At 44.2% G+C, this 72,089-nt stretch overlaps 2 protein-coding genes across 2 annotated transcripts; both read right to left on the bottom strand.

Moving 5' to 3' along the window:
* Positions 1-44,902: 44,902 nt before the first annotated feature.
* Positions 44,903-46,792, bottom strand: LOC109754928 (uncharacterized). The gene is made up of 2 exons (XM_020313818.4): positions 46,421-46,792; positions 44,903-45,563 (listed from the first exon to the last, which is right to left on the bottom strand). The coding sequence occupies exons 1-2, from the start codon at positions 46,673-46,675 to the stop codon at positions 45,141-45,143; spliced, it is 678 nt and encodes a 225-aa protein (XP_020169407.1). The 5' UTR covers positions 46,676-46,792; the 3' UTR covers positions 44,903-45,140.
* Positions 46,793-47,576: 784 nt separating this feature from the next.
* LOC109754924 (probable chlorophyll(ide) b reductase NYC1, chloroplastic) lies at positions 47,577-52,900 on the bottom strand. Its single transcript, XM_020313815.4, has 10 exons — positions 52,465-52,900; positions 50,497-50,575; positions 50,241-50,376; positions 49,756-49,830; positions 49,479-49,674; positions 49,240-49,308; positions 48,963-49,102; positions 48,673-48,795; positions 48,329-48,521; positions 47,577-48,238 (listed from the first exon to the last, which is right to left on the bottom strand). Exons 1-10 carry the CDS (start codon positions 52,765-52,767, stop codon positions 48,053-48,055), a joined length of 1,500 nt encoding a protein of 499 aa, XP_020169404.1. The 5' UTR covers positions 52,768-52,900; the 3' UTR covers positions 47,577-48,052.
* Between the last annotated feature and the right edge of the window lie 19,189 nt (positions 52,901-72,089).

Here is a 72,089-nt window from a genome sequence, read left to right as displayed (position 1 = left end):
CTGGCCCGTGTAGCCTATCGGCCCGATGTCCAAAGGTCTAAACTGGGGTAGGTTTGTAACTTCACCAAGACGCCAATCTCAACCGCCTCCGAGAAGCATTCATACGCCGTGGGCGCCTAAACACCCATGCGCTTGGCCGAAATCTATCCCGCCCACATTTGGGACACCTGAGATTACTGTCCTACCCCCAACCCGCAATATGTCCGAAATTTTAGATGGGAGCAAAGTTTGTAACTTTCCCCAAATTTCAAACAGGCGCGTCCCAAACTGAAACATTGTCCCCCCTTAGTTCCCTACCTCCCTCCATTTCCCCATTCATACTCCGTGGGCGCCAAAACGCCCTCTCAACCAGCCGCGAAACCCTAGCCTCCTCCGTCCTCCACCCCATAGCGCCCAATCCACCGCCGCCCTCCTCCATCACGCTGGAGCTGGTACCCCGACGTCGTTGTCCAACGCAACCGCAATCGCAACGCCCTCAAGGACTTAGCAGCTGAAGCCGAGGTAGAGCTACCTCCACGACGCCGACGCCGACGTGCACCGTACCAGAACCACTCCGACCATGTCGTCCTGCGCCTCACTGCTGCCGCTCCACTGTCGCAACCGTCCATCGCACAGGAGTTGTTCCTGCTACACCGTCGTTCGCGGCCTCGGATCTGCTTCCCCGCCGCCGACAGACGGTCACCGCAGCACACTCAACAACTTGGCCATGGGTTCGTCCAAGGCTGCACCGTCCTCCACAACTTCTCGTTTCTGGCAAACCACAAGAAGATCCTTGGAAAAACAGAAGGAGGACACAGCACTGCCAACAGAAAGAGGTAATCCTCTTCCCTTATTCGTGCAAACCTTACGTCTCTGCTCACACCGTATTCATCCCACGAAAGAAACTAGTTGAGCGCTTCTTACTGCATCTTCTTCGTGATACTAAATGCACAAGGTTTCCTCCCTTTACTATTTCACCTTTGCTAGAGGTCAGTAGCCTGCCTGGATTTCAATTCAGGGTCAGTCGAACCGCAATTAAAAGAAGCAGCACCCGCTTAGGCGCGCGGAGCACCTAGTCCGCCTGTTCACCGGGGAAGCGGCGCATCGGTCTCTATCATAGGGGTGTGGGGCGCAGGAGCTGCTTGCGCCCGATCTGGAGGTCGGTGGGGCTTGAATGGATTGCCGGGGGGCGGTGCCAAGCACGGCAGTGCGGTGAGGTCGAGGGGAGGGCGCAGGCAGGGGACTAGGCCGATGGTCGCTGCCGTTTCGAGGAAGATCTTCAACACTGACTGGCTGGAGGTAGATGAAGGCGATCTGCCCGTTCTTTGTACATCGGACGGTGCAGAAAAAATGGACTGACCTATTTGTTTTCAGTCGAATGTTATTTTCATAGAATCCTGTAGTAATTTAGTGTGCCATGCATGTTGCAGAGCTATCATATGTCTCCCGTCATTTATTTCTCACCGACCTGCTATCTGCTACCTTTACACTGTACTAATTGTGCACACACTTCACCCATACACACACTATTGTTTTTTTATGCATGGGTATTTCAGACTCTGACGCAGTGTTGATGAATGCTGAAAAGAAAAGACAGAAGTCGCTCCAGTGTAATTCGAAGATAAGCACTAAGCGTTTCAGCGCTCTAAAGGATGCAGTGTCAGCAGTTGGAGACAGTAAACGTAGCTCTGCAGTTGATGATCTCAATTGCCACACACAACCATCCCAGGTGCTTGCTTTAACTTCGCGCTGTCAAATGTGGTTGCATGTTGCATATGGTGTCTAGCTTGTATTGCTTCCAATTTGGTTAAATTGCATCTGCTTACTTTACACATTATACCTTTGATAATGACATGCCTTCCTGTTTTTGATACATACTCCCTCCGTTCGGAATTACTCGTCTAAGAAATGAATGTATCTAGATGTATTTTAGTTGTAGATACATCCGTTTTTGTGACAAGTAATTCCGAACGGAGGGAGTACTACATATGCCTATTAACCATGTTCGTACATCAAACTAATGCTCTTTTGTATCCCTCGTCAATCACTTATGATGAGACAGACACCAGGGTGGGTTACTGTGAGATGCCATACTCGTTTAAAGAGTGCAGTGTCATCCTCCCCACATGATTCTCAAGAAACAGCAAGGCTAAATGAAGATAGTCAACGTAGCTCTCTAGTTGATGACCGCAATTCCCCCACACCACCATCACAGGTGCTTGCTCTAACTTCGCAGTGTGATATGTGGTTGCATGTTGCATACGGTGTCTAGCTTGTAATGCTTCTAATTAGGGTAAATTGCATCTGCTTAGTTTACACATTATACCTGTAAATATGACATGCCTTCCTATTTTTGGTACACACTACATCTATGTGTTAACCTTGTTCTTACATGAAACTACCTCTCTTCTATATCCTGCATCAATCACTTACGATGAGTCACCTCTATCCGTTGCATATTGCATATTATTTCTAGCCTGTTGCCATGTATTGCTTCTAATTTGGTCAAATACATTTGTTAGGGCACCCTTTTAATTTGGCAGAGTGATATTGGTTTCATCTTTCATATGGTTTCTAGCTTGCATTGCTTCTAACAAGTTCAAGCACCTTGTGCTTAGTTTACACTTTATACATCATACATGTCAATATGTCACGCCGTCCTGTTTTTCATACATATTCCATCCTCCTATCATGCGGCTGCCTTACATGAAAGTAGTGTTCGTCAGTATCATGCATCAATGAGTTCTGAAGAGCAAACTTTATTGCTTTTTCTTGTGGGTTTGACTTGACAAGGCAAAATCAAGAAAGAGGAAGGAAAAGAGTAAGGAAGGCGATGATGGTGGTCCTCTGCAGCAACGTAAACGAAGCATCTGTACCGATTCTCCTTGTACTGATAGTGCATTACAAGGTCCAAGTCTCCGCTCCCCTACTGCACCATCCAAGGTGCTTGCTCTAACTTGGTAGTGTGATATCTGGTTGCATGTTGCATATGGTGTCTAGCTTGTATTGCTCCTAATTAGTGTAAACTGCATCTGCTTAGCTTACACATGGTACGTGTGAATATGACAGGCTTTCCTGTTTTTGGTACATACTATATCTGTCTATCACACCATGTTCTTACATGAAACTACTCTTCTTGTGTATCCTGCATCAGTCACTTATGATGGAACACCTTTAAGTTGGCAGTCTGATATTGGTTTGCATCTTGAATATGATTTCTAGCATGTATTGCTTCTAGTTTGATGAACGCCACCTATGACGAGACAGTTTTAACTTGGCAGAGTGATATTGATTGCACCTTTCATATGGTGTCTAGTTTGCAGTGCTTGTAATTTGTTGAAGTGCCTTCTGCTTAGTTACCACATCATAGGTGTGAATATGTCAAGCCGTCCATTTTTTTGTACATATTCCATCCTCGTATCATGACTTTGCCTTTCATCAGAGTAGTGTTCGTCAGTATCATGCATCAATGATTTCTGAAGAGCAAATTTTATTCCTTTTTCTTATGGGTTTGACTTGACAAGGCAAAATCAAGAAAGAGGGAGGAAAAGAGTAAGGAAGGCGATGATGGTGGTCCTCTGTAGCAACATAAACGGAGCATCTGTACCGATTCTCCTTGTACTGATAGTGCATTACAAGGTCCAAGTCTCCGCTCCCATACTCCACCATCCAAGGTGCTTGCTCTAACTTGGCAGTGTGATATCTGGTTGCATGTTGCATATGGTGTCTAGCTTGTATTGCTCCTAATTAGTGTAAATTGCATCTGCTTAGCTTACACATGATACTTGTGAATATGACACGCTTTCATTTTTTTAGTACAAACTATATCTGTCTATCACACCATGTTCTTACATGAAACTACTCTTCTTGTGTATCATGCATCAGTCACTTATGATGGAACACCTTTAAGTTGGCAGTGTGATATTGGTTTGCATCTTGAATATGATTTCTAGCATGTATTGCTTCTAGTTTGATGAACGCCACCTATGACGAGATAGTTTTAACTTGGCAGAGTGATATTGATTGCACCTTTCATATGGTGTCTAGTTTGCAGTGCTTGTAATTTGTTGAAGTGCCTTCTGCTTAGTTACCACATCATAGGTGTGAATATGTCAAGCCATCCATTTTTTCGTACATATTCCATCCTCGTATCATGACTTTTCCTTTCATCAGAGTAGTGTTCGTCAGTATCATGCATGAATGAGTTCTGAAGAGCGAATTATATTCCTTTTTCTTGTCGGTTTGACCTCACAATGCAAAATCAATAAAGCTGAAGGAAATTGGCAAGGCATTGGATGATGGTCGTCCTTCCGAGCAACTGAAACGGAGGTTCTCTACAGATTCTACTCCGCCATCCTCCCAACAAGATTCGCAAGACAACGCAAGGCTAGACAGTCAACGTAGCTGTGTAGATGATGAGCACATCTCCCCTACTCCACCATCACAGGTGCTTGCTCTAACTTTGTTGAATTGCATCTGCTTACTTTACACATAATGCATGTGAATATGACACGTGTTCCTGTTTCTAGAACATACGTGTACATGATGAGCACATCTCCCCTACTCCACCATCACAAGTGCTTGCTCTAACTTGGAACTGTTATATGTGGTTGCGTTTTTCGTATGATGTCTAGTTTGTATTGCTTCTGATTAAGTTGAATTGCATCTGCGTAGCTTACAACTTATACCTGCAATGATCACTTACCCATAAGACACATTTAACTTGGGACTGTGATGTAGGTTGCATCTTGCATTGTCTTCTAGCTTGTATTGCTTCTAATTTCTTGAAATGGCACTTACGACGAGACACTTTTTACCTGATAGAGTGATATTGGTTGCATGTTCATATGGTGCCTAGCTTTCATTTCTTCTAATTTTGTTGAAATGCCTTCCGCTTACTGTTTTTTCATACATATTCCATCCTCCTATCCTACGTGTGAATATGAAACGCTGTCTTTTTTTGTATATATTCCATCCTCCTATCCTGCGCTTGCCTTACATCAAAGTAGTGTTCGTCTGTATCATGCATCAACCAGTTGTGCAGAGCTAATTTTATTCATCTTCCTGTGGTTTTGACTTCATAAGGCAATATCAGAAAATAGGAAGGAAAAGAGTAGGTTAGGGGATGTTGGTGGTCCTCCGCACCGACGCAAACAGAGACTCTCTAGATTTTCCACTGCTACTGCTAATGAAGTTGAAGTCCCAAGTCTACATGATGAGTTCATCTCCCTACTCCATCGCAGGTGCTTGCTCTAAGTTGACAGTGTGATAATTGATATGTTGTCTAGCCTGTATTTCTTCTATTTTGATTAAATTGCACCTGCTGAGTTCATACGTTATACAGGTGCATATGACATGGCGTTCTGTGTCTAGAATACACTTCATCTATCTATCATACCATGTTCTTACATCAAAGTACTGCTGTTGTGTATCCTGCATCAGTCACTCATGATTGGACACTTTTAACATGGCAGTTTGATAGTGGTTGCATCTTGCATTGATTTCTATGTTGTACTGCTTCTAATTTTTTGAATTGCCACTTATGACAAGACACTTTTAACTTGGCAGAGTAATATTGGTTGCATCTTTCATATGGTGTCTAGCTTGCAACACTTCTATTTTCTTGAAAATCCTTCTGCTTAGTTTACACATCGTAGCTGTGAATATGTCATGTCGTCATGTTTTCTTTACATATTCCATCCTCGTACGTTTGTCTTACATCAAAGTATTGCTTGTCTGTATCATGCATCAATGAGTTCTGAAGAGTGATTTTATTCTTTTGTGTTGTGGGTACGGCTTGACATGGCAAAGTCAAAAAAGAGCAAGGAAAATAATATAGTAGGGAGTGGTGTTACTCGTCGGGTGAAACGAAAAAGGATCGGCCGTCCAGATTCTGCTGGTACTTATAGTGCAGTAGAAGGTCCAAGTCCACCAGCTAAATCTACAACCACAGTATCACCTGCTCCACCAGCTGCAGCATCCGCTTCATCTGTACCAGCATCTCAACGAGTTACTCGTTCGTTTGCTCCAGAACTGGCCAGTTCCTAAGCTGCCTTCACACCTAACACTACTTCTGAAGCACTTCTGACACAACAGGACTTGGCAAGATCAGATGAACCTCATGAGCATCAACACCAAGACGGTACCTGACCGAGTCAAGTTGCAGTTGCATGCTCCTTTATAGGTACTCTCACAGTTTGATGTACACTAACACTTTCCATATTCGTTGTTGAACTAGCACCACGACGCAAGCGGAAACAGACATCAGGGATAATGCTTGACATATTAACAAAATCTAAAGGAGGAAGAATGGAGATCCATTTTGAGGCAGGTTTAAAAAGGCCACGTGATGCTACAGAGTCAGCCAAGTTAGTATCAGAGGCAGCCATTGCCGTTAGGTGTCATGCACGTATCCTCCCAACGTGGATCCAGTACAGGAATGAGAAAGACAATACCCAGTTTAACACCTTCCTTGACCATTTATCCGTAAGTAATGTTATTCATTGCAATTAGTAATATTGTTTTGCTCTGTCCCATACGTTCTAGCTTCCTCCTAATAAGACTCACATTCTTTTTTCAACAGATGAGGTTCAAGTTGGATCCGAAAGATGATGCAACTAAACAAGCATGCACTCATGTTTTTCAGTCTGCTCTACGACAGTATCGGTACCACCTTAGAAAATCTCACTTTGAAGGCAAGGCTAACAATGAAATCGCCCAAACATCTCCAGTGGAATATATTACAGATGAAGACTGGATAGCCCTCGTTAAACACTGGTTTGATCCAAAGTATCAGGTAGGCTATATGTATTTGATCAGACCACATATTGAACTTGTATTTATGTATGTGCCTTACAAGTGTATCTTCTTCTAGGCTAACTGTTTGAAGAACAAGACCAACCGTTCTAAAGTGAAATTCCAATAGACAACAAGATCTCGTAGCTATATTGCACACTGCGAGGCTCTTGTAAATAGCTGCTACTTCCTTCTTTTTTATGTGCCATATTATCGTATCTATATTGACTTGTTCCAAATACAGAGGAAAGCCTGTGCGGACCAAAAAGAACCTGAACTGAATGCAGTGCAAATCTTCAAGGATTGCCACACCAGCAAGATGAAGGGCATGAGCACACCATTTCAAGCCGTTGTTGTAAGTCCTTACTCCTCCTGCCTTTGAACTGATTGGTACTGTGATGTGTTTATTTAACTACTTGGTTTGCAGCCAATGTCAGTTACTCTGTTCACTTTTATACACAGTTGTCTTAACGTATCATTTCACCTTACATGGTTTAAAAGAGATGAAGGATATTCTTTTGGTCTTGATCTGTATTCTAGTTGTTATATTCACGTGCGCACACAATGATAAAATAGCATGTTTGTTTTATATCTGTTTGCCCATGATATGAATGATGTCATACTATGTTCATCCTACTTTAAACCATGTCGCTTTATCCTTAGATGTCAACGAATGTGAGGAAATAGACAATACAGTAGGCAAGCTACATGGACATATGTTCCGAAAGTGATTTTATTATGTAGTTGGCACTACAATACATGCTAATGTATTACAGTAGTTCACCAAAATAAGTTATGTATAAACGTGTAACCTACTTTGTTTGTTTTTTCTCATTAGTAACTTATCTGGTACACTAATCTACAAGTTCAAACTTTCAGGAAGCTATGGAAAAAATGATTGAACAGCCACAACCACCTGAAGGTGACGAGGCTACCACAGGCACAATGTCACCTCTTGCTCCAGTGCGTCAGTATCTCTCCACTAACAGTGCAAAAAGCACCTTCCTGCGTAATTCTGGGTTGGTTGTCAAGGTAACCTCGTCCAAATCGCCTACTGAACAAAATCTTCCTGCTAGACAGAGTGATATATCTGTGCTCCAGACACAAGTCCAATCCCTAATGGACATCGTTTTGGAAACAAGAATAGTGGTTGACAAATGTCGTCAAGATATGAATGGTTTTGAAACCAGACTATCGGACATTCGCTTCGTTGTTCAAGAGCAATGGTGGAAAAAAGGTGAAGATCGTGCTGCTCCATCAGATTCTACAGCTTGAAACATTAGCACTCAGGTCAAATGATCTGTGCTTCTATACATCTAATGGTGCTTTTATCTGCAAGGACTGTAAACTTTATGCCAACAGGCCTTTTGTTGTGATACAGCATTTATGCTGCTGCCAAAGGCTGCAATAATTACGACGCTATTTTTGTATAGTGTAGGTTTATCTTAGTAATGTATTCGGCCGAAAGCTTCGTAGGAGCCCAACATGCCAACATTCGTCGGGCCCATTCCAATTGGGCTAAAAATGATTATGGGCCGAAATTTGCATGTAGCCCACTAAAAATATCTGGGCCTAAATCAGCATAAGATTTCATATTTTTCTGGTAGGCCTGTGCCCATAGTGGGCCTTTAACAAGCCTAAACATAATTTGGGCCCTCAGTAACAATAGGCCGTTTACAGGTGTAAATATATCGAGCCCATAAAAAACATGGGCCTTTAAAAGACCGAAAGTGAGATTGGGCCCATTTACGATGCGGGTCTTTCACGGCCGAAACTCGGACGGGTCGTAAATGTGCCGACCTAATACACGGGCCTTTAACAGGCCGGAAGTTCGGTCGGGCTAGATTATCGTCATTTTTATATGGGACGTTAATGGGCCCGATGTGACGTTGGGCCACATATGGCCCATGGATTTCGTCCAACGTTAACAGGCCGAAAATCACAACAGGCCGAAAGTGGCCCAAATCTATGGCGGGCCGCTAACTGGCCGAATGTCAGACATGGCCGAATATGACGAAAATCCTTCACGGTCGTTTATGGGCCGAAAGTTTTAATGGCCTGTAAATGGGCCCAAATGAAGCAGGACCTTTAACAGGCCGGAAATACACCGGGCCGTAATTCGGCCCATATACTTCGCGGACTGTTAACGGGCCAGAAGTGATCATGGGCCACGATGATGACAAGTTTAGGACAGGCCGTTGACGGGCCGATTTGACACTAGCCGTACGGGCCTTAACTGAGAATGTTGGGCCTTTATCTGGGCCGGCCCATTATGGTCCACAAAATCTCGCGGGCCTTTAGCTGGGCCGGCCCATTATGGCCCGCAAAATCTCGTGGGCCTTTAGCTGGGCCGGCCCATTATGATACGAAAAATCCCGTGGGCCTTTTGCTGGGCTGGTCCATTATGGACCGCAATATCTTGTGGGCCTTTAGTTGGGCCGGCCCATTTAAACTTTATGGGCCACTTTTGGGCTGGTCCACGTGTCAGCATATCATAGGCGCATCTCGCCCATTGGATGAGTGACACCTGTGCCAACGTGGAGCTGACACGTGTTTCCGTCAGCCAATCAGAATTTTACACGTGGAAAATCCCCATTGGTCCTGGCTGTTAACGGGTTATCGGATCCAAAACCTGACCCGATAGCTTAACAGCGTTCCGTTACGGTGGATGCCACGTGTCTGTCACCCTTGACGAAAGCACTTCTGTGACGCGCGATTTATCGTCATGGAAGTGGACACTTCCATGATGATAATTTTGGTAATGTCATGGAACACTTCTACGACATCACAATGACTATCTTGATTCTGTCATAAATTTGTCATGGATGTACATGCATGATAGAAAACGTGACCTACTGTTACAAACACGTATCATCACGGAAGTGTATTTTTTTGTAGTGTAGCAAGGCATGCCGAACACCAAGCAGACTATGAAGCTGGTTAGCGAACATGTACATCACACTTCCGTTCCTTTTGGCACACGATATATGTTGTCGAGCTCAAGGCGAGTCTGTCATCCTTGTGCTAGCCCGACCTCTTTCTCGTTCCAGTGATGCCGACCACTATCCGGATTATATCATAATCCTTGTCGCATGGCCATGCTTATCCTGGTCGGATCACATGAGGGGCCTAGAGTATATCTCTCCTGGTCGGAGGGGCAAATCCCATCTTGCTTGACCATGTCTCGCAGCATGGGTCTGGACAAGCCTTAAACCTACCTTTGTAACTACCCAGTCATGGAGTAGCGTTTGGTCGGCCCAAAGCAAGTCTGCACCATCCCGAGTACATGTGCCAGCTCAGGTCTTAGGACATAGAACGTATGTTGTACTAGAGACTCACAGATGACATATCGCTGCGTCTCATAGTTGGGTCTGTCCGACTCGGGCCTTATCTTGACTCGGATCTGACTCTGTCAAATCCGACCAGACCTTTCCAAGCCCATATTATCCGGTTAGCATCCAATGCTCCATGGCTAGTGAGACCAAGCCATCAACCATTTCATATGCTAGTCTAGTTGGCTGCGCGTCCACACAACCCTTTCGACTAGGGACCTTTTAGGACAATTATCATACAATGCATAGTCCCACAAACAAGTCATGTACTTGCTGATACACATCATTGATAATGTCCAAGGACTATCTTTATTCATAAACACATAGGAAATATCATCATACATGATTGCCTCTAGGGCATATCTCCAACAGGGATGATGCAGCACAGCGATGGTAGGTATTTCCCTCAGTGATGAGACCAAGGTTATCGAACCAGTAGGATAACCAAGCAACAACACCTATGCGGCGCCTGCACACAAATAACAACTACTCGGAACCCGACATGTTAAAGGGGTTGTCAATCCCTTTCGGGTAACGGTGCCAGAAATTGGCAAAACGGACGTGAATAAATTGTAGTAGATTGATAGATCGAACGCCAAATAAATGAAATGAGAATAAAATGCACCAAGGTATTTTTTATTTTTGGTTTAATAGATCTGAAAATAAAAGCAAAGGAAAATAGATCGCAAAGGCAAATAATATGAGCCATAGACCCGGGGGCCGTAGGTTTCACTAGTGGCTTCTCTCGAGAAAAATAGCAAACGGTGGGTGAACAAATTACTGTTGGGTAATTGATAGAACTTCAAATACTCATGACAATATCCAGGCAATGATCATTACATAGGCATCACGTCCAAGATTAGTAGACCGACTCCTGCCTGCATCTACTACTATTACTCCACACATCGACCACTATCCAGCATGCATCTAGTGTATTAAGTTCATGGAGAAACGAAGTAATGCAATAAGAACGATGACATGATGTAGACAAGATCTATCTATGTAGAGATAGACCCCATCGTTTTATCCTTAGTAGCAACGATACATACGTGTCGGTTCCCCTTCTGTCACTGGGATCAAGCACCGTAAGATCGAACCCACTACAAAGCACCTCTTCCCATTGCAAGATAAATAGATCAAGTTGGCCAAACAAAACCCAAATATCGGAGAATAAATACGAGGCTATAAGCAATCATGCGTATAAGAGATCAAAGAAACTCAAATAACTTTCATGAATATAAAAAGATAGATCTGATCATAAACTCAAAGTTCATCCGATCCCAACAAACACACCGCAAAAAGAGTTACATCATATGGATCTCCAAGAGACCATTGTATTGATAATTCAGCGAGAGAGAGGAAGCCATCTAGCTACTAACTACGGACCCGAAGGTCTACAAAGAACTACTCACGCATCATCAGAGAGGCACCAATGAAGGTGGTGAACCCCATCTGTGATGGTATCTAGATTGGATCTGTTGGTTTTGGACTCTGCGGCGGCTGGAATTGATTTTCGTCGACTCCCCTAGGGTTTATGGAATATTGGGGTATTTATAGAGCAAAGAGGTAGTCCGGGGGGCACCCGAGGTGGGCACAACCCACCAGGGCACGCCTGGGCCTCCTGGCACGCCCTGGTGGGTTGTGCTCCCCTCGGATCACCCCCAGGCGCAGCCTTGGCCCATTGGGTGTCTTCTGGTCCAAAAAAAATCTCCATAAAGTTTCGTTGCATTTGGACTCTGTTTGGTATTGTTTCCTGCGGTGTAAAAAAACATGCAGAAAACAACAACTGGCACTTGTCACTATGTCAATAGGTTAGTACCAAAAAATGATATAAAATGATTATAAAACATCGAAGGTTGATAATATAACAGCATGGAACAACCAAAAATTATAGATACGTTGGAGACGTATCATACGACCGATAAAGATCTTCGTAGAATATGTGGGAACCAATATGAGCATCCAGATTCTGCTGTTGGTTATTGACCGGAGAGGTGTCTCGGTCATATCTACATAGTTCTCGAACCCGTAGGGTCAGCACGCATAACGTTCGATGACGATTTTGTATTATATGAGTTATGTGATTTGGTGACCGAATGTTGTTCGGAGTCTCGGATGAGATCACGGACATGACTAGGAGTCTCGAAATGGTCGAGAGGTAAAGATTCATATATAGGACGATGATACGTCTCCAACGTATCTACTTTCCTAACGCTTTTCCTCTTGTTTTGGACTCTAATTTGCATGATTTGAATGAAACTAACCCTAGACTGACGTTGTTTTCAGCAGAACTACCATGGTGTTGTTTTTGTGCAGAAATAAAAGTTCTCGGAATGGAACGAAACTTTGCAAGGAATTTTTATACAATAAAAGAAAATTTCTGGAGCCCAGACCTGCCAGAGAGGGGCACCTGGGTGGGCACAACCCACCAGGGCGCGCCCAAGTGGGTTGTCCCCACCTGGTGGCCCCGCTGACCCTGAAACCAACGCTATAAAATCCTATTTTTGGAGAAAAAATGAGGGAGAAAGAATTATCGCGATCCATGAGATGGAGCCGCCGCCAAGACCTGTTCTTCCTCGGGAGGGCAGATCTGGAGTCCGTTTGGGGCTCCAGAGAGGGGGATCTTCGTTATTCATCATCACCAACCCTTCTCCATCGTCAATTCCATGATGCTCCCCACCGGGAGTGAGTAATTCCTTCGTAGGCTCGCTGGTCGGTGAGGAGTTGGATGAAATTCATCATGTAATCGAGTTAGTTTTGTTAGGGCTTGATCCCTAGTATCCACTATGTTCTAAGATTGATGTTGTTATGACTTTGCCATGCTTAATGCTTGTCACTTTGGGCCCGGGTGCCATGATTTCAGATCTGAACCGTTTATGTTATCATCATTATATCCATGTTCTAGATCCGATCTTGCAAGTTATAGTCACCTACTACGTGTTATGATCCAGTAACCCTCGAGTGACAATAACCGGGACTTCTTCCAGTGATGACCGTAGTTTGAGGAGTTAATGTATTCACTATGTGTTAATGATTTGTTCCGGTTCTCTATTAAAAGGAGGCCTTAATATCCCTTAGTTTCCAATATGGACCCCGCTGCCACGGGAGGGTAGGACAAAAGATGTCATGCAAGTTCTTTTAATAAAGCACGTATGACTATTTACGGAGTACATGCCTACGTTATATCGATGAACTGGAGCCTCGCCCTAGGTTATAACTGTCACGTGATGAATATCATCCAACAAGTCACCGATCCAATGCCTACAAACTTTTCCATATTGTTTCTGCTAAGTTACTACTGCTATCATCACTGTTCCACTTGCTACAAAATTACTGCTATCACTGTTACTATTACTATTGCTGCCGCCACTATTATCAAAACTATTAAACTACTGTTCTATTGATCACTTTGCTGCAGATAATTAATCTCTAGGTGTGGTTGAATTGACAACTCAACTGCTAATACCTTCAATTATTCTTTGGCTCCCCTTGTGTCGAATCTATAAATTTGGGTTGAATACTCTACCCTCGAAAACAGTTGCGATCCCCTATACTTGTGGGTTATCAGACAATGATATTCGGACACCGGAAGTGTTCTGGGGGTACCGGGTACATATCGGGTCACCGGAAGGGGTTCCGGGCATCCCCCTGGCAACTACATGGGCCTAATGGGCCAAGAAGGGGACAGACCAGCCCCTAGGGGGCTGGTGCGCCCCATGTAGGCCAAAATAAGGGGGAAGGAAAGAGGGGAAGAGAGAAAGGAGCAATTCGGCCTCCCCCTTCCTTCTCTCCTCCCTCCTCCTTCCTTTCCCCTCCGGATGAATATGGAAGGGGGGAGGCTGAATTGGGAGGCGCCCAAGTAGGATTCCTCTTACTTGGGGCGCCCCCTTGGCTGCCCCTTCTCCCCTCCAACCTATATATATATGAAGAGGGGCACCGTTAGAACACACATCAAGAGTTGTTAGCCGTGTGCGGCGCCCCCTTCCACAGTTTACGCCTCCGGTCATATTCACATAGTGCTTAGGTGAAGCCCCGCGCGGATCACTTCACCATCACCGTCACCACGCCGTCGTGCTGATGAAACTCTCCCTCGACACTTTACTGGATCAAGAGTTCAAGGGACGTCATCGAGCTAAACGTGTGCAGAACTCGGAGGTGCCGTATGTTCGGTGCTTGATCGGTCGGAACGAGAAGAAGTTCGACTACATCAACCGCGTTGTCAAACTCTTCCGCTTTCGGTCTACGAGGGTACGTGGACACACTCTCCCCCTCTCCTTGCTATGCATCTCCTAGATAGATCTTGTGTTAGCGTAGGATTTTTTTTGAAATTGCATGCTACATTCCCCAACACGCAGAGGGAAGCAGAGGTTGCCATGCACTTTTTATTTGGATGCCCAAACTCTTAATGCAAAGGAACATCACATTATATTACCCCTTATGATAGCAACCTTTATTATGCAGTCCATCGCTTTTATTACTTTGCCATCACAAGTTCGTACAATGCTGAATTTTCCCTTACATTAAAAGAACAAACATATTTAGGAGCATTTTTTATTGCTTTATGCACCGATGACAACTTACTTGAAGGATCTTATTCAATCCATAGGTAGGTATGGTGGACACTCATGGCAAGAAACTGGGTTTAAGGGTTTTTGGATGCACAAGTAGTATCTCTACTTAGTACGAGTTTTTTGGCTAGCAAAAGATCCTAGGCAAACTCCACATGTTGGAGGATCCATAACAATATAACTTCTATGCAAATATACCCAAACATAACTCATTATGTTGTCTTCCTTGTCCAACTTCAACTAATTTACTCAAGTTTGAAAATAATTAATTGGTATTCACAATCATAGAAGATGTCCAAGATAATATATGTGCATGTGAAAGTTCTCTTCCTTATACTAATCATTCATGAATTGCTTGTATGACCAATATTGTGATTGTCAAGCTTCAAAAGATTTCACTTTCTAAACCCAATGTGAAGCTACTACTAGGCATAATATGAACATATAATTTCAACTTCATGATATTCAATTCATTCAATAATTTACTCATAGGATATAAGTGAAGCACAAGAATAAATGACAAACTACTCCAAAAAGATATAAGTGAAGATCGTGCGAGTAGTTAAGTAAATGGGTAGCTAATTGAGGACTCTCTCTTATTTAAAACTTTCATATCTAAGTATTTTATTTAAACAGGAAGAAAAACAAAATAAAATGACATTCCAACAATAGAACACATCATGTGAAGAAGCAAAAACTTAGGATCAATCGATACTAACCGATAATTGTTGATGAAGAAAGGTGGGATGCCTACCAGGGCATCCCCAAGCTTAGATGCTTGAGACTTCTTGAAATATTATCATGGGATGCCTTGGGCATCCCCAAGCTTCAAATTTTGTGTCTCCTTAATTCTTTTTATATCACGGTTTCCCTAAATCTTAAAAACTTCATCCACACAAAACTCAACAAGAACTCGTGAGATAAGTTAGTATAAATCAATGCAATAACCTTATTATTCTCTACTCTAGCAAATCACTAAAATAATTATTCAACATTGCATACTAAATGCCTCTGCATATTTAATACTCCTATCCTCAAATAGAATCATTAAACAAGCAAACATATGCGAACAATGGAAACATAACAGCAATCTGCCAAAATAGTACAATCTGTAAAGAATGCAAGAGTATCAATACTTCTTTAACTCCAAAAATTATGAAAATTTACCACACTGTAGAAAATTTATCAGAGCTTATTGTGAAAAAAGTTTCAACATTTTATCACATTCTGACTTTTCTAGAGAATTTTTGGAACAGCGATAAACTTTCTGTTTTCAAACAGCAACAAATAGACTCAGAAAATAAGCATGGTAAAGACTATCCTTGACATTTTTATTGAAAAGAAAGATGCAAAACATTATTCTAATAACAGCAAGCAAATCCTAGCAAAATAAAATGACGCTCCAAGCAAAAAACATATCATGTGACGAATGAAAATATAGCTCCAAGTGAGTACCGATATTGTTGGAGACAAAGAGGGGATGCCTTCCGGGGCATCCCCAAGCTTAGTTGTTTGGATCTTCCTTGAATATTAATTTGGGGTGCCTTGGGCATACCCAATCTTAGGGTATTGTCACTTCTTATTCTCCTTATATCGGTAACTCACCCAAAACTTGAAAACTTCAATCACACAAAACTTAACGGAACTTCATGAGATAGGTTAGTATGATAAAGAGCAAACCATTTCACTTTGGTACTGTCAATGACAAGATTCATAATTTTTTCCACACAATGCCTACTGTATAATATCATTTCCACAATTTATATAGAGCAATATAAGCCATAGAAACTAGAAAACAAGCAAACTATGCATTGAAAACAGAATCTGTCAAAAACAGAACAGTCTGAAGTAATCTGTACTCCAACCATACTTCTGTAACTCCAAAAATTCTGAAAAATTAGGACAACATAGACAATTTGTATATGTATCACCTGTAAATAATTCAGATCAAAAGAACATTCCAGTGAATTTTCAAAATTCCTGGACCAAGCGCAAAAGGTTTTGTTTTTTGACAGAATCAAGTCAACTATCATCCACACTATCCCAAAGGCTTTACATGGCACTTTATTGAAACAAAAGCTATAAAACATGATTACTAAAGTAGCCTAAACATGTGAACACACAAAAACAGTAGGTAAAAGTGTTGGGTTGTCTCCCAACAAGCGCTTTTCTTTAATGCCTTTTAGCTAGGCATGATGATTTCAATGATGCTCGCATAAAGATAAGAATTGAAACACAAAGAGAGCATCATGAAGCATATGACTAGCACATTTAAGTCTAACCCACTTCCTATATGCATAGGGATTTTGTGAGCAAATAATTCATGGGAACAAGAATCATCTAGCATAAGAAGGCAAAACAAACATAACTTCAAGATTTTCAACACATAGAGAGGAAACTTGATATTATTGCAATTCCTACAAGCATATGTTCCTCCCTCATAATAATTTTCAGAGGCATCATGAATAAATTCAACAGTATAACCATCACATAAATCATTCTTTTCATGATCCACAAGCATAGAAATTTTATTACTCTCCACATAAGCAAATTTATTCTCATCAATAGTGGTGGGAGCAAACTCAACAAAATAATTATCATGTGAATGAAAATTAAAATCATGATGACAAGTTTCATGGTTATCATTATTCAATATAGCATATATGTCACCGCCATAATCATCGTAGATAGCAACTTCATTGTCATAATCAATTGATACCTCTTCCAAAATAGTGGATTCATCATTAAATAAAGTCATGGCCTCTCCAAATCCACTTTTATCAATATAATCATCATAAATAGGAGGCATGCAATCATTATAACAAATTTGCACATCAAATCTTGGGGGACTAAAAATATCATCTTCATCAAATATAGCATCCCCAAGCTTGTAGCTTTGTATATCATTAGCATCATGGATATTCAAAGAATTCATACCAACAACATTGCAATCATGCTCATCATTCAAAGAATTTTTGTCAAACAATTTATAGAATTCTTCTTCTAACAATTGAGCACAGTTTTCCTTTCCATCATTTTCACGAAAGACATTATAAATATGAATAATATGATGCAACCTCAATTCCATTTTTTTGGTAGTTTTCTTTTTATAAACCAACTAGTGATAAAACAAGAAACTAAAAGATTTGATTGCAAGATCTAAAGATATACCTTCAAGCACTCACATCCCCAGCAACGGCGCCAGAAAATAGCATCATTGACGGGATGTGAGTGCCGCTTACCTGGCCTCCCCGGCAACGGCGCCAAAAAAGAGCTTGATGTCTACTATGCAACTTTATTCTTGTAGACTCGAGTTGGGCCTCCAAGCGCAGAGTTTTGTAGGACAGTAGCAATTTTCCCTCAAGTGGATGACCTAAGGTTTATCAATCCATGGGAGGCGTAGGATGAAGATGGTCTCTCTCAAACAACCCTGCAACCAAATAATAGAAAGTCTATTGTATCCCCAACACACCAAATACAATGGAAATTTGTATAGGTGCACTAGTTCGGTGAGAGATGGTGATACAAGTGTAGTAACGATAGTAGATATTGATTTTTGTAATAGTAACAATAAAAACGGCAAGGTAGCAATTAACAGAAGTGAGCACAAACGGTATTGTAATGCTTGAAAATTAGGCCTAGGGTCCATACTTTCGCTAGTGCAATCTCTCAATAATGCTAATATAATTGGATCATATAACCATCCCTCAAAGTGCGATGAAGAATCACTCCAAAGTTCCTATCTAGCGGCGAACATAAGATGAAATTGTTTGTATCTATTCTTTTCGATTGATCTATCCAAGAGTTCGTACTAAAATAACACCAAGTTATTCTTTCTGATCGATCTATCAAGAGTTCGTACTAAAATAACCCCAAGTTATTCTTTCTGATCGATCTATCAAGAGTTCGTACTAAAATAACACCAAAGAAAATTAAAATTCATAATACTCAATCCAACACAAAGAACCTCAAACAGTGCCCCAAGATTTCTACCGGAGAAACAAAAGACGAGAACGTGCATCAACCCCTATGCATAGATTACCCCAATGTCACCTCGGGAATCAGCGAGTTGAGTGCCAAAACATATATCAAGTGAATCAATATGATACCCCATTGTCACCACGGGTATTCATAGCAAGACATACATCAAGTGTTCTCAAATCCATAAAAGTATTCAATCCGATAAAATGAAATCTCAAAGGGAAAACTCAATTCACAACAAGATAGAGAGGGGAAAACACCATATGATCCAACTATATTAACAAAGCCCGCGATACATCAAGATTGTGACATTTCAAGAACATGAGAGAGAGAGAGAGATTAAACACATAGCTACTGGTACAAACCCTCAGCCCCGAGGGTGGACTACTCCCTCCTCATCATGGTGGCCGCCGGGATGATGAAGATGCCCATCGGTGATGATTTCCCCCTCCGGCGGAGTGCCAGAACGGGTTCTAGATTGGTTTCTAATGGCTATAGAGGCTTGCGGTGGCAGAACTTCTGATCTAGGGTTACCCCTGATGGTTTCTCTATTTATAGGATTTTTGGCGTCGGTTTCACGCGAAGCTAGGCCTCGAGGTGAGCACAACCCACCAGGATGCGCCTGGGCCCCCGGCGCGCCCCAGTGTCTTGTGCCCTACCCCTACACCTTCTGGTCCTTCCACGAAGCTTCGGGGTCTCTTTTGTTCCAAAAAAATTTGTCAAAAAGTTTCAGCTCATTTGGAGAACTTTCATTTCTGTACAAAAAACAACACCACGGTAGTTCTGCTGAAAACAACGTCAGTCCGGGTTAGTTCCATGCAAATCATACCAAAACCATATAAAATTATTGTAAACATGGCATGAATACTTCATAAATTATAGATACGTTGGAGACGTATCATTCATATTGTTGTACATCCTCGTTTCCTTCATCTTGGCGTGTTCCACTTGTGGATGCCTCCAAGTCAACTTGTGGTTCACCTTGTCGTGAAATTGAGGCTTCCACTTGAACGAACGAGGTACTCTCCTTCACCTCCATTGGGTGAATCTTGCCAATAGACAAGTCTTGAATTGCTTCTGAAAGGGTCTTTGTATCCTACATCAATTGGCAATTGCTCTACTTACGAGCCGTTAGATTCATCAAACTTCACATCTACCGTCTCTTCAAGCTGTCTCAACCGCTTCCGCCCAAAAGTGTTTTGGCTTCTTGTATTCATCAAGCATCGTTCTCGCCATCTCGGTAAGTGTCCCGTTCTTCCTCTCAACAACTCCATTTTGTTGAGGTGTGTACGTAGCCGAGAACTCATGTGAAATCCCTTCTTCGTCAAGAAAGGTATCCACATTTGCATTCTTGAACTCCGTTCCGTTGTCGCTGCGCACCTTCTTGATCTTAACTTCAAATTGATTTTGGGCCTTCCTAGCGAAGTTCTTGAAGATCTTTTGGACTTGCGATTTATCATCAAGAAAGAACACCCACGTGAATCTTGAAAAGTCATCAACAATTACTAAACCGAACGAGTTACCACCGAGACTTTTGTAGGCATTGGGACCAAAAAGATCCATATGAAGTAGCTCGAGTGGTCTTCTTGTGGTCATAATGTTTTTCACGGGATGACTTCATCCAACCTGTTTTCCTGCTTGACAAGCATTGCGAAGTCTATCCTTGTCAAATATAACATCTTTAACTCCGAGGATATGATCACCTTTAATAAGCTTATCAAGATTTCGCATGCCCACATGACCTAACCTTCTATGCCAAAACCAACCTTTAGAAGATTTAGCAATTAAGCAAGTTCTAGGTTGAGCCTTTTTAGTTAAATCAATAATGTATAGATCACCTCTACATATACCGGTAAAGACCATCTTATGATTATCTCTTCAAAACACTTGGCAATCTACTTCAGTAAATAAGACATTGAAACCGAAATTGTCTAGTCTAGATACGGAAAGTAAATTATAGCCTAGAGATTCAATGAGCATAACATTTTGGATGGAGCTGTCATGTGAGATGGCCACCTTACCAAGGCCAACCACCTTACCCTTTGAGTTGTCACCAAAAGTGACATACTTTCGAGGGCCATTGTTTTCAGCAAGCTCACGAAACATATCCTTGTCTCAGGTCATGTGATCAGTACATCCACTATCAAGAACTCATTCCTTTCCTCCAGCCATGTAGCCGCGAAGGTTAGCCATAAGACCAAAGTGTCTCATAGACTCATCAAGATCAAAGTCACTATCATCATCCTCATCATAGTATCCATGTTCAACATCGTCTTGTGATTGATCATCACCTAGAGAGATTGATCCACTAGATGTATGACCATGACAATGTTCATCTTTATGGATTCTAATGACTTGAGAGATGATGCTACTAATGATTCCAACATCTCCTTTGGCGCGCATAAGGTCACGAAGCTCAAAAAGACAATCATCAAATTTAGGGTCACTAGGTTTCATTTTATGAAAAGCTATGGACTTTTGAAGAATTTCATCTAGATTTTTCAAGGAATAGTTGTTGGAAATATGCCCTAGAGGCAATAATAAATGGTTATTATTATATTTCTTTGTTCATGGTAATTGTCTATTGTTCATGCTATAATTGTATTGTCCGGAAATCGTAATACATGTGTGAATACATAGACCACAACGTGTCCCTAGTAAGCCTCTAGTTGACTAGCTCGTTGATCAACAGATAGTCATGGTTTCCTGACTATGGACATTGTATGTCATTGATAACGGGATCACATCATTAGGAGAATGATGTGATGGACAAGACCCAATCCTAAGCATAGCATAAAAGATCGTGTAGTTTCGTTTGCTAGAGCTTTTCCAATGTCAAGTATCTTTTCCTTAGACCATGAGATCGTGCAACTCCCGGATACCGTAGGAGTGCTTTGGGTGTGCCAAACGTCACAACGTAACTGGGTGACTATAAAGGTGCACTACGGGTATCTCCGAAAGTATCTGTTGGGTTGGCACGGATCGAGACTGGGATTTGTCACTCCGTATGACGGAGAGGTATCTCTGGGCCCACTCGGTAATGCATCATCATATTGAGCTCTATGTGACTAAGGCGTTAGTCACGGGATCATGCATTGCGGTACGAGTAAAGAGACTTGCCGGTAACGAGATTGAACAAGGTATTGGGATACCGACGATCGAATCTCGGGCAAGTAACATACCGATTGACAAAGGGAATTGTATACGGGATTGATTGAATCCTCGACATCGTGGTTCATCCGATGAGATCATCGTGGAACATGTGGGAGCCAACATGGGTATCCAGATCCCGCTGTTGGTTATTCACCGGAGAGGCGTCTCGGTCATGTCTGCATGTCTCCCGAACCCGTAGGGTCTACACACTTAAGGTTCGGTGACGCTAGGGTTGTAGAGATATGTGTATGCGGAAACCCGAAATTTATTTGGAGTCCCGGATGAGATCCCGGACGTCACGAGGAGTTCCGGAATGGTCCGGAGGTAAAGAATTATATATAGGAAGTCAAGTTTCGGCCACCGGGAAAGTTTCGGGGGTTACCGGTATTGTACCGGGACCACCGGAAGGGTCCCGGGGGTCCACCGGGTGGGGCCACCTATCCCGGAGGGCCCCATGGGCTGAAGTGGGAGGTTAACCAGCCCCTAGTGGGCAGGGGCGCCCCCATGGGCCTTCCCCCTGCGCCTAGGGTTGGAAACCCTAGGGTGGGGGGCGCCCCACTTGCCTTGGGGGGCAAGTCACCCCCCCCTTGGCCGCCGCCCCTTGCCCTACATGGGTTCTGGCCGGCGCCCCCCCCCTCCCAGGGGGCCTATATATAAAGGGGGGAGGGAGGGCAGCAACATTACAGCCTTGGGCGCCTCCCTCCTCCCCTGCAACATCTCTCTCTCTCTCTCGTATAAGCTCGGCGAAGCCCTGCCGGCATCCCGCTGCATCCACCACCACACCGCCGTGCTGCTGGATCTCCATCAACCTCTCCTTCCCCCTTGCTGGATCAAGAAGGAGGAGATGTCGCTGCACCGTACGTGTGTTGAACGCGGAGGTGCCGTCCGTTCGGCACTCGGTCATCGGTGATTTGGATCACGGCGAGTACGACTCCGTCATCCACGTTCATTGGAACGCTTCCGCTCGCGATCTACAAGGGTATGTAGATGCACTCCTTTACCCTCGTTGCTAGTATACTCCATAGATGCATCTTGGTGAGCGTAGGAAATTTTTTAAAATTATGCTACGATTCCCAACAGTGGCATCATGAGCCAGGCCTATGCGTAGTTACTATGCACGAGTAGAACACAAAGCAGTTGTGGGCGTTGAGTTTGCCAATTCTTCTTGCCGCTACTAGTCGTTTCTTGTTTCGGCGGCATTGTAGGATGAAGCGGCCCGGACCGACCTTACACGTACGCTTACGTGAGACGGGTTCCACCGAATGACATGCACTAGTTGCATAAGGTGGCTAGCGGGTGTCTGTCTCTCCTACTTTAGTCGGAACGGATTCGATGAAAAGGGTCCTTATGAAGGGTAAATAGAAATTGGCAAATCACGTTGTGGTCATACGTAGGTAAGAAAACGTTCTTGCTAGAAACCTACAAACCACGTAAAAACTTGCAACAACAATTAGAGGACGTCTAACTTGTTTTTGCAGCAAGTGCTATGTGATGTGATATGGCCAGAAGATGTGATGAATGATATATGTGATGTATGAGATTGATCATATTCTTGTAATAGGAATCACGACTTGCATGTCGATGAGTATGACAACCGGCAGGAGCCATAGGAGTTGTCTTTATTATTTTGTATGACCTGCGTGTCATTGAATAACGCCATGTAAATTACTTTACTTTGTTGCTAAAACGAGTTAGCCATATAAGTAGAAGTAATCGTTGGCGTGACGACTTCATGAAGACACAATGATGGAGATCATGATGATGGAGATCATGGTGTCATGCCGGTGACGAAGATGATCATGGTGCCCCGAAGATGGAGATCAAAGGAGCATAATGATATTGGCCATATCATGTCACTATTTGATTGCATGTGATGTTTATCATGTTTTTGCGTCTTATTTGCTTAGAACGACGGTAGTAAGTAAGATGATCCCTTATGATAATTTCAAGAAAAGTGTTCCCCCTAACTGTGCACCGTTGCGAAGGTTCGTTGTTTCGAAGCACCACGTGATGATCGGGTGTGATAGATTCTAACGTTCGAATACAACGGGTGTTGACGAGCCTAGCATGTACAGACATGGCCTCGAAACACACGCAATACACTTAGGTTGACTTGACGAGCATAGCATGTACAGACATGGCCTCGGAACACAGAGGACCGAAAGGTCGAGCATGAGTCGTATAGAAGATACGATCAACATGGAGATGTTCACCGATCTTGACTAGTCCGTCTCACGTGATGATCGGACATGGCCTAGTTAAATTCGGATCATGTATCACTTAGATGACTAGAGGGATGTCTATCTGAGTGGGAGTTCATTAAATAATTTGATTAGATGAACTTAATTATCATGAACTTAGTCTAAAATCTTTACACCATGTCTTGTAGATCAAATGGCCAACGTTGTCCTCAATTTCAACGCGTTCCTAGAGAAAACCAAGCTGAAAGATGATGGCAACAACTATACGGACTGGGTCCGGAACCTGAGGATCATCCTCATAGTAACCAAGAAAGATTATGTCTTAGAAGCACCGCTAGGTGAAGCACCAATCCCTGAGAACCAAGACGTTATGAACGCTTGGCAGCAGCGTGCTGATGATTACTCCCTCGTTCAGTGCGACATGCTTTACAGCTTAGAACCGGGTCTCCAAAAGCGTTTTGAGAAACATGGAGCATATGAGATGTTCGAGGAGCTGAAATTGGTTTTCCAAGCTCATGCCCGGGTCGAGAGATATGATGTCTCCGACAAGTTCTTCAGCTGTAAAATGGAGGAGAATAGTTCTGTTAGTGAGCACATACTCAGAATGTCTGGGTTGCACAACCGCTTGTCTCAGCTGGGAGTTAATCTCCCGGATGACGCGGTCATTGACAGGATCCTCCAGTCGCTTCCACCAAGCTACAAGAGCTTTGTGATGAACTTCAATATGCAGGGGATGGAAAAGACCATTCCTGAGGTATATTCAATGCTGAAATCAGCTGAGGTAGAGATCAGGAAAGAACATCAAGTGTTGATGGTGAATAAAACCACTAAGTTCAAGAAGGGCAAGGGTAAGAAGAACTTCAAGAAGGACGGCAAGGGAGTTGCCGCGCCCGGTAAACCAGTTACTGGGAAGAAGTCAAAGAATGGACCCAAGCCCGAGACTGAGTGCTTTTATTGCAAGGGAAGTGGTCACTGGAAGCGGAACTGCCCCAAATACTTAGCGGACAAGAAGAAGGCCGGCAACACCAAAGGTATATGTGATATACATGTAATTGATGTGTACCTTACCAGTACTCGTAGTAGCTCCTGGGTATTTGATACCAGTGCGGTTGCTCATATTTGTAACTCAAAACAGGAACTACGGAATAAACGGAGACTGGCGAAGGACGAGGTGACGATGCGCGTCGGGAATGGTTCCAAGGTCGATGTGATCACCGTCGGCACGCTACCTCTGCATCTACCCACGGGATTAGTTTTAAACCTCAATAATTGTTATTTAGTGCCAGCTTTGAGCATGAACATTGTATCTGGATCTCGTTTAATTCGAGATGGCTACTCATTTAAATCCGAGAATAATGGTTGTTCTATTTATTTGAGAGATATGTTTTATGGTCATGCTCCGCTGGTCAATGGTTTATTTTTGATGAATCTCGAACGTGATGTTACACATGTTCATAGTGTGAATACCAAAAGATGTAAAGTTGATAACGATAGTCCCACATACTTGTGGCACTGCCGCCTTGGTCACATTGGTGTCAAGCGCATGAAGAAGCTCCATGCAGATGGACTTTTGGAGTCTCTTGATTACGAATCATTTGACACGTGCGAACCATGCCTCATGGGTAAGATGACCAAGACTCCGTTCTCCGAAACAATGGAGCGAGCAACCAACTTATTGGAAATCATACATACCGATGTGTGTGGTCCAATGAGTGTTGAGGCTCGCGGAGGATATCGTTATGTTCTCACTCTCACTGATGATTTAAGTAGATATGGGTATGTCTACCTAATGAAACACAAGTCTGAAACCTTTGAAAAGTTCAAGGAATTTCAGAGTGAAGTTGAGAATCAACGTGACAGGAAAATAAAATTCTTACGATCAGATCGTGGTGGAGAATATTTAAGTCATGAATTTGGTACACACTTAAGGAAATGTGGAATAGTTTCACAACTCACGCCGCCTGGAACACCTCAGAGAAATGGTGTGTCCGAACGTCGTAATCGCACTCTATTGGATATGGTGCGATCTATGATGTCTCTTACCGATTTACCGCTCTCATTTTGGGGTTATGCTTTAGAGACTGCCGCATTCACTTTAAATAGGGCTCCGTCGAAATCCGTTGAGACGACACCGTATGAATTATGGTTTGGGAAGAAACCTAAGTTGTCGTTTCTAAAAGTTTGGGGATGCGATGCTTATGTCAAGAAACTTCAACCTGAAAAGCTCGAACCCAAGTCGGAAAAATGCGTCTTCATAGGATACCCCAAGGAAACTATTGGGTATACCTTCTACCTCAGATCCGAAGGCAAGATCTTCGTTGCCAAGAACGGGTCCTTTCTAGAGAAGGAGTTTCTCTCGAAAGAATTGAGTGGGAGGAAAGTGGAACTTGATGAGGTGATAGTCACCCCTTCCGAACCGGAAAGTAGCGCAGCGCGGGAAGATGTTCCTGTGGTGCCTACACCGACTGGGGAGGAAGTTAATGATGATGATCATGAAGCTTCGGATCAAGTTACTACTGAACTTCGTAGGTCCACAAGGACACGTTCCGCACCAGAGTGGTACGGCAACCCTGTCCTGGAAATCATGTTGTTAGACAACGGTGAACCTTCGAACTATGAAGAAGCGATGGCGGGCCCAGATTCCGACAAATGGCTAGAAGCCATGAAATCCGAGATAGGATCCATGTATGAAAACGAAGTATGGACTTTGACTGACTTGCCCGATGATCAGCGAGCCATAGAAAATAAATGGATCTTTAAGAAGAAGACGGACGCGGATGGTAATGTGACCATCTACAAAGCTCGACTTGTCGCTAAGGGTTATCGACAAGTTCAAGGGGTTGACTACGATGAGACTTTCTCACCCGTAGCGAAGCTGAAGTCCGTCCGAATCATGTTAGCAATTGCCGCATACTATGATTATGAGATATGGCAGATGGACGTCAAAACGGCATCCCTTAATGGCTTCCTTAAGGAAGAGTTGTATATGATGCAGCCGGAAGGTTTTGTCGATCCTAAGAATGCTAACAAAGTATGCAAGCTCCAGCGCTCAATCTATGGGCTGGTGCAAGCATCTCGGAGTTGGAACATTCGCTTTGATGAGATGATCAAAGCGTTTGGGTTTACACAGACTTATGGAGAAGCCTGTGTTTACAAGAAAGTGAGTGGGAGCTCTGTAGCATTTCTCATATTATATGTGGATGACATATTATTGATGGGAAATGATATAGAATTCTTGGAAAGTATAAAGGCCTATTTGAATAAGTGTTTTTCAATGAAGGACCTTGGAGAAGCTGCTTATATATTAGGCATCAAGATCTATAGAGATAGATCAAGACGCCTCATTGGTCTTTCACAGAGTACATACCTTGACAAGATATTGAAGAAGTTCAATATGGATCAGTCCAAGAAGGGGTTCTTGCCTGTATTGCAAGGTGTGCAATTGAGCACGGCTCAATGCCCGACCACGGCAGAAGATAGAGAAAAGATGAGTGTCATCCCTATGCCTCGGCCATAGGGTCTATTATGTATGCCATGCTGTGTACCAGACCTGATGTAAACCTTGCCGTAAGTTTGGTAGGAAGGTACCAAAGTAATCCCGGCATGGAACACTGGACGGCGGTCAAGAATATCCTAAAGTACCTGAAAAGGACCAAGGATATGTTTCTCGTTTATGGAGGTAACGAAGAGCTCGTCGTAAAGGGTTACGTCGACGCTAGCTTCGACACAGATCTGGATGACTCAAAGTCACAAACCGGATACGTGTATATTTTGAATGGAGGAGCAGTAAGCTGGTGCAGTTGCAAGCAAAGCGTCGTGGCGGGATCTACATGTGAAGCGGAGTACATGGCAGCCTCGGAGGCAAGCACAGGAAGCAGTCTGGATGAAGGAGTTCATTACCGACCTAGGGGTGATTCCCAATGCGTCGGGCCCGATGACTCTCTTCTGTGACAACACTGGAGCTATTGCACTTGCGAAGGAGCCCAGGTTTCACAGGAAGACCAGGCATATCAAGCGTCGCTTCAACTCCATTCGTGAAAGTGTTCAAAATGGAGACATAGATATTTGTAAAGTACATACGGACCTGAATGTAGCAGATCCGTTGACTAAACCTCTCCCTAGAGCAAAACATGATCAACACCAGGACACAATGGGTGTTCGATTCATCACAATGTAACTAGATTATTGACTCTAGTGCAAGTGGGAGACTGTTGGAAATATGCCCTAGAGGCAATAATAAATGGTTATTATTATATTTCTTTGTTCATGGTAATTGTCTATTGTTCATGCTATAATTGTATTGTCCGGAAGTCGTAATACATGTGTGAATACATAGACCACAACGTGTCCCTAGTAAGCCTCTAGTTGACTAGCTCGTTGATCAATAGATAGTCATGGTTTCCTGACTATGGACATTGGATGTCATTGATAACGGGATCACATCATTAGGAGAATGATGTGATGGACAAGACCCAATCCTAAGCATAGCATAAAAGATCGTGTAGTTTCGTTTGCTAGAGCTTTTCCAATGTCAAGTATCTTTTCCTTAGACCATGAGATCGTGCAACTCCCAGATACCGTAGGAGTGCTTTGGGTGTGCCAAACGTCACAACGTAACTGATTGACTATAAAGGTGCACTACGGGCTCCGAAAGTATCTATTGGGTTGGCACGGATCGAGACTGGGATTTGTCACTCCGTATGACGGAGAGGTATCTCTGGGGCCACTCGGTAATGCATCATCATATTGAGCTCTATGTGACTAAGGCGTTAGTCACGGGATCATGCATTGCGGTACGAGTAAAGAGACTTGCCGGTAACGAGATTGAACAAGGTATTGGGATACCGACGATCGAATCTCGGGCAAGTAACATACCGATTGACAAAGGGAATTGTATACGGGATTGATTGAATCCTCGACGTCGTGGTTCATCTGATGAGATCATCGTGGAACATGTGGGAGCCAACATGGGTATCCAGATCCCGTTGTTGGTTATTCACCGGAGAGGCGTCTCGGTCATGTTTGCATGTCTCCCGAACCCGTAGGGTCTACACACTTAAGGTTCGGTGACGCTAGGGTTGTAGAGATATGTGTATGCGGAAACCCGAAAGTTGTTCGGAGTCCCGGATGAGATCCCGGACGTCACGAGGAGTTCCGGAATGGTCCGGAGGTAAAGAATTATATATAGGAAGTCAAGTTTCAGCCACCGGGAAAGTTTCGGGGGTTACCAGTATTGTACCGGGACCACCGGAAGGGTCCCGGGGGTCCACCGGGTGGGGCCACCTATCCCGGAGGGCCCCATGGGCTGAAGTGGGAGGGTAACCAGCCCCTAGTGGGCAGGGGAGCCCCCCATGGGCCTTCCCCCTGCGCCTAGGGTTGGAAACCCTAGGGTGGGGGGCGCCCCACTTGCCTTGGGGGGCAAGTCACCCCCCCTTGGCCGCCGCCCCTTGCCCTAGATGGGTTCTGGCCGGCGCCCCCCCCCCTCCCAGGGGGCCTATATATAAAGGGGGGAGGGAGGGCAGAAACATTACAGCCTTGGGCGCCTCCCTCCTCCCCTGCAACATCTCTCTCTCTCGTATAAGCTCGGCGAAGCCCTGCCGGCATCCCGCTGCATCCACCACCACACCGTCGTGCTGCTGGATCTCCATCAACCTCTCCTTCCCCCTTGCTGGATCAAGAAGGAGGAGACGTCTCTGCACCGTACGTCTGTTGAACGCGGAGGTGCCGTCCGTTCGGCACTCGGTCATCGGTGATTTGGATCACGGCGAGTACGACTCCGTCATCCACGTTCATTGGAACGCTTCCGCTCGCGATCTACAAGGGTATGTAGATGCACTCCTTTCCCCTCGTTGCTAGTATACTCCATAGATGCATCTTGGTGAGCGTAGGAAATTTTTTAAAATTATGCTACGATTCCCAACAATAGTTTGGAAAGCGTTCCTCAAGAAATCTCAATATGGTGTAAGCACATTCAAGAGTAGGCAAGCATACAATCAAATTTCTAGGCAATCCTCTAATGATAAGATTAATGGTTCTAAGATTGCGGATCATGTCAAGAGACTCATCGGGGGTAGGATGCAATGGATCAATAAGGGGCACACAAGGGCTAGTAATATACGTGTTCAAGTGATATTCATTGAAAATCTCAAGCATCTCATTTTTCCAAGAACTAAAGAACTCTCCATCAAGCATAGGCACTCTACGTCTAAAACTCCCAATCGTAGACTCATCCATCTTCCTTCAATGGTGATTAAACCAAAGCAATGGAGACCAATGCTCTAATACCAATTGAAAGGATCGAGAAGTCTAGAGGGGGGGTGATTAGACCCTCAACAAGCAAAAGTAGCAGTTTTAAATTCTTCAAGTTGAGGTGGAGTTTTAGCACAAGTTTAAGCATTCACAATACATTTCAAGCAAGAATGGCAAGAGTATATGTGCAGCGGAAAGTAAAGCATGCAATTTGCAAGAAAGTAGGGGGATGGGATTGGAGTGTGCAAACGCAATTGGAGACACGGTGATTTTTTTGCGTGGTTCCGATAGGTGGTGCTATCGTACATCCACATTGATGGAGACTTCACCCCACGAAGGGTAACGGTTGCGCGAGTCCACGGAGGGCTCCACCCACGAAGGTTCCACGAAGAAGCAACCTTGTCTATCCCACCATGGCCATCACCCACGAAGGACTTGCCTCACTTGGGTAGGTCTTCACGAAGTAGGCGATTTCCTTGCCCTTACAAACTCCTTGGTTCAACTCCACAATCTTGTCGGAGGCTCCCAAGTGACACCTAACCAATCTAGGAGACACCACTCTCCAAAAGGTAATATATGGTGTGATGATGATGAACTCCTTGCTCTTGTGCTTCAAATGATAGTCTCCCCAACACTCAACTCTCTCTCATAGATTTGGCTATGGTGGAAAGATGATTTGAGTGGAAAGCAACTTGGGGAAGGCTAGAGATCAAGATTCTTGTGGTTGGATTGGAATGTCTTGGTCTCAACACATGAGTAGGTGGTTCTCTCTCAAAAAATGAGTAGTGGAAGTGTAGGCACGTTCTGATGGCTCTCTCTTGAATAGAGAAGGGGGTGGAGGGGTATATATAGCCTCCACACAAAATCTAACCGTTACACACATTTGACCCGACTCGGTCAGACCGAATAGGTGAACTCGGTGAGACCGATTCAGTTCAAAATGTGAACGTTAGGATTCTCGGTGGGACTGACATGATCAACTCGGTGGGACCGATGCGCTAGGGTTAGGGCTAAACCTCATCTCGGTGTGACCAATTGCATGAACTCAGTGAGACCGATTTCAGCGATTAGTTAACAGAGAATTGGTCAGGCAAACTCGGTGGGGCCGATCGCTCACTTCGGTAAGACCGAAACGTTACGAAAGGGAAACAGAGAGTTTGCATTGCGAACTCGACCGATCGATCATTTCGGTAAGACCGAAACATTACGAAGGGAAACAGAGAGTTTGCAATCCCATCTCGGTGATACCGAAATCCGTATTGGTGAGGCCGAACTGATTAGGGTTTCTGGCTATGGCTATGTCGAAGAACTCGGTGGCGCCGGGTAAATCAAATTGGTGGGGCCGAGTTTGACTTTAGGTTTTGGACATATTAGGGCATGAGAAAGTGGTTGAGGGTTTTGGATCATATCACTAAGCACTTTGAGCAAGTAGACCATTAAGCAACACATCATCCCCTTTTAATAGTATTGGCTTTTCCTATGGATTCAATGTGATCTTGGATCACTGAAATAGAAATGAAGAGTCTTGAGCTTTTGCCAATCTTTGTCCTTAACATCTTGAAGGGGTTCCACATCTTGTCCATGCCACGCCATTGTTGAACTTTATGAAATATGCTAGATAAAGATATTAGTCCAACAAGAGATACGTTGCCATTAATTATCAGAATCACCCAGGGAGCACTTGTGCTTTCACCACGGCGCCGCCCGCCCCGACCGCACGCTCCCTAGCGTGCCTTCCCGTCCCCGATTGAGGCCGGCACTGCCCGCCGCCACGCGCGCTCCCCGGTGGCCCTGAACGTGGCCGCGCGAGCTCCCCGCCACTGCTTGCGACCCGCCCCCTCCTCCCGCCCATCTTCGGCGGCGCCCCGCCTCGATTCGGGCCGCCGGTGGCCTGCTCCGCCCTGTCCGTGGACGGCCTCGCCTCGGTAGTGGAGGTCGAGCCGACCGCAATTCGGACCAGTGGCGGCAAATTCCGGCGTGCAGCGGCTGCTTCCGATGCGGCAATGGGTTCCGATGAGTTCCAGGTATATTCCGGCCAGTTCCGTGGCGGCGCGTCTGCTCCGACGAGGTTTGACCGGTTTACGGGCTGAACTGTATACTACCTTCGAAACTATACATATATATAAGGTTCTCGCGGATGGATTTTCAGTGCCCTTTAAAAAGTTTAAGGGCCGAACGAGTTTAACGGGATCTGCTAGGGGCCGTTTTTTCGACCGAAATTGTATACCTCTATTTTTACGGATTTTATCAATTTAAGAGGTCTGCTAGAGATGCTCTAAACAAGGATGCTCGGATCGACGGCCTTGTCTCTCACATCGACCCTATTTAAAAAGCGTGACATGTCAACTTTCATCGATGTAGTGTGGCAACATCCATAAACCCCATACACACCTCGCATTTACTACGTTTCATTGCAATCACTAGCCATCCACACCTCCTAATCTCTAGTTATATCGATTACGACCACAATATGTTCCGTACATTTTTCATTCGCGGCAAAGCGCGAGTACTCCATCCGTTCAAGCAAAGTTAGTATAAAATTGAGTCATTTATTTTGAAATGAATGACGTATATCTTTAGCGGACATATGAACAATTTTAGATTTCAGTTCTAAAATATTAAACATTAAAGTACAACTTCACTTAACACTTGCCCAACGAATGCCTACTCCCTGGATGGAGTGGCACTTAGCGAGCTCTTCAACTTTGATAGGCGGAGAGGACGTCATCACAGGATGTAGGTGGAGCTCCTCTCAAGTCTGGACTCCCGGGGGTAGCCCCCCTAACATCCAGACAACATGGATCGATGTGGACTAGAACATTTAAATAATACATTGGTCGGCTCTTCAACTTGAGATCTTAGGTTTCGATGACATTTTGAATTTATCCAAAGTCGAGAATGGCGGACAATATATTTCAACACATGGACATCATTTTAGCCTTTGGGTGCATTTGGCGTCACCACAACGACATTAATGCCTTCAATAATGTCTTGGTCTCGATGTATGTGATCAACGATAAGATCAAGACTGAAGAAGATAGGTGGACTCCGAGAAGGCGGCATTTGTCCAGTGTGTTGCAGTGGCGGTGACGAGGTCAAATCTTTTAGAATAGTTTTTTAGGCCAAACACCCGCTTTATTGATGCTAAGAAAGAATGTTTATAGGTATTGTGACTGGATCATACAGATGTCCCAGCCAGACATGACAATCAATACCTAATGAACAAGCGTGCTTAGCTAGGCGATGCGCCTCAAAATTAAAATTCCTACTCTCAAACATAAAATAACAGCTAGAAAATTGTTCCTTACGAACCATTATCTCATGAACTATATATGGCGGTGTAGAAGCCACTTTTAGAGTAGTTGAGTGGGCATTGATGTAGCGGTCGACCTTTTGTCTATGAAATTGATGTATATCTCAATGGCGCATATTCTAAACAATGTTGGAGAGCGAAGGGCGGTTAAATTACGTAAATTATGATAAAGTGATACGCAAGCACAATCACCCTATCCATATGAGCACCTCTAAGAGATTGGGCCGGTAAATTGAGATTAATTGACTAATCACTGTGGACGCCTCATAGTCGAAGAAAACATCATAAGTCTAAAAAATTGCAAGCATTAGAGCCAAATCTAAGACTTGGTCCCAAATGGGTTGATTCCACCACAATGATTCTAACTATCTTAACGCTTATTTTAGCCCGCGTGTGTAATCTTTTGTGATATATAAATATACACATGCCAGTGGAAGCTATGCATGTCGATAAACCCTAATCGATCCGATCTAACATTTGATCAGACTGTGGAATGCGAGAACAAATATCGGGTAAAGGGAGAGTAAGGAAAAAGAAACTTAAACTTGACGGGCCAGCACTCCCTAGCATGTTTTGTCATTTCTTCTTTTTTCTTAATCCAAAGTGGCCTAAAAAGTAGGGGCGCGTGATTGGTACATGATCGGCCATTCAAAGATGATGCCGATGGAGCTTGACTTTCACATTGCGAGTGATTTAACTGATCTTGATATTTTCCTACACTGATGCCTTGATCTTTACTCATGATCTCGATCGAGCTGAAGCCGATGGGTGTGCAAGCAAGGCCATGCATCCGTTCCATCGCACCAGGTCAGGATACGTTGCATGACGTGCACTGAACTGCAAACACGCACATATGGAACGAGTGGTCAATCAACAACAACTGGGCAAGTCTGGTCCTTTGTTTTCAGAACACGTACACACAATACTATCGATGCTCAATAGATATAAAGTTTTTGAAAAGCCGGACCTTGCATGCAGATTTTAACTAAGTTTGTAGAGATAACTATTTATCTCAGCAATATCAATATATACAATATGAAAGTGTGTGTATTTGGTATTTTAAATGTAGATGTTTTCCTCTACAGATTTGGTCAAAGTTTATAACATTTGACTTTTCTACAAAATTTATAAGCACTACATAATTTGAAAGATCTACATTATGAAATGGATCCCGCAAAAGAAATAAATTATGAAACGAAGGGAGTACTAAACTGTGCCATTTTGTTTCATCGGCCAGTAGGGTGTTCTCTGGCCAGGGATCAAACCTCATTTTCGAAGAAAAAAAGGGCGTTCTATATATCTTCTATGCATACATGTCTATCAATGTCCTCCTGGAAAGGAAAATAAGGTGATGGTACAAAAAACGAGTAGTAAAATTATATATATGCATGGTCTGTTGTGATTTACGAATGCTCCAGATTTGCATCCAGCCTCTCAGAACGAACCGTGTCAAGGCACAAGGTCCATTTTGATAGTTGTTAATCTGCTTCGTATGATTTAGAGATAACGGTCTCAGGCGAAACAATTATGAGTTAACCATAATTTAAATGGTTAGGTTTTTATGGTGAAACCAGTCTACCCGTGATCCAATCCTAGACTTGACACACACCAGCTCAGCCCCTCGGAGTAATCATAGAGGTAGAGTGAGTGTGTGTACGTGTTGTTGTGATAGTGAAAGGATGATGAAACAGTTGCTATAAAAATCAGAAACAGTTCATTAATCTTTTGCGAAGGATTATTCTCATTTCCTTCCCAAGAATAATGGCCTCACCAGGCAATACGACCCCGAATCCACATTCGAAACCTTGTTGGTAGCATCATTACCCCCGCTGTTGTGCAAGTTGTTCGATTCCCTACAACGATTTGCGATTCTTTTGAAACATGAGCTGCCTTTTTTTCCCTTCTCTTTTAGAAGCAGGCAGCGTCTCTTAGAACAGGCGACTTCTGATGGCTCCTATCCTTTAGCGAAAACTCTTTTCAACAGAGGACAATATATATTAGCATTAAGATGACATCAATTACATTCGGTATTTGCAACGACATAATATCAAGAGCTAGTCGCATGAACCCCGCCCTTAAACGCGGTTCGTCGAAGGGAGAAAAAAAAACATTGCAAAGAGCAACTCGATTTACATTCCACCACATCATGCAAAGGTGATATATATAAAGTAGAGAGGCAGAGGACGTGCTAGGATTTTGTTCGCCTTCCTTCCTGTCGTCTGATGTATGGTGGCCGTTGCTTTCGCAATGCCCACATCCAATCCACCGATGCACAATTGCACATGCACGCGAGTGGCTGGTAGTGGCCCATCCTCGTCGCACAACCCACGCAACGCAACCTTTTCGGATTTTTGTGCGTATCTCGGCTCGGCCGGTTCTCTGCATTGCACATGTCCATGTCCTCGCCTGCCGCCCGCCCGCGCATATTCCTCATGCCCACGTTGCTTTAGGATCGGCCATGGAGCGGCTCGGAGTAGCCGCCGGTAGAAAGAATAGTGATCAGATCATGTGCACATAGGTCATAGCCTTTTTTAATAGCATCTACGGCCGGACTTAGTAAATCTGGACCCTCAAACGTCCGCGAACGCGTCCGCGGACAGTGACCGGATACTTCTAAAATTGCGTCGTCCATATCCGTGTCTCTCATATTCGAACCCCTATATTCATACAATATCATGCAACGTCGATGAAAGTTCGTAGATCAGCTCCGGGCATAGAAATTGCACAATAGTTCACCAAAAGATCCATCAAAGTTCACATAAACGGCGGATAACTTTATACTACATCTAAAACTTGAAATTAAAATAAACATCACCACTTCTGGGCCGGCCCTTTCCCCTTCTGGTCGCCTACGTAGCTGTACCCGTTGGCGGCTGGTGGAGGATCGTCCGATTCGTCGGACGAGGAGTCGTGGTCGTCGGAGGAGGAGGAGTTGACGATGACGAGGCCCTTGAGGCGCTGGACTGCCCGGTCCTGCTGGCGCCTGAGCTTGGCCAGCCGAACCGCCTCCTTCGCCTTCTCCAATGCCTCCCGCTCGGACTGCTCGATGACAAGCCGAAGAGCCTTGGCGTTCTTCCGGCGGAGCCGCCGAGCGTCCATCTCCGCCGTTGTAAGCGACCGGCGGTAGACCCACGCGAGGAGCCGCTAGTCCTCATCGAGCTCCACTAGTAACCCACGTCGGCGTTGGACAGAGCTCTCCACAACCTCCCTCTCCCTTGCCCGCTGTCTCTCGCGACGGGCGGAGCGCGCCACCGGCTCCGGCGTGCGCGTCCGGGCGGGCGGGGCGGGCACAAGCACCCACCACTGCCCACGAGGGGGGAGCAGCAGCTGACAGGGCAAGGGGACGACGTAGGTGAGGCGCCGATTGCGCTGGCCGCCTGTCGGAGTTGCCCATCGGCAAGGAGGGGCTAGCATCGGCGTCTGAGATGCGCCGACGGGGAAGCGGCGGCTGTGGCGAGGCTGCAGATCCAGAGCTGCCCCCGGTCTCCACCTTGGACCGTTCCAAGGCGATGCGGAGGGCAAGCTCATACTCCGGATCCACCTCGTCATCGGAGCGGCTGTCGGAGCTCGACATTGCACTGAATTCGATTGGAACCGGTGAGGGGAGAGGAGAGGGCGGAGCGAGAAAGGAGAGTGAGTGAGCTAGGGTTTCGAACCGACGAGGCCGATGGGGTTTTTTGTGGGACATCCGTGGGGTCGGTGATGGGTCAGGCTTGTCAGGCGGACACGCCCGGGCCACCCATATCCGGTCCATATTTGAGCTGAATATGGGGGGTGCTGGTCAGTCAGGCGTTTGAGATTCTTTTAAGGCGTCCGTCTGGATTGAAAAAACATGACCGGATAGTGACCGGGCAGCCCGCCCAGGCGTATGAGACGGCTTTAAGAGGTCCAGCTGTAGATGTTCTAAGAAGACAAAACAGTGAGCACAGTGGCATCTTTTTTACCAGCTCGTGCCTTGGTCCTCAAGACATGCACATCATTCTGCAATAAATGTTCTACTCGGTGCTCCACGCGCACTTACACACCAAACCCTTCGCTGATGTTACGAAAGTTCTCCGTGAATGAAACATCCACGGCTCCGACGGACGTGGACGGGGCGGTGGAGTTGAGTCCCGATGCTGGTGTGGTGCGCTCTGTTGTTTGGTCATCCTTCCAACCCTAAAGCCAAAAAAGAGAGAGAAAAGAAATCCATTGACCTAAGGCTCGACGGCCACTGTTGAGGATAAAGGGCAGCAGGGCTGGCTGTCTTGCCCTTGTCTTCCAGCAGTGCCGTGTCGATTTAGTGCCAATGTCGACTCCAGGAGGGAATTACCACAACGGGAAAAGCAAAGCAAAGATGCCTTTAGATTGGGTCATATGAAATATATATACGGATTGGTTTTGATATTCGCCGGCCTTCGGTTTTGATATCTGTCTCTGTAGTGTGTGCTTTTAGATTGGGTCATATGAAATATATATACGGATTGGGCTTACCATCAGTTCAGATCGACTGCAGCATTTCTCCTGGTCTTACTGCAATATCTTGTTACTAGCAGGCACAATGCGCCGCGCCCGTCGCCGAGCCCATGCGTTTGTGTGAGTTATTTTTTTTATATTGAGGTCGAGCGGGTTGCAAAGAGGTAGCATCGGTAGAGTATTACAGCATAGTGGTGGTGACAGTCCTGTGTACTATGCATGGTGATCAGTGCTGAAATATGCTCATGCTAAAGTAGGAAGCGTCGCTTGAGTGCTAGCTTGTTTAAGGGTCGTTGTGCCTGAACTGTTATGCTTGTGTCCACTGATGAAAACACTCGTGGATTGCATAGCTCAAGAGGTGGCTTGCTGATTGTGAGATGGAGGAGAACTCTGAAGTGATGAGCATGGTATTACTGCTACAGCTAATTCAACTGATTGAGTTATGGTGTAGCCGATGGAGGAGAACTCTGAACTGAAGAGCATGTTAACAGTTCCATATGAGCTGGGTGACGATGGTTCGGGATTGTTGACAGCAAAAGGCTGGGGTCAGTCAGTTTCTGAACTTCAACCCGCAGGAAACCTATGTTTGTGAGCAGTTTTTTGGCATTCTTTTTGAACCATCAGAGAAGAGCCTGGCCGTGGAAGGAGTATTACCATGTTTGAGAGCCTGTTGATAAGGACGTCATTCAAAATGGCATGAGAGATGAAGCATTCAGCGGGCTCTTCATGCTGTTGCATCATAATGTAGGTTTTTGAGTGTCAAAATCACTGCCCTGCACTTATACTGTATCTCCACTGAAGAATGCGGCTGTCTCTTGGCCATCATACATAAAGGCATCGGCAGCCTTGTCGTACACTTTCACAATTATATCAGCTGGAAGAAGAATGTTGCGTTGGGTGCGAGCTATGCAAGTAAAAGTTTTCAAATCTTCCATTGAGTCCATGTCATTTGGGACATAATCAGGCACACAATAAGGGCCAAGTATTTGCTCCACTATTGGGTCTGATCGGAGATAAAGGGGCAGGCCCTTCATTTGCATTGTGATTCTCTGATCACTTCGAATCCCCATAAGATAGGTTTGCAAAAAAAATCAATACTGAAACGGTACATAAAGTATGATTCTTTCATTTGCTAGTTTGAATGCTTGAACAGCTTCCGAGTGATCAGCGAAAGAGAGGACCACTCTTTCTTTGGTCATTTGTGTGTGAGTGGCTGCACCTGTGTGTGAAATCTCACATTTGTGGTAGCGATTAGTGCTTCAGGCGCTTGCTTCAAGACTGGGGAAAGTGGCTCTATGAAAAATGGGTAATGCCACACTGCACACAGTCTTGTATGCTGTTGCGCGTCGCCCGGGAAGACGTTCTTGGGGTACTACTGATTATTGGGCTCCATTATAGACCTGCAGGACTGTAACAGGAAGTTTGAATGTAAATAAATTGTACAAACAAAGGAGAGAAGACCGGCATGTGTCTAAAATAAATTGTATTTATTGCTTTTGTACTGTTGCTATTTAGTCGAAATAGCTTTTATGTTTGTATCACATATGTTGAAACAATACATATGTTGAAAGGGTGTTAAAAGTATGCAGAGAACATGCATGGGGAAGTCTTTTAGAGCATTTTTGGGTCTATATATTCAGTAGTACAGTATAGTTTGATCAAGCCAGAATGATGACATGGATGATATTGTTACAAAGAAGAAAAATAATAAAAAAGGTAAGGGTTAAGAACTTTCTATTACCTTGTAGATATGTGTGCAGTCTTTCTTATCTGGTCTGAAGATCGTATATTGTTGCTCACAATCTTAGAACTGTATGGGAAAAAAAGGCATACTCAGTGTCTGTATGAGCTAATTATCTACAGCGATTGACATGAAAGGGGAACAACAGGTATGAGGAAAGATGCAAGAAAATGCAGAAGCAAAGAAGATCTGCGGCAAACAGTTGGTAAGTTCAGAACCAAATAAAGTAGACAGGCAAATTATGCTCACAGTTAACAAATGCATGCAGTCAAGAATCTGAGAAATCGATACCTTTGATCCGTTGCACTGTCGATGACGCCTGCTTGGGGCACAGTCTGTCCAATCGATACCAAATAAAGTTCAGAACATAGCATGGTGCTCTGGTTCATAGTAGGTACCGATGGAAGTGTTAAAAATATCTGACCTTCTTTTTACAAATATTGCTATTTGTTAAAGAATGCATAATTAAATAAAAGCTGATTATTTGTATTTCATAGAAAAGAATAAGAGATAGGAAGATCATTTGGCCTGTCCATTAGTTTGGAAAAGAAAATATAGTGGGTCATCTATGTTCTACTCCTACTCTGTTGGAGTATGAGAAAAAAGATAGTGTTTTTTTCCTGAGTTCTTTTGCTTGAAGCTTGACTGCATTAAAAAAAATCATCTTGACACACCAGAAGGTTTTATAAATACATCCTTTTGTTGTTGGCCTGTACAAGTAATCTAAGTGGATGAAATGTTGGTTTAATTTTTTTTTAATCTCTTCCTAGTGTTTGATGTTTAAAGTTCAAAATGAATAACTATTCGAAAAGCGCGGCGCATGCCGCGCCCGTGGAAAAGCCCGCCTACTGTTTACGTTGGAGATTTCTACAACCATATATTTATTTTTAATATAAGTGGTTTTTCTTCATACAGTGTAGCTTGTATAATGTGCAACATTACATTTGTTTCCTCAGATGGTAGCAAGGCCCATAGTACAGAATGCATCTAATACCTCTGCCTGAAAGAAAACAATAGGGAGAACTAATCTGCTGGGCTCAAAAAACTGAACACTAAAATCTGCTGGGTTCCTAAAACTGAACACCGAAATACAGGCAAGAGTACGAAGGACAGAATACCATTGATCTACAAATTGATATTCTAGTACTCAGTGAATTAGCAGAGCAGAAGCTTCTTTTCTTTTATACCGAACAGAACAGAACCAAATACACATATATGGATAGGTACACTGGACGAAGTATGCGTCCACCACCCTTGGTGCAACGTTTTTATACCTAATAAGGAGAATAATAAGTGCAACTGATGAAACCACCGTAAGCAGTAAAATAGATGACCTTCAGTCTAGTCTTGTGTGGAAAACGCAGCCCGTCTGAGTTGGAGCCTTCGTACTGCCAGCCTGAAAACAAAGTCTCCTACTAAAAGAACAAAACAAAAACAATTCAAAAGCAAACAATTAAGCAAAGGAAAAGTTTTCTCCAGCCAGATAATTCGTTACTAGTTACCTATAAAGCATTAATTATTTCCTTGTAAATAATATTTGTAGTAACATTTGTTGGAACACCCGGCATCTTCAATCATGATTTTTAAACATTGTCGTGATGTCACTCGCGAGACAGTCACATATAGTTGCCCGTGAGAGAACACTGGGTTTGGGAGATAAAACACATAATTTAGAAAGCGTTTGTCCTTCACTTCTATTTTTTCATCGGAAATTCTTCTACTGAATTCCCATGTATTGCAAGTAGTTTAGCGAACAGAGAAGAGTATATACTTTTTCCTTCTACAAAAGGTAAACATACTTCATATTGCCAAACAGTTTGCCTCCAATATCATATCTTCCCCAAAGGGTTCCCATTGCTATAAGACGTAACAAATGGTTACACAGATTAAACATATCAATTGGAATTGAGATTTCTGGTGTCAAATATAACAGTTGGAGAACGCGTCAAACGACCAAGAAACAATTCCTCTGGTACCACTGCTCCCATTGCCGTCAGATCTCGTTTGGAGTGGATGTTGATTAACGGGTTTGGTTGTGAGACTAGTCCGTTGTTTTTTATTAATTAAACTTACCAACCGTATCCTATTTTTGTGGGCATCTAACGCCAATGTATAACTACCCCTGATCTATTGAGCCCTTTTCAAAAGCGGCCGTCAACACCGCGGTAGACAGAAAATGGTGAGATCTAGGTTTTTGTGCTGATTCTTCATGTTTTTCATCTTGTACTACACGTATGTACATGGTTGGATCGATCACTAATACGATCTGTCGTGTTGTAGGTTTTAGCCTCCACCATGGACATGGTGCTTCTAATTTTCACCGGCGACATGTACAACGGAGCGGTCAAATTCTTGGGCCGCCTATGGTGAAGCCGTCTATCAGGTACTGCTATTTCACTCCATGATTCCATGATCTGTCCCGCCACTATTAAGGCCAGCAACGACCGGCATGTGCGCTCATGATTTTGTTCAGAGTTCCAACTTGAGAATACTTATTTGATAAGTATTTTGCAGGCTGTCCGTCAAGAATCTATACATCCATGCATGGCCATCGTGTGAGCTTTAACCACGAAGAGAGACGGCCAAACTGCACGCTGTACGTAGACATGCTCCAACATCGTTGGCAACCTGACATCGGCGTCCTCGTTTGCCACTATCTACTTGTCCTCGCCGCCATGCGGCCAACCGGCCCGTCGTCAATACCTATTATATGATGCAAGCATGGCATCACATCTGCATCAGACGCATGCATGACATGTAGTACAATACTGATCGACTATTTAATCCATCTACACTACGATTGTTGATAGAATAACACTTTTATGTGTAGTCACTGCAACGATAATGATTAAATTTGGACATGGATGTGGCCTGCTGATATACGAACTAAAATATTTCATAGGTCATACCATATACTTCGTACTCTAAAAAGATTATACTGTATCTACTTAAAACCATATATACTCCATACTTCTTTTAGAAAAAGCTATATATACTTCACAATGTGTATACTCCTTAATGAGTACAGAGTATATATTTCTTCTAAAACGTGCAAGGAGTATGCACGACGTGAAGTATACTTCATACTCCATCTAATCCATACTCAAAAAATAATACCATATACACCATACTCCATACTCCAAAAATAATGCTATATACTCCATATTCCGTAAATAATAGTGCCATATACTCCATACTAAAAAAAATTCTATATACTCCATTTCCAATAAAAATTACACTATATAGAGCTCAAAAAAGATATTATATATTCTCCATACTTCAATAAAAGTTTATATACACGGTTTTCATGTGTGCATATACTCCATACTTTTATAAATATACTCCATACTATAGTCGTATGTAGTATGCACCATAATTCTGAAACAAACTAGTATATAACATACAAAATACTACTCCCTCCGTCCCATAATATAAGATCGTTTCTCAAGCTAACATAGCTTGAAAAATTATTCTATATTATGAGACGGAGAGAGTAGTTTTTTAGGACACATATTTTAAAAGAGTATTAATACTCCATACTCCAGCTTGGTGTTAATACTCCATACTCCAGCTTGGTGTTAATACTCCACACTCCAATAATCAATTGTTTGTACTTCATACTTACAATTTTACGTTAGTAGTGCATACACCATACTACAGTACTTACATGTTAATATGCCATGCAGAAAAGGGTTACATGTTAATACTACATACTACAGTAGACATGAATATACTCTATGCGGTTCTAAAAAGGCAAGATATTTCGTACAACTATATTGGAAGAATCCAAAAAGAGTTAGATGTTCCCATACTACCTATTTTCAACAAAAACTACTTGTTCAAGAGAAAACAAAACTAAGTATATACTGTAGATATTTTTTTACCATTTACCTATCAAGAATAATCATGTTCACATGCTTATCTCATGATACTATCGTACGCACCCAAGAATTAAGGAGTCTGTTGCAACAGCCTATCACGGGCTTGCCGGATTATTAAATTATAAAAACTTAACTAGTTTCTGCCTACTAAATTGCATGCACCCGCTAACAGTATCCATTTACCCGGTTGACTTTATGCCACGCCTTGAGGGATGGGGGAGAGGGACACGTGGAGGTCAGAGAAGGTAGTGGTAACTAACACTGCTTTTAAATAAAATATAGTGGAAGACTAAGATAATTCTTTTCTCAATAGTTTCTACAGATAAGCTGAAATTATAATTATAATTTGAGGACCTAAAATCATGGTCTATGTATGAATAGTAGCTGAGTAGAATGTTGCCCAGTTAACGATTTCTAAGCCCAACGAATAGGAATCAGAAAATAGGTATAAGAACAGAGTACCAGCAGGTACCTTCGCTATAGCAGAGATTACATGGTGTTGCCAGAAGGGATGCATATCACATCTTCTGCATCTTGTCCCAACATTTACATATACCAAATATGTAAATCCTTCTATAAACTTCATGTAGCAGCTACTACAGGGATAACATGCTGTAGCAGGAGAAGCAGACCAAACCCTTTATGGCACTCCGCTTCCCATGTCCGCTGTATCAACCATAGGGATTGCAGTTAAATTGTCGGATCTTTAGACAATAATAATATATAAGCTATCATAAGGATAACCATATGTAGACTACATGTTTACCTTCTAAAGTCTGATCCTAACTCTTACTGACTGTGACGACGTAAGAGAGACAGATTGGTCATAGGTGTCGCTGTAGAAGGACCATTGGAGGCAGGAGATTGAGCACTGTTATCCAGCTCAAACTCTGCAGAAGCACCGCAGCGCATGCACAGGATGGTAATCCAAGATTAGAAGAACGAAGCACCAAAGAAAGAAACTATGGCATCTAAACAAACATAGCCAAGCTAAGATGAATTTACATGGCAATAAATTACTGTACCAATGCTATATGTTTTGGGTGAGCCTCCTGTGTGAAGGGCTCGCCATACTGATCCAGAGAAATGCAAAAGTTTCTGTACGATTCACAACCATTACTGTGGTCGATTTGTAAGGGTAAAATGGACCAAATCTGACAATTCAACATTCTAGGTTAACTTTATCATTCCCCACATCCACAGCCATGTTATATAGAGTATAAAATACAGTCAAAGAAAAAGAGACAACACAGCTTACACAATAGTATGTGGCATATAGAACGAGTAGTCGAAGCAAACATATAACATGTATCAGAACAGCATTTTCTCAAGAAAAAGCCGAGAACAGAACACAAGGAATATCACCACAGATCTCTCGGCACATCCAAGTTGTTCTTCGTATCAAGACAATGCATAGCACAGTGACACAAATCAGCGGATACAACACCTTACAAGGCCAAAACTGCAGCTATATAATGTGACCGAGACTCAACTAATACCTTTCTGCCAACCTAGCAGATACAGCCCTAAGCTTAGAATAGACCTTGCCGGCAGGAGAACCTAAGATAAGACTACAGAGTGAATCCCTGGCAACCTTGATGTTAACAAAGGATCCGAGTATGTGGATCTTCGTATCAGCGATAACTATGCGAGTCCTGGTAGAGTTCTCGATGGCATACTTGGTCTTGCCTCCTTTCCCTGATAGGCGCCCAATGGCACGCGACAGATGCTCCCCTCTGAGTGTCTTCACATCCTTGATCTCGAAGGAGTCCACATACAGGTCATCAAGACGAAGCAAGGCAACAGCATCGGCAATGTCAAATCCAAGCATAAAAGCATGCACGAAGTCCGCGCACTTCTGAAGGTTGCTCACATCTGGTGTATCATGCCTTGTCTTCAGCTCGACCCTTTTTGCCTGTAAAAAACAAAACAGACTAATGAAATTGCTGCAAAGGAGACAGAAAAATGCTTAACATTCAGATATCTGACAAGTTCTGCCTCAATAATAAGCACCGGAAGAACTCCCTGCAGACCCAAAAACCATGAGAGAAACACCAGCCACAAGGCAAACCAATTGACTCACGTGTATCTGTATTCTTCTAGAACACTATGCTTTCCCACAAAAATAAGAACACCACTAAGCTAATTAATCAGGTCAAGTGCTCAGTTGGTGGCAATAATACGAATCAGTAGCTTCATCATGATGAACTGAAATAAATATGTATATGCAAATAATCAGGATAGGCAGCAGACGTTTACTTGCTTCAAGACATACTGCTAGCGTTTATCCAATCGATCGAATTCATGAAGAATCCTCTAATCAAAGCTAATCGATCAGATTCAATACATACTGCTAACACACTGAACAATTAAGTTCGAAAAATAGTCTACTTTATCACCATGACTATCATGATACCTCCCATTTTTTCAGGTCAAGTGCACAGGGAATTAAAATACTGAACACTGAAGTTTGAAAACAGAATATGCTTTATCCTGATAAAAGTGCTAGTACAGTGAATTGAAGGAACATGGCATGCATCGGGTGTATTTTTGACCTAAATGTTTAAAAGCTAGTCCGGATTTTCTCCATGATACACAAGTGCTTGAACCAAACCGTACAGGATAAGATCATCAACAGACCAACAATTTTCTCCATAATTACTCACCAAACGGCGTGCTTTAAATGACAGGGAGAGAACACAGGTCACACGACTTCCTCTAACTATTAGGACGCTGCAACGAGACATTAGAAAACCGAGCCGGGTTACCAACCTTGAGGTTCATGCGGATGTCGACCTTCATGTGCTCGTAGACGGGGGTGTAGATCTCCAGCCACGCCTTCTTCAGCGGCGCAAAGCGGTGCGGAGGCACCTGGACCTTGCGGTACTGTGGCCTCCCGCCGCTCATCTCGCTTGGCATCAGCGCGTCGAACCGCGGCTTCTCCACGCCGCCGGCCGCGTCCACCGCCATCGCGCCGGAGGAGGATCCTCCTCCCGCGGCAGCGGTCGGGGCTCTGTCGACTTCCATCGGGCTACGGTTGCTGCGGCTGCGGCGGGGGTGGGATGGCGCCGGGTAGGAGGCTGCGGCGGGGGTGGGATGGCGCCGGGTGGGAGGCTGCTAGGGTTTTGGGACCGAGAGGAGTGAAAAACTTTGGAACGGAGAGGCTTATATTGGGCTGTGGAAGGCTGTGTTTGGGCCACTACAAGGCGATGGGGCTGCTTCATTCATTGTTCCTTCGCCAAAAACACAAAAAAAGAGCAGCTCGTTCGCGTCCCCTGCGCGACATGGGCCTGGCCCAGCGACAGAAACTCACGCATGTTTTTTTGTTTTTTTATCGGTCTGTTTACTTTTAAGTTGAAAAAAAAAATTGTTCGCAGATTTGAAAAAAAGTTCATGAATTGAAAATTTATTCACGAATTTGACAAAAAGTTCACAAATTCAAAAAGATGCTGATGATGTGCACATTTGAAGCTTTTGTAATTGGGATGTGTTTGCATTGGACTTTTTGGGTGATATGCATGATGGGATAATTCGTTGCCGCATATTTTCAGGGGGTCCTATGATCCACCCATAATGTCACTGTGGAAATTTACTCCTGTATACATTAGCATTATGTTTCGATCATGCGATGTCAAGTGTTGTTTTCCCATCAAGAAGCCACAGTGGAAATTTACTCCATGTGTACAAAAATCCACATCTTTAGTTCACATTTCGCAGTCTTGCTTCTTTCTATGCAACCTTTTTGTCCTCTCATGGTATGTACTCCCTCCGTTCCTAAATATATGTCTTTTAAGATATTTCAATATGAACTACACACGGATGTATATAGACGTATTTTAAAGTGTAGATTCACTCATTGTGCTCTGTATGTAGTCCATATTGAAATTTCTAAAGAGACTTATATTTAGAAACAGAGGGAGTATAAATCTACAAGAAAAGGAACATACATATCCTGAACTTTACACTGATGAACCATGTATGGCGACTCCTTCCAGTTCTAAACCGTGTTGCTAAGTTGCTATACATTTTTGAAGGGTACAAAGCGACACCCGGGAGTTCATAAGGATCATAACTACTAGAGTACATCCATGTACAAGAGAGGAGCAAAGCCCGTCGACTCTTTCCGTGCTCTGGTTACTTCAGAGTTCAGACACATGTTCTTACAGGACAGCTTTACACACTAGCTTACAGTAAGTGGAATGCCCACATAACAAATGCTATTTACCCTTTTCTGAATCTGAGGGCTCGGTTAGCTTATCCTTAAATGGTAAGGCGGCTGATGATGATCCTATTTGCATGTAATTACGCGTCTGGGATCACATTTGCCCCCTTCGCAACATATGTCATTGGATGATAGAATCCCTGTGGTGAAAAAAGAATTGTCTGGTTTGGCGACTCCAGGGATTATGTGCCAGGGAAAGGTCCGCCTGAACTGGAAAGCATTATGAATGCACAGACGACCGAGAGTGAGAATACGGAAACCCATGTATTCTCTGTATACATCTCCATGGCATCTGTGAAGGAAAAGCGTGTTCGACTTTCAGCCCAATTGCGAATTCTATCAGCCTCGGCTGCATATACTGCTCTCCCCTGCAATCGGTAAACAACCAGTCAGAATCTGCAAGAGATACATCAACAGAATGGAGGGGTGTTATATTATAGTAGAAAGAAGCAGGCTACCTCTTCGTCAAACCATCGGCCTCGGCGAACCCATGCAGTAACCAAGGCAAGCAAGATTCTTGGTGGTGTCAAGTAGTTTACTGCCTTTCCACTTCCTTTCACAACTCGCATTCTTGGGACCAATGTCCTTGCTACTGTTTCTGGAAGCTCGCATATTATATTGAACATCTGTTTATTTTGGAGAGATGAACCACTGCAAAGAATAGACTGTAGGTTAACAACATGAGAGCGGCATGTACATACCATATATAAGGAGAGAGTTGCAGAGTACAGAATGAACTTTTTTTTTTCTTGCGCCAATAGAATCCTGGCATCTGAAGAAGTCAAGTAACTTAAGATGTTACCTTAGAAGGAGATCTGTAAGGACCATTCCAGGAGACGCAGTGTGTACTCCAACTTTTGATCTTCTGCTTTCCTTCATAAGCGATGCTTGGAACTGCCTTAGTCCACACTTAGTTGAGCCATAACTGTAAAATTGCAAATCAGCATCAGATTTAGTTTCATTGTAAAAGCAGGAGCGTCAAATACAATGCATCATCAAGTTTTAGACAACAAGAAAAGCAGGACACATCATCTCTACAATGTAAGTGTTAAAGAAATGCGTAGCAGATAATTTGATGGCTGAGGTGCTTACACAGCTGTCAACGGTGTGCTTGATCCTCCAGATCCTGCTCCATCCATGTTGAATACATGACCTCCCTTCTCTTGGTATTGCATGACATCCATAGCTTCTCTGGTGCAGAGCAAAGAACCAACTAGGTTTGTTGAGACGATCTGCAAATAAACCAAGGAAAACAGTTTTAAGGAATAGTGAAATCAGATTGGATGATCGAGCATGATCGAGCCAGTTATAGTTTTCCTGTCATTAAAAGGAAGCATTACGGACAGATAGAAGATATCAATGAACAAACCTGGGTAATATCTTCATCTGAAAAATTTACCAATGGCCTAAAACCTTTGTTTGTGCCAGCATTATTTATCTGTAGATAAATTAAAAGATCGTATTTAGAGCAGTCTTCAACGCAAATACAGAATAAAATGAAAGGGTATAAGTCGGTAAAGTTGTACTTATCTACTGAATCTAAGTGACTCTTGAGGTGAAAATGCAGAACAGATGCCTAGCGGCATCCATTTCTACAGAATTACTTACCCAAATGTCAATTGAACCCAGCTCACCAACAGCAAAATTTACAAGCTTTTTTACATCTTCTGGTTTGCAAACATCACAAGATGTACCAACAACCTTAGCTTGTAATAAAGTTTCTCTTTGTTTCTTCTTGGCAACTGACAAGCCCTCCTGTATGTTCTCTTCAAGCTCATTGATGGTCTGAAGAACTGAATCAGGGCTGCCAATAGAAATGGAGATAGTAAGAAAACTAAGACAGAGCATTGAACTAAAATTTGAGCGTTATATCGAGGACTACCACCTGCGGGAAGCAATTACAACATGATCTCCAGAAAGAAGAAACTCCCGAGCAAGTGCTTTTCCTAACCCTCTTGTGCTGCCAAAATAAAACTACATGGTCAATGATGATCGTAAAAATAAATAACAACGAAGAAACAGCTTCCCATGGATGCAATCAGTGGTGTCAGATCCATGAAACAACATCCATCAACTTTTACTTCACACGTTTATAAGGCAACTAATTTAGGGGATCGTAATATATATAACCGCACATCATAATCTCCTTTACAAACCAACAAAGAGATACTACAAGACTTATACTCAACTTATGCAATCTGTAGAAAAAGGATACTGAGGTGAAATAGTATTTCCTATCAACTTATCTTGGAGACATTCATTAGATCAGATTATTTGTTTTGTTCTATATTAAGAGCACGCACACTACTTCCTGGGAAAACCGAAAAGATTCACATGGCAATGTCAGAAGAAGAATGTAAAATGTGCTACCTTCCCGTTATGACAACATTGCGAGGTCCAGCTTTACAGTGTTCCTCTAGGACACTGTTTGCACCTAGCATTGTGCCGATAATTACTCCACCAAGCCAGCTATACCAAATTAGTGCATCCGTTTGGCTGTCCCCACCTAAATACAGAGGTAGACACATTATTAACTGAAACCCTACGAGTGCTTTATATGAAACTAAGAGAAAGGAAGAATACAAAGGCAATGCAGTAGATTGTACAAGAAGAGTATATGACTGACCTGATAACTGAAATCCAACTGCTAGTACAACACCACTGCTCATCATAGTGATAACGTATCTGCCTACCTGAGTAGCAACCTGAGAGGAGAAGGAAATCAGTGAATACAGATCATCTATGTTTCAGAGAAGGAGTACAATGTGTGATCTGTTTCAGAACAAAAAAAGATGAAATTCTTTACTGTTGAGCATGCAAAGAGTCAACATGGCAATTGTTAGTATATATCACATGACTGGACAGCTCAAATGGATAATATATGAGTAGGCACGATGCAGCCAATCTAAGTAGCAACAAATTTTGAACAGACCTTGCGAATAAGCAGATAACGCACAGGCAATTAGGTTAGAATCAGGTGACAGTGGACATTTTGTTCAGAGTCACCAGTAGAATGACACTACCAACATCAAACCATATCCTCATCCCACCTCACCATATGACTCTTTCTTTACTCTTATAAAAAAGACAGTTCGTGTTGATGGTCCGTCTGCCTCTTCGCGCCCGAGATGAGAATAAAAAATGTGCAGCTATAAGAGTAGAACTATTGACCTGCCTGTCTGGCATGTGAATGATTTCGAGCTGACTTTGACCTATAAAATAGTAGCTGCTGCTGAGCACCGACCATTATTCCCCAATCGTTCCGGTTCGTCTCTCCCGTCCCCTGCTCATGGCCTCTCCCAATCTCTCTCTCTCTCTCTCTCTCTCTCTCTCTCTCTCTCTCTCTCTCTCTCTCTCTCTCTCTCTCTCCTCCAATCCCACCCCACCCGGCCTTGAGCTTCAATCCACCTTAAAAATTCAAAATTGATTTGCCGCGCCCGCTTGATTCCTCCCCGGCTTCCCATCTCCTTCCTCGCTATTTCTCCTCTGCCCCTCGCCACGCTCAGTTTCCGCTGCCCTACTCGCTCGCCATCACCAGTAATGCGTGGAGACCATACCCACTGCCCACCATCGTCAGAACACCAAAGCTGCAACCCCTGCCCGTTTGCTCGCTCGCCGTCAACTGGATTGCATGGAGGCCATGTACCCTGCCCGCTCGCCGTTGCCGTACCGCTTGGAGGTAACAACCCCTGCAGACAAGCTTGCTCAGGAATTGCAGTTACAACGCGACCTGACAAGCGCTGCGCAGGGCTGCATCAACGAGCAAGCGAACCGTTCGTTGCGCTATGCGCTTCTTCTTTGTCATGATCCTGCGTCTAGGGAGAGTGGAGCAACGATCCTGGCGGCCGTGCTTGCAGGCTGGGGTATAGTAGTTCCGGCAAGATCAGGGTAAATCTGGGGAGGAATATGGGAACACGGTAAAAGAGAAAGAAGAACAATCAGAATTGGAAAATTCATGTCTACCATGCCTGCTTTCGTGTCAAAGAAGGGAATTTTTTCTCTGTTTCATATGTTCTAGAGACTAATCTTCTCTTGACAAAAATCTTTGTACTACATATTTGGGTTTGTACTTTTGTTATTCTACTTCATTTTATGTGATTCCGTGGCATAGCACGGGCATCTTACTAGTAAACTAAAAAAACACAGTAACGTTTAGCTTAACCGCACACCGTTCACACAGCAATTTTAGGCTCCTAATGTGCACTTTTTTCAGATGACTAAGATTTAGCAACCAAAAAAAAGGCAACATAGAATTTAGCAAAATCGAACACGCCCATCAGCGCCTCACACATCTAGCGTGCCACATCGATTGTGCCACTACTGGTGGGTTGGAATCCTAAACTCACTAGAAGAGAAGATCAACTAGAATCTAGGCCCTGGAACATATGTAGGATCATTTTCAGCATCTGATGGGAGCAATTCTCGCACCCATGCAGCTTAATTACGATATCTACCCCCATATCTGCATATGCATAAGGTAGTACTGTAAGTTAACCAAGCACCAGGCAACCGATCAATCAAAAAATAAACCATAGTATCATCTAGAGCAACTGCATGCGTCGGGCAATCGACGGTTCGCGAACGGAGAGCTCACCGAGAAGAAGATCTCCTCGGCCTTCTCGACCGCGAGCTCGTACTGCCCGCCATACACCTCCGCCGCCGCCGACCGGGACCCCGCGAGCCCCTGCATCGCCGCCTTCAGCGTGTACAGCGGCCCCTTCCTGCGCTTCCGCGGCTCGTTCGGCGGCGACGACGGCTTCTCGTCGTCGCCGCCGGCCTCCTGCTTGAACGCGCGGCAGCGCAGGAGGGAAGGGCGGTGGCATGCCTGAGAGACGACGGCCTCCGGCGAGCGGCGGAGGCGGCCGTGGACGGAGAGGTGGACGACCGCGGCGGCCATGGCGCGCTTCCTCCCGGAGGAGATAAGGATCCTGTGCTCTTCCTCTCGCTCCGGTCGGTTCTCGCTCGTACAGTCGTACTGTGTGTGCTTTTTTTGTTTGTGTGGGGTTGTTTTGCTCCTTAATTTATGGAGGGGCGTGTGCCTTGCACTTGCCAGTGAAAATAATAACGCGATGGATTTCCACGGAGAAAATAGAGCTCAATTCGTGGATACAAGCTCGGGTAAATTACAAATTATGCTTAGGTCCAGTAGGTTCTCTCTTGTCTACTACTCCCTCTGTAAAAATAATTTAAATCAAAAAAATAAATAAATAATTTTCTGCTGCCAGTGAACAAATAATGTGCAATATCATCAAGAGAGGAAAAATGTGGTCAATTTTTTTTTAAAGAATGTGCTCGCGTACAAGTTTCAGTTAGGCTGGAAGTTCTTAGGATCAATATAGATTATCTCCTTGTGTTAGCAAAAGTTGTTTTTCGGCAAATTGGTTTTGTTATCTTGCAAGGTTGTTGTTTTTGTTTCGCTGCACAACCATTCGGTCTATATGTTATCTCGCAAACATAAACTATTCAGATGTTGCAATGTAGCCAACCATACTCAAAAACTTTTGAAGTTTGTCTAATCATCAAGTGCCAATTTCTATCTAAGAATCCCCGCAAAAAAAAATTGTAATTGTATCCAACAAACTGTCAACACTATATACAATGGCGGTGCTAGGAATCCAATCATGTGTAGCCAATTGAAAGTTGAGTAATATGCATTAATAAAATTTGTTTCACAATCTTTGCTCATAGTGTAGTCAGTTGACTACACAGACTGTGTGTGGCTTCGTACATGGTATTAGATAGATGTGTTAGATTAGGCCACCGAGAATTGTGATATCGACTTGTTGATAGTAGATATAGTATATTTGGTTAGTGAAGTACTCCCTCCGTTTTTAAATATAAGTCTTTTTTAGATATTTCAATGTCAACTACGTGCGGTTGTATATAGACGTAGTTTAGAGTGCAGATTCACTCATTTTGCTCCGTATGTAGTTCATATTGAAATATTTAAAAAGACTTATATTTAGAAACAAAGGGAGTAATTGTCAAAAAAAATATAAGACATGTTTTCTATTAGACATATGCTTGAAAAAATCTCGATTCAGTCAGTTTTTTTTATGTTTTTATGCATGTTTGCTTTTTTTAGTTAGGTTTTCTTTTCCTCCGTGTTTATTTTTGGATGTTAGGCATGTGTAATATACATTGAAGTACTATAAAATGCATGCAAGTTACTAGAGACTAAAAAATTCACTATTATATGTTTATTCTTGTATGCTATAAAAATTGTAATTTTTGTGTAAGTTATTCTCATTATTTGTTTTATTTTATTTTCACTTTCTTCTTCTTTAAGGGTAATACCAACGTCACTCATTCTTTCTTTCTTAGAAGACTTTATCTTTTGAATTTGTTTTAATTTATGTTTTCATTTTTTATAGGAGAAGATGAACTACGACCATTGATTCAATCTAATGGTCCCAACGAATTGGACTGAATGCCAAAATAAATTCAGGCGCTAGATGGATAGTCGCCACCTTTAGAAATGCATAGATCTCATGCAATGCCAAAGAAAAAAATATTAGTAGCAATTGGCATCGGGCTATTTAGTTGACGTTTGTGTGAATTTAGTCATGTTCGACATCTTTGATTCGGGAGAATTGTTTTGATTTATATTGGTCTATCATTCTTTCTTGTTAGACTTTTACAATCGAGATCAATAGGTGTGGCATTCTTCATAATGCATATGGCAATATATGCTTGGAGCATAGAGTTATTCCATGAAATAAATAAATCTAACACAGTGATAGTTTCCAAGCAGTCACGATGACTTAAAATGTGTCGAGAAAGGACGGCAATTTGTCAAGAAACAAGAACACTACAAGGAGAAGTACCCCGTCGTAATGACCCTGTTGGTCGTGGGTTTACATAGAAATGTGCAAAAAAAAAGATACCGGTTCGACCGGCACTAAATGACACTCGACTGGTACCATGTTCGATCTTCTTCTTCCATGTAAAAGATTATGGCCGCTACGGCACAACCACGCCGCAACGGGACAAAAGAGCGCCCATGCGTCCGATCCGACCGATCGGTCACGCGGAAATAAAATGAGAGAGAGGGAAATATCAAGCGAAGCAAGCAGCGAGACGGCCACACGTTGAAGCAACCTCATCTCCCCGGGGTTAGGCGCCACGTAACCGCTGCCGGGTCCACCGCTGCGGTCGCTTGCTTTTCGGGATCACACTCTCCTTGTCAGCCGAATCAGCTCAGCTGCTATGGCCACCGAGGCGCGCGCCGCGACCACGGGCTGGGAATCTCACCGCCGGCCGGCCTTGCCGCTCTGGCTATGGGATATTTTTTTCCTTCGGCAAGGAAGTATCTGTATATATTCGTCTACTCGGTCTCCTACTAGTACCTTTTTGTAGGATATTTTGTTGAAATGGTCATTTTTCTAAGATATCGGTGGCAGATATATCCAATGCTGGGACCAATGTGATAAGCAACAAAATGGCGTCCCCTTCATCCAAACGCAGAGAGAGAAACAAAAAAGCTCCCATAATAAGGAGTGCAATACATATACGGTATGCATATGTGCTAGGGCATTATCAGGCGTGTAGGTTTTCATCGGTAAAAGAAACAAAACTCGCTTCCTAGCATCACGAATGCTGTTTTCCAGTGGAGCAAGTTAATCGTGCCAGAAAGGGGAAAATTTTGGTGCGCAAATCAGGTCCAGGGCGAGGTTTCAGTCCGTACCTAATATGACCACGCAAGTCCGTATATGTCGACGCACCGTGCGTTTCAGCCGTGCAGATGTCTACTGGCACATGGGCGCACGGCCGCCGTGCACGGAACCTCCGCCAAAGGCAACGGAGGGGGAAACATTCTGGGCGGCGAACCGGGCTGTTTGGCACGCAAGCTAGCGGACCGGGGAACTCGTGGACGGCCTAATTCTGGACTGTTGTGCCTTCGGGCTGGTCTGTGACAAGCGTTCGGTTCAACTGTTCAGTTTGACAATCTACGCGGAGTTGATTGATTTTTGGTTGATTGGACTTGATGTATGCGTACACTCAACAGCTAGCATAGCACCAGCAGTAGCGGACGGGTGTTGGATGTCTCTACGTAATCCAAGGTGTCCCTTTTTATTAAGGACGCCGATAACTGCCACACGTGTGGTGTATCGGATGGTTGTGCCGCACGCTCTGTGTGGCACGGAGACGACCATACGGGCGCGCGCAGCCACGGTCCGCACGTCCGGTGCAGCGCGATCGCCCCCGCACGAGCACGTCCGGGCGAGTGAGCGCGCGGCCTGCACGACCCGTCTCGGCCGTCGTCCCTCCCCGCCTGCGAGCTACACGCCCCGCGTGTCAGTAACCACGCGTCCTGCCGCGATTGCCATGGTCCGGACCTCTTCGGTTGCCATGTTGCCATGTTGCTGAACTGTAGTTGCCATGTTGCTGAACTACAGTTGCCATCTTAGGTCAAAGTGTCGGATGCCATTTTTGGGCAACTGCAGCTGTTGTCATGTATGGTCTGGTCTACTACAGATACCATGATTTGAAAAACTTTAGGAGTTGTCACCTACTAACACTGGACAGTTGCCATGTAGCACTAAAAACATGGCAAAAAACATGTTTCGGTAAAAAGAGAGTTGCCATCTGCTTACAAGCGCGCTAGGGCCGTTGCCATGTACCCTGCAAAACACATGGCAACTGATAGCTTTTGGCGTGTGGGAGAGGAGACGGGCATGTGGGCGATGGTGGTATCTTTAGGAGTTGCCACCTACTAACACTAGACAGTTGCCATGTAGCGCTACAAAACAGACGTGGCAACAATAACATGTTCAGGGTAAAAAGAGAGTTGCCATCTGCTCATGCTCACAAATAGGGCCGTTGCCATGTACCCTGCAAAACACATGGCAACTGATAGCTTTTGGTGTGTGGGAGAGGAGACGGGCATGTGGGCGATGGTGGTATCTTTAGGAGTTGCCACCTACTAACACTAGACAGTTGCCATGTAGCGCTACAAAACAGACGTGGCAACAATAACATGTTCAGGGTAAAAAGAGAGTTGCCATCTGCTCATGCTCACAAATAGGGCCGTTGCCATGTACCCTGCAAAACACATGGCAACTGATAGCTTTTGGTGTGTGGGAGAGGAGACGGGCATGTGGGCGATGGTGGTATCTTTAGGAGTTGCCACCTACTAACACTAGACAGTTGCCATGTAGCGCTACAAAACAGACGTGGCAACAATAATATGTTCGGGGTAAAAAGAGAGTTGCCATCTGCTCATGCTCACAGATAGGGCAGTTGCCATGTACCATTCCAAAACATGGAAAATGACAGCTTGGGTGTGGGAGAATGGGAGAATGGGCAGTCGTACGAGATGGGGAACAAAAGTGGTGCACGGCGTGCGGGCGCGACAACAGTTTCATCGCACGCCCCGACTGGCGAAACGTTGACCGCAGAGAGAAACCGGCGTGCGGGCGAACTCCCTCACACCCACACACACGAGTTGTCCTACGTGGCACACAAAATCAGCCTTTTCATGCCGAGATTCGTGCAAAGGGCGCTGGACGACGATGAAGGCGTGTGGGTGAGTTGTCTAACGCCCACACGTGTGGGCGTTAGTGTTTTCATTTTTTAATGGTAATACGTGTCTCATTTATACGAGTATATCATAAGGACTATAGCTTATAACTTGCACACAAGTAGTAGTGTACGAGAGAAGAATGGAGGAATTGGTTGCCCGCTGTATTACTCATGAGATGCCGATACATATACAACAGCCAGCGTACTGGCCTTCCCTACATGCAGGGAAGTGGGAGATCAGGTGCCGGGAGGTTAGCTAGCTACCTAAGGACCCGACCCTGGAGTTACAACGGCAACACATCTCATACACACATACACTGGTCACGTTACAACTCAACACCACCCCCCCCCCCCCCCCGGAGTCCGAACATCGCCTGGAAGAACGTTCAGACTGGCTCTAAAGTTAGAAAACATTGAGGACGGTAACCCCTTGGTGAAGATATCCGCAAACAGCGAGGAAGTCGGAACATGGAGAACCTGGGCTTCACCGAGGGCAACGCGATCGCGAACAAAGTGAAGATCGATTTCGACATGCTTCGTCCGCTGATGTTGTACCGGGTTAGACGAGAGGTACATCGCGCTGACATTATCGCAATACACCACCGCAGCTCGTCGTGGGGGCGATGTAGTTCAGAGAGGAGCTGTCATAGCCAACAAGACTCAGCAACGCAGTTGGTGATGGCACGATACTCCGCTTCCGCACTAGAACGAGACACAGTCGGTTGTCGTTTGGACGACCAAAAGATGAGGTTGCTGCCGAGGAACACGCAAAAACCGGAAGTGGACTTGCGAGTGTCGGGACATCCGGCCCAATCAGCGTCGCTATAGGAGATGAGGTCATGTGAAGAGGAGCGGTAGAACTGGAGACCGTAGTGAGTGGTGCCGCGAAGGTAGCGCAAGACCCGCTTGATCAGCTGGAAGTGAGAATCAAGGGGAGCATGCATGAACAAGCAGATCTGCTGGACGGCATAGGTAAGATCCGGCCGGGTGAGTGTGAGGTACTGAAGGGCTCCGGCGATGCTGCGGTATTTGGAGGGATCGGAGAAGGGCTGGCCGTCCACACTAGAGAGTTTGGAGCTAGTGTCAATGGGCGTAGTGACGGGATGGCAATTAAGCATGTTGGCCCGATCCAAGACCTCAAGCGCATACTGCTCCTGAGATAAGAAAAGACCAGCGGCATTGCGATGCACGTTGATGCCGAGAAAGTGGTGGATGTCCCCGAGATCACTCATAGAGAATTCGCGGGAGAGCGAAGACACGAGAGATGTGAGGAGGGTAGTGGTGCTGGCAGTCAGGATGATGTCATCGACATATAAAAGTAGGTATGCCATGGACGCCCCGCGGTGAAGTATGAACAGCGAGGTGTCGCACTTGGAGGAGACGAAGCCGAGAGTGCGAAGGAAGCTCGTGAATCAAAGGAACCAAGTCCGAGGAGCCTGCTTGAGGCCATACAAGGACTTGTTCAGGCGGCAAACATGCGTGGGGCGAGCGGAGTCAATGAAGCCGGAGGGTTGTTGGCAATAGACGGTCTCAGCAAGATCACCATGGAGAAAGGCGTTTTTGACGTCCATTTGGCGGATCGGCCAACTGTTCGCCGTAGTAAGACTGAGGACGACGCGGATCGTGGCGGGTTTGACGACGGGTCTAAAAGTCTCCCCGTAGTCAACACCAGCCTGCTGCGTGAAGCCACGGACCACCACCGCGCCTTGTACCAAGCCAGCGAGCCATCGGGATGGAGCTTATGCCGGAAGATCCACTTTCCGGTCACCACATTGACACCTGCAGGACAAGGCACCAAAGACCAAGTGTCATTCCGTATTAGCGCATTAAACTCATCTAACAATGCGTGATGCCAATGGGGGTCTTTGAGACTGGCACGGTACGAGGAGGGAAGCGGTGAAGGAGTCGTGGTGACAGAGAGGCCAAAGTGGCGTTTGGGCATGACGAACCCCTTTTTACCGTGTGTGTGCATCTGATGAGTGTTGGTGCGTGGAGGAATGGGAACAACGCGGCGCGGTAGTGGGTCTGTGGGGAACAGTGGCGTGCGTGGTGCAGCAGGAGAGGCTGGCAAGGGAAAGGGAACATGCGATGATCCCGAGGCGATTGCTGCTGGAGTGGAAACCGGGGTCGGTGAGTGGGTTAGGCGGATGGGCGTGCATGCAGTGGCATCGGGGCGCGACGTGGGCGGAGAGGCGTGGATGCATGGGTGTGGGGCCCGGCAGTGGGATGAGAGGGCATACTGATGGGCGGGTTCGCAGGAGCGGCATGCATGCGCAGGGACGTGGGGTGGTTGGTCCGCTGGATGGTTTGGCGTGGCGCGGCGGGAGCGGAGGTTCTGGCATGATTGGATCCGTACGAGGTGGGGAAACCGAGGGAGATCACGCCGTCAGGGACGGCAGGAGCGGCAGGACGCCCGTGATCTTCTGTGCGTGCGGGTGTGTCTGCAACAGGATCATAGGGAAAAATATTTTCATTAAAAACAACATGCCTAGACGTGATGACTTTGCACGAGGAAAGATCGAAGCAGCGATATCCTTTCTGCTCCCGGGGATAGCCTATGAACACACAACGTGTAGAACGAGGCGAGAGCTTATGGGGGGTGGTGGCGGAGAGGTTCGGGAAGCATAAGCAGCAAAATGTGCGCAGATGATCGTAGGTGGGGTGTAGGCCATAGAGAAGGAAGTGGGGGGGGGGTGAAATGATGGATAGCACGCGACGGCCGAATGTTTAGGAGACTAGTGGCAGTGTGGAGAGCTTCGACCCAAAATTCGGGAGGAAGATGTGCTTGAAACAAAAGAGCGCGGACAACATCGTTGGTAGTACGGATGTGGCGCTCAGCCTTACCATTTTGCGGTGAGGTGTGCGGGCATGTGAGCCGGAAGGAGATGCCGTTGGAGGAGAAGAAGGCACGAAGCGCGGTGGTGAGGAATTCACCGCCATTGTCACACTGCAAACATTGGAGCATCACATGAAATTGGGTGAGAATAAAAGAAAAGAAGCTTTGAAGCGTGGCGCATGTATCGGATTTGGTGCGTAGGAGGAAAGTCCAAGAGTAATGCATGTACATCCAAGATGACGAGATAGTACTTATAACCGGAAAAACTAATGATCGGAGAGGTCCACAAGTCACAATGCAACAACTGGAACGACGCGGTGGTATATGAGGTCGAAGTGGGAAAAGGAAGACGTGTGTGTTTGCCCAATTGGCAAGCAGTACATAATGGCGACGTAGATTTTTTATTACATGTCGCGGGATCATCAAAGGGAAAATAAGCTAATGATGAGACGCCCGGGTGCCCGAGCCTTTTATGCCAAAGATCCGAAGAGGAAATGGTGAAAGCCACCGGGGGAGCGTCGCCACGGCCGCCGGTGAAGCGATAGAGGTCACCGGAGCTATTGCACCTCAGAAGCACCGCCTTGGTTTGAAGATCCTTCATGGAAAAACAAGGGGGTCAAACTCCACAGAACATAAATTGTCGCGTGTAAATTCACGCACAGAGATAAGATTGTGAACGATGTTAGGAGACAACAAAATATGGGTGAGATAGAAAGGGCGAGGAGGGAGGCAAGTGTTACCAATGGCAGCGACGGGAAGACGGGCCCCATTACCAACAACAACGTGATGAGGATCATGCGATAACACGGGATGAGACTCGAGCAAAGTACCTGGATCCCCGGTGACGTGGGAAGAGGCGCCCGTGTCCATTATCCAGTCGGCGTGAGGCGGGAAGGCCGAGCCATAGCTCGGAGCAGCGTGGTACATCGCGGCCGCGTCCCATGAGTACGGCGAGTTGGTGAAGTGGGCGGGTGGCGCGGACTGGAGCGGGGCGGGCGGAAGCAGGACGGGGTACGCATGGTGTGATGCTCCGGGTCGAGGGCCAAGGACCCCGGCCGAGTTTGGTGTGACCCAGGGCGCACGCGGGGGCGGGAAGGGCAGCCCCATGGGGGCAAAATACCCCAGCCAAGGCTGCTAAGAACCACGTCCACCACTGCCCGGAGCGTCGCCGCTGCCACGGCCGCGGCCGCGCCCGCGTCCACCACCACGCCCGCCAGGACGGTTGCCGCCACCGAGTTGGCCCCCCGTCCGCCTGCAGCGGGAGGAGCGCGATCGTCGCGGTCACCGCCTCCGCGCCGTCGCCGCCGCGGTCACCGCGATCAACGCGGTCGCCGCGACCGCCACCGCCGCATTCGTCATGGACGGCGAGGACCTGAGCACCCTCTGTGCGTGCCCGCTTGTCGAGGGCGAGTTCGGCGAGGACGAGGCGAGAGCGCACCTGCGCGAAGGTCAGCAGCGGCACGGTGGACTGAAGAATGGCGACCTGGAGTTCAAACTTTTTGCCAAGGCCGTCCAACATTTGCAGAGTGAGAGTGCAGTCCGTGACTGGCTCCCGAACGTCAGCAAGGGCGGCAGCGATACCTTGGAGGTGGCGGTAATAGTCGTTGATGGAGCGATCGCCGCGCACGGCCGACGGGAATTCTGGGCTGAGATGCATGGCGAGCTCGGCCTCATTCTCGAGGAAGTACTCATGGAGGCGTTTCCAGATCATGAAGGCGGTGGACCCGGCAGGCGGGACGATGTCGAGGAGATCACCGGCGACGGTGGAGTAGAACCATAAAACGATCGTGTTGTCGTCATCCCGCCAGAGCAGGTCGGAGAGGCGGGCGGCTGCGCCGGCCTGAACGTGCGCCTCGGCGTGGTGCCGAGCGAGGATAAGGTTGATGTAGTTCCTCCATCGGGCGAAGTTGGAGCCATCGAGAGACAGCTTGAAGTTGATGATGTGCATGATGCTGGCAGGAAGACCACCGGTAGGTGCGGCAATGCCAGGCACAGAGAGAGGGATCGGTGGTGGGGGTGGGTTGGGCGGGAGAGGTGCTAGGGGCAGACCACCTGAGGAGGATGAGTTAGGAGTGAGGGAGGAGCGAGGGCGCGCATCAGCAGTGGCTGCAGCGGCGGCGAGATCTTCGGCCGAGGGGTCGTCGTCGGTGACGTCGGCGTCAGTTGGGAGCGGGGGAGACTGGAGGTGGCTGGCCATGGAGAGAAGACCTAAAGCTCTGATTACCAAGAAGAATGGAGGAATTGGTTGCCCGCTGTATTAATCATGAGATGCCGATACATATACAACAGCCAGCATACTGGCCTTCCCTACATGCAGGGAAGTGGGAGATGAGGCGTCGAGAGGTTAGCTAGCTACCTAAGGACCCGGCCCTGGAGTTACAATGGCAACACATCTCATACACACATACACATACAACACTGGTCACGTTACAACTCAACAACGAGAAGAGAAGTAGTATCACAAATAATACAAGGCATTAGAAAGGAAACAAAAAATTTGAAGTACATACCAGCATGATCAATGTTGATCAAAATGTGATGCTAAGAAATCTTAACACCTGATTTTGTTAGTGCTAAACATTTGTGAAGCGAGGTATTGATTTTTACTGGAACAAGTTCTAGTTTTTTTTGAGGCAACAGAACAAGTTCTAGTTGAAGCACCAAGTCTAGAGTCATCTTTGGGCTCGCTGTTTGTGCCAACCTCATAGCCAAAATACAATAAGAGGGATGGAAAAAGTGCATGGATCCAATTCAAATTCTTCACAAAATTTGAATTTTGTTGTTCATTCGTGGCGTGATCACCTTCAAGTGCATTCAACTGCAGTTAATTCCAAAGCGGGAGTTTCTCCTTCTCATATTTCCCCTAATAACGCCACGACTGCAAGGCCGACACATAGGCCCAGTCAATCTGATGACCCGTTTTGCATTAGATGCCTCCAGTTGGGCCACCTTCGGCCAGCATGCACTAATAGGATCAAATGCAAGGCCTGCAAAAGATGGGGCCACATAGCCAAAGATTGTTACTTCACCTCTAGGCCCAACAACACTTCTACACCGCTCTCGGCCCCGATATGAGTTGTTGTTGAATAACACCCCCACCCCTTCACGGATGTTCGCATTATCTTTCAAAAGCACAATGAAGGAATGAATTGGAAGAAATTTGTATTGTACAGAAAGGTTTGGGTCCTTCTATGTGGTTTTCCTTTCGACAGAAGATGCATGCATGAATTTGCTAATGCGGTGAGGAGCCTTGGTAGATTGGTTCATTGTGATAGAGTTAAGAGCACCAAAGCTAACTTGATGGTTAAGGTTAGAGTGGATGAACTTAGGGACATCTCTGACAGCATTGTTGTAGGAGAGGGAGAGGGTTTTCAGACTGAATCACACACTGTGCATGTAGTCATTTTAAAGCAAAATATGCTAGGAGTTGAGGCTCTATATGAAGATACTATCCCACCATTTGGTAACCCTCTCCCCAAACCAGTGCAACAAGATTTCCATCCAAACCAATACAATCATTTTCTCGGGCCCCTACAACACCATGAACTGGGTGATGTGCACAACAATCACATACTTGACCTCAGTCAGGAGGCTATGCAACATAATTTGTAGTTGGCTCTTCATCCACCTGGTATGCCACAAGATCAAATCAGGATATAGAGGATGTTGATGCGGCTGATGAGGATGTATATCTTCCTGGATAGGGGCATTGGGCATTACCTCAAGAGTACCCAAACATTGATTTGGAAATTCAACCAGGAGATCTCCTTGCGGTGAATGATCTGATGGAACATCTCAATGATGTTGGGGAACGTATCATGCAATTTCAGAAATTTTCCTACGATCACGCAAGATCTATCTAGGAGATGCATAGCAACGAGAGGGGGAGAGTGTGTCCACGTACCCTCGTAGACCGAAAGCGGAAGCGTTAGTTTAACGCGGTTGATGTAGTCAAACGTCTTCGCGATTCAACCGATCAAGTACCAAACGTACGACACCTCCGAGTTCAGCACACGTTCAGCTCGATGATGTCCCTCGAAATCTTGATCCAGCAAAGTGTCGAGGGAGAGTTTCGTCAGCATGACGGCGTGGTGATGGTGATGGTGAAGTGATCCGCGCAGGGCTTCGCCTAAGCACTATGACAATATGACCGGAGGAGTAAATGGTGGAGGGGGCACCGCACACGGCTAAGAACAATTGATGTGCCTTAGAGGTGCCCCTGCCCCCGTATATAAAGGAGGGAGAGGGGAGGAGGCCGGCCTAGGGCGCGCCAAGTGGGAGGAGTCCCACTTGGACCCCTAGTCCAATTCGCCCCCCCTTTCCTTTTACCGGAAGGGGAAAGGGGGAAGGAGAGGGAGGAGGAGAAGGAAAGGGGGGGCGCCCCTTCCCCTAGTCCAATTCGGACTCCCCATGTGGGGGGGGGCACGCGTCAGCCCTTGCGGGCTGCCTTGCCTCCCTCCTATGGCCCATATGGCCCATATCTTTTCCCCCCGGGGGTTCCGATAACCCCCGGTACTCCGATACGTACCTGATACATTCTGAAACACTTCCGGTGTCCGAATACTATCGTCCAATATATCAATCATTACCTCTCGACCATTTTGAGACTCCTTGTCATGTCCGTGATCTCATCCAGGATTTCGAACAATCTTCGGTCACCCAAACACATAACTCATAATACAAATCATCATCGAACCTTAAGCATGCGGACCCTACGGGTTCGAGAACTATGTAGACATGACCGAGACACATCTCCGGTCAATAACCAACAGCGGAACCTGGATGCTCATATTGGTTCCTACATATTCTACAAAGATCTTTATCAGTCAAACCGCAATGACAACATACGTCATTCCCTTTGTCATCGGTATGTTACTTGCCCGAGATTCGATCGTTGGTATCTTCATACCTAGTTCAATCTCGTTACCGGCAAGTCTCTTTACTTGTTCCGTAATACATCATCCAGCAACTAACTCATTACTCACATTGCTTGCAAGGCTTATCATGACGTGTATTACCGAGAGGGCCCAGAGATACCTCTCCGATACTCGGAGTGACAAATCATAATATCGATCTATGCCAACCCAACAAACACCTTCGGAGACACCTGTAGAGCATCTTTATAATTGCTACCTCTTGAGCATGCGTTGGTTTTCCCTTGAAGAGGAAAGGGTGATGCAACAAAGTAGCGTAAGTATTTCCCTCTGTTTTTGAGAACCAAGGTATCAATCCACTAGGAGACTACACGCAAGTCGCCTAGTACCTGCACAAACAATCAAGAACCTTGCAACCAACGCGATAAATGGGTTGTCAATCCCTTCACGGCCACTTGCAAAAGTGAGATCTGATGAAGATAATAAGATAAATATTTTTGGTATTTTTGTTGTATAGATTGAAAAGTAAAGATTGCAAAATAAATAGTAAACTAGAATTGTAGATTGGAAACTCATATGATGTAAAGTAGGCCCGGGGGCCTTAGGTTTCACTAGTGGCTTCTCTCAAGATAGCATATATATTATGGTGGGTGAACAAATTACTACCAAGCAATTGATAGAAAAGCGCATAGTTATGAGAATATCTAGGCATGATCATGAACATAGGCATCACGTCCGTGACAAGTAAACCGAAACGATTCTGCATCTGCTACTATTAGTCCACACATCGACTGCTATCCAGCATGCATCTAGAGTATTAAGTTCACAAGAACAGAGTAACGCATTAGGCAAGATGACATGATGTAGAGGGATAAACTCAAGCAATATGACATAAACCCCATCTTTTTTATCCTCGATGGCAACAATACAATACGTGTCGTTTCCCTTTCTGTCACTGGGATCGATCACCGCAAGATTGAACCCAAAGCTAAGCACTTCTCCCATTGCAAGAAAGATCAATCTAGTAGGCCAAACTAAATCGATAATTCAAAGAGACTTGCAAACATATTTAAATCATGCATAAAAGAATTCAGAGAAGAATCAAATATTGTTCATAGACAATCTTGATCATGAACCCACAATTCATCGGATCTCGGCAAACACACCGCAAAAAGTATTACATCGAATAGATCTCTAAGAAGATCAAGGAGAACTTTGTATTGAGATCCAAAGAGAGAGAAGAAACCATCTAGCTAATAACTATGGACCCGAAGGTCTGTGGTAAACTACTCACACATCATCGGAGAGGCTATGGTGTTGATGTATAAGCCCTCCGATCGAATCCCCCTCCGGCAGATCGCCGGAAAAGGCCCCAAGATGGGATCTCACGGGTATAGAAGGTTGCAGCGGTGGAAAAGTGGTTTCGTTGCTCTCCCCAAAGGTTTCAGGGTATAAGAGTATATATAGGCGAAAGAAGTAGGTCGGTGGAGCTATGAGAGGCCCACGAGGGTGGGGGGCGCGCCCTCCTGCCTCGTGGCCGCCTCGCGGCTTTCTTGACGTCCACTCCAAGTCTCATGGATTGCGTTTGTTCCAAAAAGATCCCCGCAAAGGTTTCATTCCGTTTGTATTCCGTTTGATATTCCTTTTCTGCGAAACACTGAAATAGGCAAAAAAACAGCAAATTGCACTGGGCCTTTGGTTAATAGGTTAGTCCCAAAAATAATATAAAAAGGTATATTAAATCCCATTAAACATCCAAACTAGATAATATAATAGCATGGAACAATCAAAAATTATAGATACATTGGAGACGTATCAAGCATCCCCAAGCTTAATTCATGCACGTCCTCGAGTAGGTAAATGATAAAACATAATTTTTGATGTGGAATGCTACCTAACATAATTTTTCATTGTAATTCTCTTTATTGTGGCATGAGTGTTTAGATCCGAATGATTCTAGACAAAGTTTTAATATTGACATAAAAATAGTAATACTTCAAGCATGCTAACCAAGTAATTATGTCTTATCAAAATAACATAGCCAAAAGAAAGCTCATCCCTACAAAATCATATAGTTTGGCCATGCTTGATTTTCATCACACAAAATGCTCCCATCATGCACAACCCCGATGACAAGCTGAGCAATTGGTTCATACTTTTTAACGTGCTTCAGCCTTTTCAACCCTCACGCAATACATGAGCGCAAGCCATGGATATAGCACTATGGGTGGAATAGCATATGATGATGGGGGTTATGTGAGAAGACAAAAAAGGAGAAAATCTCACATTGACACGGCTAATCAACGGGCTATGGAGATGCCCATCAATTGATGTCAATGCAAGGAGTAGGGATTGCCATGCAACGGATGCACTAGAGCTACAAATATATGAAAGCTCATCAAAAGAAACTAAGTGGGTGTGCATCCAACTTGCTTGCTCACAAAGACCTAGGGCATTTTGAGGAAGCCCATCATTGGAATATACAAGCCAAGTTCTATAATGAAAAATTCCCACTAGTATATGAAAGTGACAAAATAAGAAACTCTCTATCATGAAGATCATGGTGCTATTTTTAAGCACAAGTGTGGAAAAAGGATAGTAAAATTGTCCCTTCTCTCTTTTTCTCTCATTTTTTGTTTGGGCTTCTTTGGCCTCTTTTTTATTTGGGCTTCTTTGGCCTCTCTTTTTTTCGTCCGGAGTCTCATCCCGACTTGTGGGGGAATCATAGTCTCCATCATCCTTTCCTCACATGGGACAATGCTCTAATAATGATGATCATCACACTTTTATTTACTCATAACTCAAGAATTACAACTCAATACTAGAACAAAAATATGACTCTATGTGAATGCCTCCGGTGGTGTACCGGGATATGCGATGAATCAAGAGCACATGTATGAAAGAATTATGAAGGTGGCTTTGCCACAAATACGATGTCAACTACATGATCATGCAAAGCAATATGACAATGATGGAGCGTGTCATAATAAACGAAATGGTGGAAAGTTGCATGGCAATATATCTCGGAATGGCTATGGAAATGCCATAATAGGTAGGTATGGTGGCTGTTTTGAGGAAGATATAATGAGGCTTATGTGTGATAGAGCGTATCATATCATGAGGTTTGGATGCACCCGAGAAGTTTGCACCAACTCTCGAGGTGAGAAAGGGCAATGCACGGTACCGTAGAGGCTAGCAAATTGCGGAAAGGTAAGAGTGCGTATAATCCATGGACTCACATTAGTCATAAAGAACTCATATACTTATTGCAAAAGTTTATTAGCCCTCGAAGCAAAGTACTACTACGCATGCCCCTAGAGGGATAGATTGGTAGGAAAGACCATCGCTCGTCCCCGACCGCCACTCATAAGGAAAGCAATCAAAGAACACCCCATGCTTCAAATTTGTCACACAACGTTTACCATACGTGCATGCTACGGGACTTGCAATCCTTAACACAAGTATTCATCAATTCCATAATTACCCAACTAGCCTGACTCTAACATTACCACCTTTATATCTCAAAACAACTATCAAGTATCATAGTATTCAATGCACTCTATATGAAAGTTTTTATTATACTCATCTTGGATGCCTATCATATTAGGACTAATTTTATAGCCAAAGAAAATTACCATGCTGTTCTAAAAGACTCTCAAAATAATATAAGTGAATCATGAGAGATCAACAATTTCTATAAAATAAAACCACCACCGTGCTCTAAAAGATATAAGTGAAGCACTAGAGCAAAATTATCTAGCTCAAAAGATATAGTGAAGCACATAGAGTATTCTAATAAATTCCGATTCATGTGTGTCTCTCCCAAAAGGTGTGTACAGCAAGGATGATTGTGGTAAACTAAAAAGCAAATACTCAAATCATACAAGACGCTCCAAGCAAAACACATATCATGTGGTGAATAAAAATATAGCCTCAAGTAAAGTTACCGATAGACGAAGACAAAAGAGGGGATGCCTTCCGGGGCATCTCCAAGCTTAGGATTTTGGTTGTCCTTGAATTTTACCTTGGGGTGCCTTGGTCATCCCCAATCTTAGGCTCTTGCCACTCCTTATTCCATAATCCATCAAATCTTTACCCAAAACTTGAAAACTTCACAACACAAAACTCAACAGAAAATCTCATGAGCTCCGTTAGTATAAGAAAACAAATCACCACCATAAGGTACTGTAATGAACTCATTCTTTATTTATATTGGGGTTAAACCTACTGTATTCCAACTTCTCTATGGTTCATACCCCCCGATAATAGCCATAGATTCATCAAAATAAGCAAACAACACACGAAAAACAGAATCTGTCAAAAACAGAACAGTCTGTAGCAATCTGTATCAAACGTATACTTCTGTAACTCCAAAAATTCTGAAATAAATTGGTGGACGTGAGGAATTTGTCTATTAATCATCTTCAAAAATAATAAACCTAGAAGCACTCTTCAGTAAATAATGGCAGCTAATCTCGTGAGCGCTAAAGTTTCTGTTTTTTACAGCAAGATCGCAAAGACTTCACCCAAGTCTTCCCAAAGGTTCTACTTGGCACAAACACTAACTAAAACATAAAACCACATCTAAGCAGAAGCTAGATGAATTATATATTACTAAACAGAAACAAAAATTAAGGAACAAAAAATAAAATTGGGTTGCCTCCCAACAAGCGCTATCGTTTAACGCCCCTAGCTAGGCATAAAAACAAGAATAGATCTAGGTATTGACATCTTTGGTATGCAATCCATAAGTGGATCTCATAATAGATTCATAAGGCAATTTAACTTTCTTCCTAGGAAAGTGTTCGATGCCTTTCCTTAATGGAAATTGGAATATAATATTTCCTTCTTTCATATCAATAATTGCACCAATCGTTCCAAGGAAAGGTCTACCAAGAATAATAGGACATGTAGGATTGCAATCTATATCAAGAACAATGAAATCTATGGGCACATAGTTCCTATTTTCAAAAATAAGAACATCATTAATCCTTCCCATAGGTTTCTTAATGGTGGAATCCGCAAGATGCAAATTTAGAGAACAATCATCAAATTTACCAAACCTAGCACATCACACAAAGTTTTTGGAATCGTGGAAACACTAGCACCCAAATCACATAAAGCATAACATTCATGATTTTTAATCTTAATTTTAATAGTAGGTTCCCACTCATCATAAAGTTTTCTAGGGATAGAAACTTCTAATTCAAGCTTTTCTTCATAGGATTGCATTAAAGCATCAACAATATGTTTGGTAAAAGCTTTATTTTGACTATAAGCATGAGGAGAATTTAACACGGATTGCAACAAGGAAATACAATCTATCAAAGAACAATTATCATAATTAAATTCCTTGAAATCCAAAATAGTGGGTTCATTGCTATGTAAAGTTTTGACCTCTTCAATCCCACTTTTACCAATTTTTGCATCAAGATCTATAAACTCCGAATCATTGGGACGCCTTTTAACTAAAGTTGACTCATCTCCAGTCCCATCTTTATCAAGATTCATATTGGAAAACAAAGATTTAATAGGAGACACATCAATCACTTTTAGATCTTCACCATTATTATCATGGAAACTAGAAGAACACGCTTTCACAAAGCAATCTTTTTTAGCACGCATCCTAGCGGTTCTTTCTTTGCACTCATCAATGGAAATTCTCATAGCTTTGAGAGACTCATTGATATCATGCTTAGGTGGAATAGATCTAAGTTTCAAAGAATCAACATCAAGAGAAATTCTCTCCATGTTCCTAGCCAACTCAACAATCTTAGGCAATTTTTCTTCAAGCAAAGCATTGAATTTTTTTTGCAAAATCATAAATTTTTTAACACTACTCTCAAAATCAGAGGGCATCTTATTAAAATTTCCATAAGAGTTGTTGTAGGAATTACCATAACCATTAGAGGAATTACTAGGGAATGGCCTAGAATTAAAGTTTCCTCTATACGCGTTGTTACCAAAATTGCTCCTACCAACAAAATTCACATACATAGATTCATTATTATTCTCAATCAAAGTGGACAAAGGCATATAATTAGGATCAGAAGAAACACTGTTATTAGCAAACAATTTCATAAGTTCATCCATCTTTCCACTCAAAACATTAATCTCTTCTATCGCATGAACCTTTTTACTAGTAGATCTTTCGGTGTGCCATTGAGAATAATTAACCATAATATTATCTAGGAGTTTAGTAGCTTCTTCTAAAGTGATTTCCATAAAAGTGCCTCCCGCGGCCAAATTTAAAAGATTTCTAGAATCAAAATTCAATCCAGCATAATTTTTTTGTATAATCATCCATAAGTTCAAACCATGTGTAGGGCAATTTCGTATCATTAATTTCATCCTCTCCCAAGCTTGTGCAACATGCTCATGATCAAGTTGTTTAAAATTCATAATATCGTTTCTAAGAGAGATGATCTTAGCGGGAGGAAAATATTTAGAGATAAAAGCATCTTTGCACTTATTCCATGAATCAATACTATTTTCAGGCAAAGAAGAGAACCAAGTTTTAGCATGGTCTCTAAGCGAAAACGGAAATAGCTTCAATTTAACAATATCATTATCCACATCTTTCTTCTTCTGCATATCACATTGTAACATCCCAAATTTTCAATTTGGAATGTTATACATTAGATCATCATTGCATAGCATATTTTATTGCGTTCTGACAAATCCTCGAAAAAAAATCCTAAGCAACTCAAGGACCCTCGGAGAGAGTTGGGGATTTTCATGGTTTTCATATTTGATTTTTATCAAATAATGAAACGAGGATTTTGGTTTTAATTATTGTTCTCTCCGGAAATATTTCGTATTAAAATAAATGAGAGGAGAAAATATGACTTCTCCAAAATAATTGAAATATTGGAGGAAAAATATTAAAATCAAATATTGGATTTTATTCGGGTTTTATTTGCAATTTTAATTGCATTAGAAAAATTGCACGTTTTCAAAACTGCATTTTTGGGCCAAGAAAAT

This window comes from Aegilops tauschii, chromosome 3 (assembly GCF_002575655.3).
Source record: "Aegilops tauschii subsp. strangulata cultivar AL8/78 chromosome 3, Aet v6.0, whole genome shotgun sequence".
NCBI lineage: Eukaryota > Viridiplantae > Streptophyta > Magnoliopsida > Poales > Poaceae > Aegilops > Aegilops tauschii.
Note: the sequence above shows the minus strand (reverse complement) of the source record. Positions and strands in the feature narration are given on the sequence as shown.

Bases quoted from the DNA above. Each gene is read 5' to 3' on its own strand.
- LOC109754924 (XM_020313815.4), bottom strand. From the start codon at position 52,767: ATGGCCGCCGCGGTCGTCCACCTCTCCGTCCACGGCCGCCTCCGCCGC. The intron at 50,377-50,496 runs GTCAGTCATATA...CTCTGTATTTAG, and splicing joins AGTTGGATTTCAGTTATCAG to GTGGGGACAGCCAAACGGAT. The intron at 48,239-48,328 runs GTAGCCTGCTTC...TACCGATTGCAG, and splicing joins GCCGATGGTTTGACGAAGAG to GGGAGAGCAGTATATGCAGC.
- LOC109754928 (XM_020313818.4), bottom strand. From the start codon at position 46,675: ATGGAAGTCGACAGAGCCCCGACCGCTGCCGCGGGAGGAGGATCCTCC. The intron at 45,564-46,420 runs GTTGGTAACCCG...TGTTTTTTACAG, and splicing joins ACATCCGCATGAACCTCAAG to GCAAAAAGGGTCGAGCTGAA.